This window comes from Thunnus maccoyii, chromosome 23, assembly GCF_910596095.1.
Source record: "Thunnus maccoyii chromosome 23, fThuMac1.1, whole genome shotgun sequence".
NCBI lineage: Eukaryota > Metazoa > Chordata > Actinopteri > Scombriformes > Scombridae > Thunnus > Thunnus maccoyii.
In genome coordinates, this window is record NC_056555.1 from 21,725,052 (window position 1) to 21,786,312 (window position 61,261).

Genomic DNA, 61,261 nt, shown 5'->3' on the forward strand with positions numbered 1-61,261 from the left:
TTGTTTTTAAGAATAAGAATCACGGAAACGTTTCGGTACGTTTAGGTCTATTTAGCTCAGCACGGTTGCACGTTTAGAAAAAAAAAAACACTCTGAAGTTTGTGTAGTTGCTTAATGAAGGAAACAAAAACACAAACAACATGAAAATAAAAAGGCACCTCAGCACAAGTTGGACAAAATGACTTATTTTCTTGATTAATTGCTCGGTTAAAACTGTTTAAAAAGCTAAATTTTATATTAAAAAAAGACATTTAATTATTAACCATCACAAAAAAAGACAAAGAAAACCAGCAAATATTCACGTTTCGCATTCTCGCTTTAAAAAAATTGCTTAAATAATTAATTTTCTGTCACTTTACTAATCGTTTCAGCTCTTAAAGCCAAGAATCAATCACACTGTAGGGCTGCAACAGAGAGAAAGATCCCTCTCAAGTCATTCAAACCCTTTTTATAATCATGTACAGTATATATCTGCACAAATAGAAACTCTGTCAGGTTTTGGTCGCAGGAAACTTAACTTCCAAAGAAAACTAGACTCATCAGACTTAGATATTAAAGGAAGAGGCTGCTTTCTTCTCATGAAAAGACCAAAAACAACAATTATTTTAGTCTCTTTACTCGGGTCTGTGGCTCCAACAAATACAGTTTTATTAAAGAAAATGCTCATTAATTTGGTCTTTTCATCAGATTAGTTAACGTAGTCTCATCATCTCTTCAGTATCTTTATGATAGAAAACATCCGGCTCGTTGTGTGACGTCACCTGATGGGGTTTGTGGGTTTTTGAAGGTGGATCATTTCAAACTGAACTCGCTGCGGATTGTAGCTTTAAAGTCTAAACCGCGATTGTTTCCTCGTTTTTTTCTGCGACTGCGGCTTCGTTTACAGACGACCTGCAGTAAAAAAGTGACATTTACAGTAAAAAACTGACAGCGACTGACAAAGAGCTTAATGCTGAAGAAACTGCGGAGTCGACCTCGCCACGACTTTAGGATTGTCAAAGCCATGTGTTTCTTTTTTATTTAATATTTTATGGAATAAATAATTGTGTATCCTCACTGTCTCCTTGCTTTTTTTTTTTAACTGGGTGCAGATGTTAAATGGAACCAGAAGAAGAAACAACGGTGACACTTAAGGTCCCCAATTTAGCTTTTATAAACTTATAAACATTTAATAAATTGTTTTATATTTTATTAATGTACAGTATTTGAAATGATAAATTCTGCATATTTTATATTATAACTGTTTTACTATATAGTTTATATTGTTTATAAATGTTAAACAGGGGCGACTTTAAAAAAAAAAGTTTCATTCAGACTTTTTATGATACTGAAATTTTAATTGTGATGTAATTCAGATGAAAATGCATTTTTTTTTTTTCCATCCAGTCTTTTATAAAAACAATGACATCATTTAAATGCCCAGTTTGCATTTTAATTTAATATTGTTCATAAATATCTGCTCAGTATGGAAGCCAACTTCTGCCGTTTACATGAACATTTTCCTCATAATTATGACTTTTTTAACACACTATAATGCAGTTGTTAGCAGATATAAGGACTTATGTGTTTTATTATAAAGACTTAAGTGTTTATTAATTTACACTGTAAAATATAACTTCTCCTATGAAGACATATTTTACATTATTATAACTATATTGTGATTCTTGATCTGTTTAGACAGCAGCCTCCTCGTGTTAATGTCCACAGGAGAAGTTAGTTGTTGACAAATACATTAATAAACACACATATCTGCTAATAACTAATTACAGTGTGTTATAGTTATATACTGCTTATAAATACTGAATAGGGGGACTTGAAGTAAACTGCAACATAATGAGATAATAAGTCATAATTATGAGAAAAAAACTTCTAGTGTTGGATTTTTTTTTTCCATGACAGATTTGGTCTTCCATACAACCTCGTAATAATTTAAAGGTGCAGTGTGTAGAATTTAGTGGCATCTAGCAGAACAGACTTGGCAGAAATAGAATATAATATTCAAAAGTATGTTTTAATTATTGTGTAATCTTCTGAAAATAAGAATTGTTGTGTTTTCGTTACCTTAGAATGAGCCTTTATATCTACAGAGGGAGCGGATCCTCTTCCACGGAGCCCGCCATGTTTCTACAGTAGCCCGGAATGGACAAACCAAACACTGGATCTAGAGAGGGCCTTTCCTACATGCTTGGAGGACGCTAGATGCCACTAAATCCTAAACACTGATCCTTTAATAGAAAGCGAAAGACAACTTTTTAAATCACATGATCCATGAACAAATTGGACTGATCCAAGTTGCCATTTAGAATTTTACCTTCATGTTTTTGTGACACAGATGTTTACATAATTCTACGTACTTACGATCATGGTTGTTTTAAGGGTCAGTTCATGTTTGCGCCTGAAGAAAACTCAAGAGTGTCCATTATTACATCCATCCATCACAGCCTTTAGAGTCTCTGTGGCGCCGCAGGGAGCCGTAAAAATGTCCGCCGATGGCCGTGCATTCACATTTCATCCAGGGGCCGAGTTCTGTTTCACTTACAGTCGCACAAGTAGGTTTTAAAAATGTTTACTTCCTGGTTTAACACAGGAAGGGAGTCTGGGAGGTCAGTGACTTTAACTCACAGTTCAACACACCGTGCAGACGTGTGCTGTCGTCGTCGTCGGTATCGACCTGTTCAGCAGCGATTTCACCAAGCTGTAGTCAGTCCTTTCACAACATCAGCCGTGATGAGGGTCTCGGATTAGTCGGAGCCTTCCTGGTTCTCCAAGATGGGATCTGAGGACAGAGACGAGAGAGAGAGAGACGTCCAGATTCAAGTCAGGGTTTCTCTCTCAGGTGTTTTCTGCTGCTTTCTGATTCATGTACAAAAAAGGACTCAACACAGCTGATGAGCAGTTTGTGAACAAAAAAAAGGGTAAAAATATATTTATATTCCCCAAACTAAGAGATTAGAGAGAGTTTTGTTCTCTTGTATTGAAATGTTTTATCATCACCTGCACCTATCAGGTTTGTGTTACCTGTCAGTGTGCTGCTGATGTTGGGCGGCGAGACAATCAGGACGGCGCTGCCAGATGTGATCCCAGAATGCACCACTGGACCCTCCACCGAGGGGGAACTCAGCTCCTGACACACACACACACACACACAGACACAAACACAGTTTAACTTCCTGCATTTTAATATCTTCAGTATCCGACCTTGTTTGTGTGTAAATATTTGGATAAATGACTGAAATACCTTGTCAGTGAAGCCATCAGCCATTGACTCCTGAGTTTCCGTGACGACGCTCTCCGAACCTTCCAGGAGACTTGTGGCATCGAGGTGATCGTCCTGGCTCCGCCCCTCCGTCTCTGCAACAAGCTGTGATTGGCTGAGAGGATCTGAGGAGGCAGGGTCAGAGGTGACAGTTTGGATGATGACGCCATCGCTGGAGCAGAGGCCGTCCGTCTGAGGAGTAAAAAAACAAACAAACAAACAAACAAAACCAAACAAACAGGAATTTAGTGTTAGTGTGTAAAAATCAACACCAGAAAAAGGCTGAAATCTTCGTCACTGACCGACAGGCTGTGAAGGATGATGTGTTCATGTGATGACGGCGAAGAGCCTGTCGTCAGGGTAACTGTGCTGTTATTGGCTAAGCTGAGAGGAAGGCCCTGACTGGTGGAGAGGCTGAGCGGCAGGCTCTGATTGGACGTCGTCTGGAGGTAGTAGGTCCCCGGGGTGCCGGTGGGCTGCAGGTGGAACGACTGAAAATCAAAAAACAACAACAACATTTTAGTCGGTTTTAATAATAAAGTATGTTTTCTTATTAGAGTCAGACTGATAGATCATCAGCCAATATGTGATTATCAGATTTTCTTTTACTCTCAAATATTGATAACTGTATCAATTAATCTGGCTGTAATTGTCACTATTGTTACAGGATGTCCTGATATTAATTCTATATGTGATATCTTGGAGTTTTCATGCTTATTGTTAACGAGGCCACTGATAAACTTCAACACTACGCTACTCGTTAATTCACTGAGCCTTCACTGTTAAAGTAGCATGAAGTTTAGTTTAATTTACATTATAAGATATTTACATTTTGCTCAAGTTTATAAGAGCAGTTATACAGCAGACTGGAACTGTGTTCAAGGTGTCCTGATACTGTACATGAGCGGTAGGAAAATAGTGGTCCGTGGGCCAAATCTGGCCCTCCAGCAAAAAACATTTGGCCCCTGAAGAAAGTAGATCAGCAGCAAATCTGCTTTTACATCAGTAGTCTGACAGCACAGAGGAAACATATGAGGTATTTTGCCAAAAGTCCTCTATTCTTAAATGAATTAATAGAAATAAAAAACTAAATATTGGTTGAATCTAACTGTACATTATTTTAGAGGACACCTGCCAAACTGTGAATACTTAAAAGATGTTTTGTCAAATGTAGATGTTCTGACTTCTGCTGCAAACTTCCAGCTAACAGCAGGTTTAACATATAATACAACGTATTGGCTGGATCATTGTGTGATGTGCTCACAGGCAGGATCTCGAAGGTCTGCAGGGCTCCTGTGTTCAGAGTGATGGTTTCACTGTCGCTGGCTGCTGCTGAAGAATCTGAAGCTTACGAAGAGAAAACCAGAATCAGGATAAAGTTCAGTCCAGCACACATAGCTGGAGTCTATGTCGAGTTAAAGCAAACAGACGGCGCAGTGTGTCTCACCCAGGTGTGTGATCTGCAGCGGGATCTGTACGGGAATCTGCAGCGCCGCCACGGAGCTGGGGGCGGGGCTGCCGCCGCCGCCGCCGCTCTCCTCTAACCGGGTGAGTCGGATCTGCAGCGAGGACGAGGAGGGACTTCCTGGTCCGGCTGCCGTCTGCGAGGACGCCATCACCTCGTGGAGAGCCTTCAGGAGGACTGAACATGGACACACACACAGTTGACAACTTGTTTTTGTTTCCACAGCAGACTGGATCCTTGTGTGTGTGTGTGTGTGTGTGTGTGTGTGTGTGTGTTTACCGCCGAAGGGGATCTCCTTGTGATTGGCTACTTGTCTCTTGATGCTCCACCACTTGGATCGCAGCCACTGGGGCGATCGGACGCTGCTCCACCCGCCTGCAAGATCCTCCCACTTGATTTCATTCTCATCTTCCACCTGCAGGTCCAAAATCCTAAAAACACACAGTCGTTCATGTAGCTTATAGAGTGGAATCATAACACGCACGCACGCACGCACGCACACACACACACACACACACACACACACTCCGTACCTGCGTGTGAGGTTCAGGTCGTCCTCCTTCGTCCACTCCGTCCCTCCGCTGTGTTTCCAGTTCAGGTAGTTCAGCCATTTCGACCGACACTGTTTCTCTGAGCGCGTGCGAACCTGGTCGGCGACCGACGCCCAGGAGACGCCGCCCGTGACCGCAGAGCCCGGCGTCACGCCCGCCATCTCGTACACCACCTCAGCCAGCCGTCTCTCCTCTTCCTCACTCCACTTACCTGGTAGAAAGAAACACACACACACACACACAAAAACAAGTGAATTATATGTGAAAAACAAACAAACATACAAGGATTCAATTAAAAGTCAATGAGTTTACAACATTCAGTATCTATAAATATATATTAATATAATCATTTTGTGCCGAAACAAGAAAACAATAAAAAGAAAGAACAAGAAAATTACAAACATGCAGAGATTTTCCCTAAAATTTTACTACTGTTACAGTCTGTCAGTTTTTCTAACAGCTTTTAAGAACATGAGGAAGTGAAACTCGGAGGTTAAACTGTAAAATCCACCTATACATTTTCTATATGTGCTTATCATGACATTAAAATCCCAAAAAATCCAAATACTACTTAAAGTAATACTTGAATGGAATCTGCTCATATTGTCTCTTTTATAACTTCATATTACAGTTAAACAGTCTGAGTTTATGATAATTTATTAATTTGTTTTGTTTTACAATCCACAAATGGAATATTTTGATTTCAGTTAAAGGAACAGTCTGATATTTTAGGGAATATGCATGTGTGTCTTCATGAGTGCTGATATAGAGCACTGGGACTTTTAACTATACATGCATCACTCTGCTTTACAGGTGTTATAATAACTGTTAAGTACATTAACAGTCGTTACTGAGCTTAGATTGTAAAAAACTCCGACAGACAGCTTCTGTTTTAACCGCCGTTCCCCTGAGAGTAAAGCAGCTGTCACAGATGTTACCCAGGATGTGCATCACAATCACACGTCAACCAAAGCAACTGTCAACAGACTCTCAGTTCATCGGATGCACAATCAATGGAAACATACAGATTAATGTACATGATATAAAGTAACTGGCCTGCAGTAAAGTGTAGACAAAGTAGCGACTGTGCAGGAAAATGTTGTTGAAAATACTCCACAAAAAGTAAAAGTCCTGCATGAAAAATCCTCCTACAGTAAAAGTACATAAGTATTATGAGCTTGATGTAGTTAAAGTATTGCAGTAAAAGTACATAAGTATTATGAGCTTGATGTAGTTAAAGTATTGCAGTAAAAGTAGTGGTTTGGTCCCTCTGACTGATATATTATTATATATGACATCATTAGATTATTAATAGTGAAGCATCAGTGTTAGAGCAGCATGTTACTGTTGTAGCTGCTGGAGGTGGAGCTAGTTTACACTACTTTATATACAGTTAGCTAGTTTAGTCCACTGGTTCCCAACCTAGGGGTCGGGCCCCTCCAAAGGGTCAGCAGATAAATCTGAGGGGTCGTGAGATGATTAATGGGAGAGAAAAGAAGAAAAAACAAAGTTCTGATACACAAATCTGTTTTCAGTTTTTGGACTTTTTCTCTAATCTTTGATTTTTGCTGAAATATTGGATCATTTGAACATTTATTGAAATGAAAGCATGTGAGAAGTTTAGAGGGAAAAATCACTATTTGGTGGAGCTGTTAACAACTCATAGACATGTGAAATGTGACCCCGACTACACACTGCTTTTTGTAAGACGTCAAAAGACAAAAAGGTTGGAACACACTGGTTTCATCTTTAACAATGTGTTGTATTTTAAAAGCTTCTTATATTATCCATTGTGTCAAATAAATGTAGTGGAGTGGAAGTATAAAGTAGCATCACATTGAAATACTCAAGTAAAGTACAAGTACCTCAAAATTATACTTAAGTACAGTACTTGAGTACTTAGTTACTTCACTGCTCATCAGTTTCCTCTACAGATTGGAACAGGATGTGTGTTCCCAAACTTTCAGACTGTTCATTAAGGATTCGTACCTGTGTTGCACGTGTCCTTCATCAGTCGGCAGCGGTCTTTAACAGAGGAGGCACTGCGACCCAGAGCTGCTCCGATAGTTGCCCAGTCGTTGCCGTGCTTCTCTCTCAGCCTGAACACACATCAGAAATAAACGGTATACTGATAATTATTAAAAACATATATAGATATATGTTATATATATATAGACTATAGATGACTTTTTTTGCATTAAAGACACATTGAAGTTTTACTCACGTTTTTAGTTTCTCTATCTCGTCTGGAGTGTACCTGAAGAAAGAGAACAATGGATTCTGTTACCATTAGACAACACAGACGTCTTTCCCCTCTTCTTCATCTCCTCCTCATCATCATCATCATCTCCTCCTGCACTCACTTGCCGACGTGGTTTCGGTTGTCGTACATACGTAGAACTCGTCTGTAGACGGCGAACAGCGGCCTGTTTAACCCCCACGCCACTGAGCGGTAAAAATCCTTCCTCTCCTCTTTAGACATCTCAAAAATGATCTCTGCTGGGTCCTCGATGCCTCTGCCCTGACACACACACACACACACACACACACACACACGCACACACACACACACGTCAGGTTTACATCCACATGTAGCACAAATATTAACCAAAGTTTTTCACAAAATCTGCAAAAGAAAATGCAAATTAACATCAACATATTAACACATAACAACATATTAGGAGTCATTAAAAGAGCGTCAGACAAAGATCAAACGATGGAAAAACGTGACGGAAATATGACATTTCTGTTTGTTTCATGTATTAATTTGAGGAACTTTACAGTCTCCTCATCGCTCCACACAAATCTTTTACAACTTTTACGTCTTTTCTTTCTAATTTCCGATGTTTCCACTGTTTTTTTTCATGCAAAATGAAAATGTGCATAAAAACAGTTAATATGTGTAAGTGTGTGAGGGTAAAAGTGATGCTTCCTCTCAGCAACACTCTCCTGAAAAAACAAAGGTTAAAAAAAAGAAAGAGAGAGAAAAGTAAAAACCAAGATGGTGAAAAAAACTTACCTTCACATATCGATCGATGTTGCTCATGAGAATATCGATCTCCTCTTTAGACCACATTCCCTGCTTCCACTTATGACCTAAAGAGGAAGAAATGTTTTTTTTTAAAGAAATGATTAAACTCTGCAGAGTGTTTCTGTTTCTCTGATCTGCCTGTGAACATCTTCATCAGCTGTTCTTTTTGTCTTTTCTGTTGAAATCTGTCATTTATTTTCTTACTTTTTCCTCCTGTATCGCTCCGTCTCTCCGTGCTGCAGGAATATGTTTAAGCAGAACTACTTTTTTTTTTAAGTTAAAGTATTGAACATCACTAAATTTCAAATGCTTTCTGTTACAGGTTTTGTAGATAACTCACGTAATTAAGGTTACAGCTGAACCAAACCTGCACGAGCATGTGGAGAAAACTAACACAGAGCAACGAGAGACAAGAATCTATGACAAAATAATGTTTTTACAACACTAAACTGTCACTAGATACACGGGAAAGATGATCTGTAACATCTCTGTCAGAGTTTAATTAGACACTTTTTACCTTTGAGATGTTTTTTTTTCTACTTCAGTAAAACTTCAGCAAAGTTTTTGCTTAAACAGACTGTTTTTGCGTATCTGTTTTCCAAGTTACAGGAACGTTTATTTAAAGTATCGACTCATTTTTCAACATTATTTTCATTGAGAAGGATGTGTGAATGGAGTCAGTGTATGTAGTTGATGGTTTGGGGGACACACAGGCTACGTTAACTACGTATGTAGCGTTACTGATTGTTCATTAAAGTGGGACATGTGGTAAAGTTTTGAAAATGCGAGGATGAGCGTCACATACAAAGCGTCACCTCTAGTTGACAGTTGCTTTATTCTAAATACTGAAAATGTTCTTTATGCTTTCATGACATCGTGGCAAAGAGGAAACTCATGCTGATACTAATATATCTATCTATACTCTGCTGATAACATCGGCCATGTTGATGTAATGATCAGGACCTAGTGTGAGTATATAGTGTGTGAGTTTGTACCCTTGTTAGCCAGCGTATCTTTGTCTTCTTTAGTCGTAAACCAGGCCTGACTGACAGGTGAAACCTCTGTCTTCTCACCGGGGGAGAGCGACTCCTCCTCCTCCTGCAGGATCTACACACACACACATAAACACACACATAAACACACAAAGAGGTAGTTTTCAGAATAAAATGTTTTCTAGTAATGTGAAGTAGCCCTTAAGTCTTTATAGACCAAATCACTGTGACGTCTCGCTAACAACAACAACAGTCACTTTCAGGTAAACAGCTGGCAGTTGATTTGAATTGCGGAGAAATCAGCAAACTTGTTTATTTCTGTTGTCGTTTTCAGCCGTAACTGTAACATTTATTAGATATATAGTTAAACAAGGCGGTCCGACCTATCTGACGTTTCTGCTGTTTATAGTATGTACTGTGCTTTGCTTGCGTCTTTGACATCTCGCTACCAGTCGGACTAACTGGTGGCTGCCTTTGTGGTAGCAGGAAACTGCCTCATCACTGATTTACTCATTTATACTTACTTTTAATTACTTTTACTACTTCATGCTTATACTTACTTATACTTACTTTTAATTACTTTTACTACTTCATGCTTATACTTACTTATACTTACTTATGCTTACTTTTAATTACTTTTACTACTTCACGCTTATACTTACTTATACTTACTTTTAATTACTTCATGCTTATACTTACTTATACTTACTTTTAATTACTTTTACTACTTCATGCTTATACTTACTTATACTTACTTTTAATTACTTTTACTACTTCATGCTTATACTTACTTATACTTACTTTTAATTACTTTTACTACTTCATGCTTATACTTACTTATACTTACTTATGCTTACTTTTAATTACTTTTACTACTTCATGCTTATACTTACTTATACTTACTTTTAATTACTTTTACTACTTCATGCTTATACTTACTTATACTTACTTTTAATTACTTTTACTACTTCATGCTTATACTTACTTATACTTACTTTTAATTACTTTTACTACTTCATGCTTATACTTACTTATGCTTACTTAAAAAGCCTGAACTTCTTTGTTTACTTGCTTAAACTGACATTTATTTCTGCGCCGCACAATTAAAGAGTTATTATAAACAAACATTGTGACTGGTTCTGTATAAAGTTGCATTTGTTTGTGACAAGTTTATCTTGTTATGCTGTATTTCACTTCTTCATATGTTTTGTTGTTGTTTTTTTTATTACAAGAATTTTTCTTTTTGAGTTTTCAGTTACAGATAATGAATTTTATCTTATCTATTATGTATCGAGTCCTATCATTAATTGTATAGTGTATATAATGTCAGCTTGAAGTAACTATTTTGGTGTCTATATGTTCTTTGTTCTTTGTCATGTTGACCACCAGGAGGGTCGAAATGTTGCTTTATTCAGTGACATTAAGTTTTTTGGGAGGTAAAATCAAAATGAAAGTGTACAGACAAAGGCAGAGGTAGAAAAAGAAGGAGAAGAAGGAAAAAACTGTACCTGAATCTGAGCAACACCCTCCTCAGAAAGATCCCCGTCTGCTGTGGCCGTCATCGTCACCTCAAAGCTCTCATCGTTCTCCGACACTGAGAAGACAGAGAGAGAGAAGAAACAGTTACAGTGAGAGTTTGTGTTTATTTACCCATTAAACAATTATCAAGAAACTGATAAGTGGCTCCAGCCCTAAAAGTAAATATCTTCAGATCTATTAAACTGAATTTAGATTATAAAACATGATGTTTAGTTGTTTTATTTATGAATTAGAAATTAGACAACACAATTTGAGAAAACTAACACTCAAAACTAATTATAATCACCGATATGTGTGCGTGAATATTACTAAAATTAAGTCTGGTACACATCTACAAATACAATTTACATTTTACAGTTTCATTTAGCAGATGCTTTTATCCAAAGCAACGTACATCTGAGAGCTGAAACAACACAAGCAAGGATCTTGTCAGGAGAGAACAATGCGAGTAAATGCCATAAAGCTAAGTCCAAGTCCAGTAGGACGTAGGTGCCGACAGGCGGTGCACAGAGACAATACAAAGAATGCACAGAAGCTTCGATTTTTTTGTTTGTTTGTTTGTTTTCTTCAGTCCATCAAGTGCAGAGGTGTTTGCGAAAGAGCTGGGTCTTAAGTCTTTTCTCTTAGATTGAGAGGGACTCTGCAGATCCAACAGAGTTTGGTAACTCGTTCCACCACCAGGGATCTACAGAAGAGAAGAGTCTGACTAGCGACTTAGGGCCCTGTTGTGCTGGTAGTACCAGGTGCCTTTCATTGGTAGAGCGTAGTGAGCGGGAGGGAGTGTAGACCTGAATGAGGGAGTTCTGGATCACCTGCAGAGGTTTGAACGTACATGCGGGGAGGCCTGCCAGTAAAGAGTTGTAGTAGTCAATGTGTGATATTACGAGAGTCTGTACCAGGAGTTGTGCTGCATACTCAGACGGGTAGGTTCTGATCTTCCTGATGTTGTACAGGGCAAACTGACAAGACCGAGCAATTAAGGCCACGTGAAACTTAAAGGTTAGTTGGTCATCGATCATGACACCCAAGTTTCAGGAAGACTTTGTGGGCATGAGTTGGGCTGATTCGAGCTGGATGCTGATGTTTTGTTGTATAGAGGGACTAGCTGGGATAACAAGGAGCTCAGTCTTTAGGGGGTTAAGTTGAAGGTTGCGTTCTTTCATGCATGCCGATATATCGGCAAGGCATGACGAGATCCAAGCCGAGACTGTGTGGTCTTCTGGTGGGAACGATAGGAAGAGCTGGGTATCATCAGCATAGCAACGTAATGAGGAACCATGGGACCGGACTATTGCACCAAGTGAGGTGGTGAATATTGAGAAGAAGAACATCTGTAGTGTTAATTTTACTTATATTAATAATTTGTCTGGTCATCACTTCTTAAAAGAGCTGTCTGAGGGTTACTCAACTTACTAACTTGGTTAGAAAATAGGTTTACTTAAATCAATATATAATCAATATTTTTTCTAATAACACTGCATGATCTGTCAGTGTGTAATATGTTGGTCGTAGCTCGTAGTGATGAACCTACAGAGAATTATCAGTGACTCTGCAGCACCTCTCGGCTTTACGGAGCTTTATAGTGAATTTGAACTCATTGTTTATCTGTCCGGCTGCAACTTTACTGTTCTGGTTCACTCTCAGCGCTCTCATAGCGTAATTTTGGGTTGCAGCAGGCAGCTGTTTTCAGAGATAAAGCTCTAAAAATTCACTGTACACTACCTGCTCAGCGCCAAACAGCAAACAGACACAGTTAGCTGTAGATTAGCTGGTGAACATAGTGGAGCATTTAGCAGCTAAAGAGTCAGATATTTCCCTCAGGAGTTGGTAGAGAGCAAAAACAGAGCTGAAAGAGAGTGAATATTGGACTTACATTCACCAGGTGGACAGAAACACGACTCCACATGAATGATAATGTTGCTCCGGTACTGCTGGATGTGGAAATAAGCAACTGTTTGCTAACAAGTTCAACATATCAACTTAAAAGCTGATGATATGTCAGTTTTGTGTTTCTGCTGCCCCCAAGTGGCCAAAAAAAAAAAATCAGTCAGCAGGTTTAAGGTTGAGGTGGACATTATGTTAGTGAGGCTTCTTACAAGTATACAAGTACAAAATGTGTGTGTCTTACTTGGTAAGGTGACCACAGAGAACTGTGGTGTTTCTGAGTCTTCCTGTTCATCCGTGGAGAGACGCAATTTCTTCTGAAGGGGCTCAGAGTCCTCATCTACACATACACAGGTTGTTAATACATACTTATGTTTGTTAACATAAAATACTGGAGAAAAACTGGCTTAAAACAGTATAAAAATGTCTGTAACAGCAACAGGAGTGTAAAAAGGATAAATTAGGCAGGCAAGGAGACACAGAAAGGTGTGTGTGTGTGTGTGTGCGTGTGTGTGTGTGTGTTAACCCACCGTTGGGAGGACAGTGCAGTATGATGCTTCCATCGCTGTCCTGAGTGAGCGTGACGGAGTTGACGGTTTCCAACGCCGCAGCGTCCTCGTCCTCTGCTGCCGAGCTCATCGTTCACCTGGAAATAAATACAACGGATGAACTGCTGGGTCTCATTTCACAGCCGCGGGTCTGTGCACTAACAGGAAGGGAAGAACATTAATGTGTCTCCACTCGTTCAATGAACACACGGTCAATGAGAGGAAAAGCAGAACTGGCAGAAACACCTGAATTACAGAATGTCAGCAAAAGTCATGACACTGTTTATTCGGTTGGAAAATCTTAATTAAAATATACATAATTTTGTGGAAAAATAGTTTAAAAAAGATTATTTACAACTTAAAATATTTACTGTAAGTGTTGAATAAATATTTATTGAAACTATTTTATACATTCTGATGATTTTGACCATTATGATAATTTAACAGCATGAGCAGACATAAAATATTACACTAAACAGACTAAACAGACAGACGTTCTCTTTTCCATTTATTCCATATAATAACTTGTACAGTTCATTTGAAGGGTTACAAGATTATCTATAGAAAAAAACACACACTTATGCTACATGAATTTATGCTTAATTTTTTTCAGAGTTCCCCTTCAAATCTTTGTTTATTTTCTTGTAAATTATTATTGAATAATTGTACTTGTTTGGGACTCTCGTGACTCTACATATTATTCTGATAAATAGGGAGACATAATTTGTCTTTGATTGAATTGGTCACAAATGGTAAAAAAATGATGAGGAGTAGAGCTGCAATCGATTATTCATTTGGAGTCATTTTATTAGAAAAAAAATGTCCAAATTCTCTGATTCCAGCTTCTCAAAATATCAATATTTTCTGGTTTATTTAGTCGTCTGTGACAGTAAACTGAATTTATTTTAGTTGTGGACAAAACAAGACATTCAAGGACGTTAGCTTGGGCTTTGGGAAACATTAATCGACATTTTTCACCATCTTCTGACATTTTATGGACCAAACAACTAATCAATCAATCAATAATGAAAATAATCATTAGTTGCAGCCCTAATGAAGAGGCTGAAGTATTTTGCTTTAAGGTGTTGGGAACCACAGTTCTATATTATTTGATATTTCTCCGGCGGCCATATTGGAGGTCCTAAATTTTTGGGCGTCGACAGAACAGCTGGTTGCTTTTCTAAAGTTCTCCATTTCAAAAGAAAGAGAGTTAGATGGTTGGTTTCTGTGATTTGTTAAATTGGGGCTGATTATCATCTTTAACATCATCATTAACCTTGTTGGATAACCACCAACACCAACACTGTCTGATATACAGCGAAAGAATAAATGAATAGTTTGTCCTGAGTTTTGTTTGTGATGATGCTTATTTTCGTCTCATTCTTCAGTATATCAAAATGTTTCTGTGCTGACAAGAGTAAAAGATACACAAACACTAGTATATTCTAGTTTCAGGGCAGTAATACAAAACTATGAGAAATGTTTATTTGGAAATAACAAAACAAACAAAAAACAGACAAGTTGATAATATAATGTATCTAATGAGTTTTCATATATTGATAGATGGGACTGGTACATTAGGGTTAGAAGTGATCCACAAACAAGTCATTTCAATAGAATCTAATAAAACTACTGTGTTGTTCACTGGAAACAAAATATAGTCGCTACAGCCAGCAGTTTGGATAAAAAACCTTGAAATATGTTGTGCTTGTTGGTACAGTATGTATCCCGCAGTGGAAGAGGAAGTACTCAGATCCTTTACTTAAGTAAAAATACCAATATAGCAATGTAAAAATACTGCATTACAAGTAAAAGTCCTGCATGAAAAACTACTTAAGTAAAAGTACATAAGTATTATGAGCTTGATGTAGTTAAAGTATTGCAGTAAAAGTACATAAGTATTATGAGCTTGATGTAGTTAAAGTATTGCAGTAAAAGTACATAAGTATTATGAGCTTGATGTAGTTTAAGTATTGCAGTAATGTAGTGGAGTGGAAGTATAAAGTAGCATCACATGGAAATACTCAAGTAAAGTACAAATACCTCAAAATTGTACTTAAGAACAGTACTTGAGTAAATGTACTTAGTTAATTTCCACCACTGGCACCCCGAACGAGAAGATGGATGATCTATTACAGGTGTAAAGTCGAGTAACAATAGATGGTGAATGCATTTCTGCTAGTTATCAAGATATATGTTAATTTGTTATATTTTTAAATGGAGTTTGGCGTAAAGGTGCAATGCAGCTATTGAAAACATTTGGATTCAGCGCAGAGATGGATGCGTCACTTGACGTGATGTTAAAACTAAAAAAAACCCTTTAGTTTCATGATGTTTAAGTCTTGATGACTACTTGTTTTGAATGCACAACAATGCTAACTGTTAGCATCCAGCGAGCTCGCCAGCTCAACGAAAGACGAAAAATCTCCGGCGCCATGTTAAGTCGACAAGGTGAAGCTTATGGCGTCTGTGCGGGTTTGACGCTGATCTGACGCTTTATTCTCGGTTTTGTGGCGATTTTTTGCCACCCTGAGCCCCCCGCGCGCTTCGACTACCAAACAGAAAGTGAATTTTACCGATGATTTGGATACTTACTTCCTGTTTTTGGTCCGGGGACTTGTGAGTTACCAGGATGGAGGTAAAGTGCCAGGATGCAGCAACGGCCGTGCGCGAGAGGCCCGGCCGGTTGCCAGGTAACAGAATTATCCGTAAAACGGCAGTTAGTGGTGGAAAGTAACTAAGTACATTTGCTCAAGTGCTGTACTTAAGTACAATTTTGAGGTACTTGTACTTTACTTGAGTATTTCTGTTCTATATAATAATATATCAATCAGATTGACACAACCACTACTTTTACTGCAACACTGTAACTACATCAAGCTCATAATACTTATGTAGTTTTACTGTAGTAGGATTTTTTATGCAGGACTTCTACTTGTAATGGAGTATTTTTACGTTGCTGTATTGGTAATTTTACTTAAATAAAGGATCTGAGTACTTCTTCAACCACTGGTGTCATTATTATTTGAAAATAATATACATGTTTTATTTAATTTGATAACATTCAACTTATGCAATTGAGTTTTATTTTTACTTTAGGAGCTACAACAGAAAAAGTATGAGTACGTGCTTCCTAAAGTTTAATTTGAATAATAAAGAATCAAATACAATAAAATATAAAGTCTGAAAATAGAAACTGGTCTTGAGATAGGTCTATAGATATTCTGACTTTTCATTAGCTGCGGTCCAGATATTCTATTTTATTTTTAATTTTATAAAACATCATTCATGTATTTCAAAATGAATTTAGCTTGCATTCTTACTGACTTATTTTTTGAGCCTATTTGAAAACCTGCTCGCCTGCCAGAATTGAATAGAAAATAATAAAACATCCAACCACATGCAGACAGATTGATTCAAACTGAATAAAGGGAATAAGGTAAAAATACATTTTCAGAAGCACTATTTAAAGAAATAACAACAATAATAATATTTTTAAGAAATGTGTTTTATTTAGTATCAAAGTCGTTCTTGACCTCGGAAATAGCAGTTTGACAAAATAATCTAAGATTACTGATGAAGACTGAGATGAAAGCTCCTTAAAAAGCTGGTAAGGGTATCATGAGTTAATATTATGTTGTTTTAGTGTTTAATTATTTGTCTTTAATCCAAAACAATTAAATTTGCATATAAAGAATCAAACCTGGCAACCACGCTGTCCGCTCTAAAATCTCTCCTGGTAGCAACCTGACTTCACTATATTTTTATTAACTTAAATAATGTTAAATAGATGCTAAAAAAAATTAATTAATTACACATGTTTGTGGCGTTTATTCAGCAGCGACGTTTTGTGAGTAAACGAAGCCTGATTATGGGGAGACGGACACTTTGTCAAAGGTTCCACTGTCATTTCTGTCGGACCTTTATTAGCGACGTACTGAACCTTCAAGCTCGAAAAGTACAAATTACACATTTTAACATTTGTCTGCTGTAATTTAGCCAAAAGAAATGGGAGAACAGCCAGTGAGAGTGTAAGTTATACTTTACTAATACTTCACCTGTGGCTTTAATCGCTTTAATATCGTTGTGGTTTAATCTGTGGCGGTTTTTATTTCTATTTTATCTTAAAGCTTGATGCGACTGGCTGCCTTTTAGATTTGGTTGTCTAATAAAACACATTATTTCTTTAAAAAAATGTAAATAAACCTGAATAGGTAGAGTTTCTTAACCGTTTCAGCTCGTGTTTGAAATACAGAACCAGTTGTTTTAATTGCAGCAAAGATCCAACAACAACCGACACACGACGCACCAAACCTCATTCAAAAATATGCTAAATTTAGATTAAATTAACCTGCACATTTATAAACAAGGTACGACTCAACTGTGTTAAATTAAGATTTAATTAACAACCTGCACGTTTATAAACAAGGTAGGACTCGAAAATGTGTTAAATTGAGATTAAATTATGCATCGGCACATTAGTAAACAACGTGGGAGTGTTTGCTATTTTGCTGTTGTTTTCTTAATTACAATTAAATGAGTCGTCTGCACGTTTATAAACTATGTAGGGCTCAAAATGTGATCAATTAAGATTAAATTAATAATCTGCCCATTTTGTAAACATTGAAGGACGCACCGAACCTCATTCAAAAATGTGCTAAATTAAGATTAAATAAATTATCAGCACATTTATAAACAAGGTAGGACGTAATGTCAGTACGTAATCAATATTAGTAGATGGAACTGAAAAACTCGGCACACATTTAATCTACCAAATTTCATTAATCTTAAGAAACTTTTAGTCTGATTCACCAACAAGCTGTTGGAGTGACAACCGGGTCTGTTACAGTTGTTTTAAATGTTATTGATGAAAGGCACATTTTGGTTTAAAACACCCAAATGTACATCTTTAATAAGGAGTAAGGCACCATTAAAGTTTTATTTAGGCTGTGAGAAAAACATAAGGGAGAGAAAGAAACCAGCCACGAGTTATTTGGACTCTTGAATGCTTCTTCAAACGAATGTTATGCTGATTTTTGATGAGTAGAGCGCCTGTATATGTATTTAGTGTCATTGTTGTTAATATCCTATGAGGTATTGTTGATGTAAGTTGATATAAAAGCATTAAAGTGCGTGTTTGTTTCCAGCCTGGCATGTGGGGATGTTGAAGGCAGACTGAACGCTCTGTTCAACCGAGTCCAGACCATCCAGAAGAAGACCGGACAGTTTGACGTGAGTTGGTCATAAAGCTGCAGCATCACGCTCTGCATCTGAAATATCTCTGTGTCCTTTTTACAGACGAGACTCAGCCTGGAGTCGGTGAAATGTTCAGTAGTTATCACGTTATCTACCGTCCGGTTTGTTGTTGTTGTTTCCCTGCAGCTGCTGCTGTGTGTCGGAGAGTTTTTTGGAACGACGCCGGAGGCCGAAGCCGAGTGGCAGCAGTACAAGACTGGAGCCAAGAAAGGTACGAAGAACTGCTAGAAAAGTAGCCATAGATGTAGGGCTGCAACTAACCGTTATTTTCATTATTGATTAACCTGTCGATTATTCTCTTGATTAGTTGTTTGTTCCATAAAATGTCAGAAAATGGTGAAAGATGTTGATCACAGCGTCCAAGATGACGTCTTCAAATGTCTTGTTTTATCCACAACCCCAAAGATATTCAGTTTCCTGTCATAGAGGACTAAAGAAACCAGAAAATATTCACATTTCAGAAGCTGGAATCAGAGAATTTCAATTTTTCATTTTTAAAAAAATGAATCAAAACGATTAATCAATTATCAAAATAGTCGTCGGTTAATTTTCTGTCGATTGACTAATCATCGCAGCTCGTTGCAGAAGCAATTAAATGATTGTTGAATTATTAATGTAGTAACATAAGGACGATCTCCTTGTATTGTACTTCACACCTGATCTCATACATTACTTACTTCTTAATGATGCTACATCCAAACTACTTCAGTGTTTTTGAACCCCTAAAACGTAGACTTTTGAAAATGATGACGGACACCAACGTTTGCTTCCTGATTGGCTCTTATCACTCATGACTTGTACTGTTACTTCCAGTAGGAGTTCCACTTTGTCATTGGTCCAAGCAAAGAAATCTCTTACTTTTCGTCATTGCTGTTCTTCCTCTGTAGTATTTTCTGCAACTAAGCAACCAACCACATAGTCAACAATCTGCTTCCTGTTTACACAGCATGCACAGTGTACGAATGGTCATGTGATGATGTGTTTTCAGGCATGTTAGTATGGACGGATATTATTTTAGTTTTTTAAAATGCCGTTTTAAAATGAAAACACATTAGCCTTAGTCTGTGTTCCATCAGTAGCGTCCTTCTCTCCCATTTTACCTGAATGCTGCACATGGCGTAAAAAGTCGTAGTGTTTAGTGCTGGTGCGATCGAACAAAGTGATGAGTTTAGTGTGAAACTAAATATTTAAAACACGATTCAACTGTCACTCAGCAGCTGCATCTGATAAAAACCAATGGCATATTGTCGAGGGAGTGAACTATAAATACACTTATCACATTCATTGTAAAGCTCACAATAACTTTGACAAACATCATCCCGAGTTCAGCCACGGTTTCAGCTCGAGGCTACACGTGAAGGTCTCGACAGATGATGATGATGATGATGTGTGTCACCTTGACTGAACTATGACTCACTGACAAATCAGTCCTGTGTGTTTAGTCACAGATTATGTTTTGATGTTATGTGCAAAGGCGTGACGGTGAATAATCTGTCTTTTTGAAGCAGTTTATTAGATAATAGTGTGTTGAATGTGACTCAAAAGCGGCACTTTGGATCTAAAGCCAAGTGAAGAGTTGCCACTGGTGTTTTTCCCTCATTCTGCATCACCATTTAAATGTCTTCTATATCATCCAAAATGAACCTAGTACCTTTTAAATTTAATTATTATGAAGTTTTTATTAAGAATAGTTGCATGTAATTACATCAAACACTGATAAAACAATGACATCTAACATATATTTTCTCTCCAGATACAAATTCTCTGCAATCAGAGAATTTGGACTTGAATCAAAAGAATTGCAGTTACAGGTGGTAGATTTTTTTGTTAAGACAGATTAGTTTGTTCAGCAAAACTAAGAAGAATGATTTATTTTTATGAAAACAAAGATATCTCGGTCCAACAGTCATAAACACACTGATCAATTTTGGATTCTGGATGAAGAAATCACAAGTTTTCAGTTTTTGCTTCTTTTGTCCTCCCTCAGCTCCCATCCACACGTACATCCTCGGAGCAGCGAGCCAGGACACGGCGAAGAATTTCTCCAGCGCTGACGGCTGCGAGCTGGCTGAAAACATCACGTACCTGGGTAGGACACCGCTGCACAGGAGGGTTTGATTTGTTCATTTAAGTTCCCGTTATTGAACGTGTGTGTGTTTCAGGTCGGCGAGGCGTGTTCACGGGCGTGTCAGGCTTACAGATCGCCTACGTCAGCGGTCGGGAGGCCCTGCAGGAGCCGGCCCCGGCTCACTGCTTCACGTCCAAAGATCTGTCGGCCCTCGTCGCCCCGCTGACCAGCAGCTCCAAGTTCAGAGGAGTGGACATCCTGCTGACGTCACAGTGGCCTCGAGGAGTGTGGAACTACGGAAACAACCCGGTAACTTAGAGTCAGAATCCAGAATATCTAAAAGTTATTGTTAAAAGGATGGACGAAGTTTCACGCGTGGAGTTTTTAAGTCAGTTTATTGTAACTGATGCCATTTGCAATTCTTCTGATTCATTACAGACAAGATCAAAAACTGGATTTAATTACAGTTAATTAAAACCTTTTTTGTATGAAAAACCTACTTTACACACTAAGAAAGATTGTATTTATGTTTAACTCTAAAGGACGAGTTCACAATTTTTCAAGTGTGTCTTAAAACAACAATCAGGAGCCCAAATGAACATTGAAACCTGTTTTTCTTGCTGTAATCATTCCTCCTGTTCATACTGACTATTAGAAGATCCCTTCATAATGACCTTACAATGGAAGTGATGGAGGACAAAATCCACAGTCCTCCTTCTGTGCAAAAATGTATTTAAAAGTTTATCTGAACCTAATATGAAGCTTCAGCGTCCAAATGAGTCAAATCAAGTAGATATCTTTCAACGGTACAGTCTTTTTAGTGCCAAAGTTCCTCTTTTTGTTACTATACTTCCACCTGCAGCTCAACAGAGAAACACTGTCTGAGGAAACACAAAGAGGGAATTTGATGCTAAAAAGACTGTAATGTGTCAGATATCCACTTGATATGACTAACTCAGACTGCTGAAGACTCATATAAGCTTCACATCAACCTTTTAAATGATTGTGTGGACAAACTGTGGATTTTGGCCTCCATCACTTCCATTGAAAACACATTTGAAGGATCTTTTAATATCCAGTATGAACAGGAGGAATGATTACAGCGAGGAAAACCTCATATTTTTTAAGTCATCCTAATTTTGGTTTAAAACATTTCATTTTTGGATGAAAATGATTGAGAAACGGAACAAAATCACTATTGTCATTAATACTGATCCACAGTTTATTTGAAAATCTAGACGTGTTTTTAAGTTTCTAAAAGTTGCTTTTTATCACATGAATGAAACCGTTTGTGCAGCTCATGTCAGTATCTCTTCGATCCGGTCGTGTTTCCTCACTCTCGTTTCGTCTCGTCTCGTCTGTTGCAGGAAGTGAACACAAAGTTCTGCGGGAGCGGCGCCGTCGCCAACCTTGCAGACAAACTGAAGCCGCGCTACCACTTCGCAGCACTAGAGGGCGCTCACTACGAGAGACTTCCATACAGGTGCACCTGTGTTTACTTTTAGATGTTCATATACTAGAACTGATTCCCTGCTGCAGTCATAACATGTGTGTATGTGATATTTAGGAGTAAATGCACATTTATAAATTACAAAAATGTGGGTTTTTTGTTTTTTAAGAGCTTAAATAATCATCAGCTATTTTGATAATTGATTAACAGTCATTTGTATAGAAAAAAATGCCCAAATTCTCTTTAAATGTGATTTTTTTTTCTGTTTTTTTAGTCCTCTATGACAGTAAACTGAATATCTTTTGGTTGTGAACTGTTGGTCGGGACGAAATAAGATATTTTAAGACATTTTTAGACCAAACAGCTAATTGATTAATTGAGAAAATAGTCGACTGGTTAATCAATAATGAAAATAATTGTTAGTTGCAGTAAAACTTTGTGTCAGCTTTAACAGTACTACTACATGTGTTTTCGTTTCAGGAATCATGTTATTCTCCAGGAGAACGCTCAGCACGTCAGCCGCTTCATCGCCTTGGCAACCGTCAACAACCCCGCAAAGAAGAAGGTTCGTGTGTCGTCTGTATCGCAAAGAGTTTTCGTTTTGCGTTGTCAGACTTTGATGAACGGATCGTAGAACAGCCGTCCAGATCCTGAGCCGTCTGTCTGTCCGTCTCTGCAGTATCTGTACGCCTTCAACATCATCCCCATGAAGACCATGGATCCATCCGAGCTGGTGAAGCAGCCGCAGGACGTGACGGAAAACCCCTACAGACGCTCTGGAAAAGACAAGACAGGCTTCGGCACCGCAGCCGAGGAGGTGAAATACTTATTTTTCCTTTCACGTGAAAAGGGTTTTTGTATCCACCTCGTTTTTCATTTTGAAGAGTTTGAAACCTTCTCTCTGTCTTCAGGAGCCGGCCAATCAGTTCTTCTTTGACCTGAGCAAGAAGCAGGGAGGGGGTCCTCGGGGTCGCGGCAGGAAGAGACCTTCGGATGGAGACCAGCAGTGGAGACGCTGGGAGGGAGACGGACGAGGCCGGGACCAGCAGCAGCAGGACGGAGACGGGCATCAGCACAAACAACCTCGCAGGCACCGTGAGTCCAACCAGACCGGAAAACATGATGAACTTCTGTTTGTAAAGAAGAAGCAGAAGATTAAAGTCTAACTAAAAGAGCTAAAAGTAAACGAAGAATGAAAAGTATTTTAATATTTATTGTTTTTCTCGTGTTCAGCTCAGCCTCCTGGTCCCTGCTGGTTCTGTCTGGCCAGTCCTCAGGTGGAGAAACACCTCGTCATCAGCATCGGATCACACGTGAGTCCATCACTCAGATAATAACGAATACACAGTCAAATATATTAAACACACAGGAATTTAATGAGATAAACTGAAGGATCAAATGTTCCTTTATGGGTCGAGAACATGTCTCTGCTTCCGAAGCTAAATAAACTTAAAAACAAACAAAACAAAACAAAACAAAACAAAACAACAGATTAGCCTAAAAATGCTACAAATCTGTTTTTCTTAGCTGAAAAGTTTTGTTATGTTTTGGAGATTCCTGGTTCTCTCAGGACAGAACCATCTGTTCTCTTTACATATTTTTAACATATGCAGTGAAATGCAGGGTTGGCGTACTCTAGACCGAAGGTTCTCAAACTTTTCAAGGACCCCTAAACTGACACGAATTAGACCACGGACCCCCATCTGATAAGATTTCTTGCTTTCAGATGTCTTATTACAGAAACCCATGACTGAAATAGTCACACATTGTGTCGTTGTGTTACTTATGGATGGAATTATAGTGAAAATAAATGATTCCCCTTGTTGCTGTGGACCCCCTGGAAACCCCTCAAGGCCCTCTGAGGGTCCCTGGACCCCACTTTGAGAACCACTGCTCTAGAGGATCAGTTAAATATCTAATGTGCAATAATAATAATAATCAGAATAAGAGAGAAAATAAGGAAAACATTGTAAAGATGGAAAAAAAAAATAAGTATGTGTAATTAAAGTATTAAAATGTTAAAGTGGAAGTTTTTAGTTTAGGAAAAATGTAAAATGTACATTTAATTTAATTTAATATTTATACCATCACATTTAATAACTTGGAGCCAGAAAGTGTTTGAAAACGTCTTACTTTGGCGCCATCTGGTGGTCAGTAAACAGCTACTAATCCTGATGAAGAACTGCTAAAGGTGGAATAATCATTAAAAAATCAACACTGATTGGTTGAATAATAACAATCATATAGTAGTTGAGACTATAATCATAAACTCACTATAACCAGAGTATTATTTCTCTGCAGTGTTACTTGGCTCTGGCTAAAGGCGGCCTGACGTCTCGCCACGTGCTGATCCTCCCCATCGGTCACTACCAGTCTGTGGTGGAGCTGAGCTCGGAGGTGGTGGAGGAGATGGAGAAGTACAAGTCGGCCCTGAAGAGCTTCTACAAGAGCAAAGGAGAACGCTGCGTGCTGTTTGAGAGGAACTACAGGAGCCAACATCTGCAGCTGCAGGTACAGATTCATGTCGTATCTTATGGATCTGGATTAAAATGATATCTACCATTTCTTTTGTTTATTTTTCATCATAACATATTGTGTACTGTCTCTTTAACAGTCAGAATATCATTTTATATTAAGGTAAAAGTAATGGAAGTCATGATTAAGCACTTTTTCCTTCTCTCACTAATCTCCATTTTTATTTTTATGTAATTTATTTGATTTTACTCATGCAAATAAATAAAACTCAATAAAACTAAATGCCATCTAGAGCTGCAACTAGTGATTATTTTCATTATTTATTAATTTTTTCGATTAATCGTTAAGTAAAGAAGGTGAAAAGTTCCTCTCACAACGTTTTGCTTTTTCTGATCATCAGTTATAAAATATTCAGTTTATAATCAAATAAAACAGAGAAAAGCAGCAAATTGTCACATTTTAGGATTTAGATTAATGTTCGGGGTAACTGATGTCTTCGTCAGAGAGATTCTGGTCCTTCAGGATCTAACGAGCGTCCATGTTTTTTGTTTTTTTTTCCAGGTGGTTCCGGTGCCGTTGGACCGCTGCACCACGGAGGACATCAAGGAGGCGTTCATGGTTCAGGCTCAGGAGCAACAGATGGAGCTGATGGAGATTCCTGAACACACCGACCTCAAACAGGTAACACACACACACACACACACACACACACACACACACACAGACGTATACAGAAACACACACCTGGACACAACACAGGTCTAAAAACACACATCAGAGTTGATTTATCTTCACAAGGTTGTTTTTTTTTCCCTCATAATCCAAAAGTTTACAGCTTTTTTCCAGTTTTTACAATATAGTGAATACTAGGGATGTGCAGAGAGCCCAGTATCTGTATCTGTATTTGTTGAGGCAGCAAAATTATTTGTATTTGTATTTGAATAAAAGTCGAAAGAGGCTTAAAAATCCTGTTTTTGTTTTTATTAGGCTTTTAAGTTTAGAAAATTAAAGTGTTCATGAATAAACAACCTAGCTGGTGGATGTGTCTCCCCTCATTGAGACCTGCTGACCGACATGTGCGCTGGTATTTGACGTTTTTTTTTTTTCTTCCCGAAAACAAATAATTTTTAAAATATTTGCATTAAACAAATATTTGTTAAAAAAAACCAAAAAAAACCCACTATTTGTGCTTTGCCTAATAACGTATTTGTATTTGTGCACACCCCTCTAGTGAATACAAAAGCTCAAAACATCCGTCTGTTTGTGTTCAGATTGCTCCTCCTGGGACACCGTACTTCTACGTGGAGTTGGACTCGGGGGAGAAACTCTTCTACCGCATCCAGAAACATTTTCCTCTGCAGTTTGGACGGTGAGAACAGACTCTCACACTAAACGCTGAAGACACACACCCTCATGTCTTCAGCTGTAATAAATAAGTGTGTGTGTGTGTGTGTGTGTGCGTGTGTGTGTGTGTGTGTGTGTAGGGAGGTTCTGGCCAGCGAGGCGTTACTGAACATCCCGACTCGAGCGGACTGGAAGGAGTGTAAACAGACCCGAGAGGAAGAGGAGGAGTGCTGCACAAAGCTGAGAGACGATTTCCAGCCGTTTGACTTCGCCTGGGACGACTGACGAGCACACACACACACACACACACACACACACACATACACACACACATACACACACACATACACACATACACACACACATACAGGCAGGATCGTTGTTGTTGATGTAATGAATGCTGTTTTTTTGTTTTTTCATCCCTAAAACAGTTTGGGAAGTACACTAATTTGATTTCTTTTCCAAATGAAAGGATTTGAAGCGTTACATCAGTGTGTTTACATGCATTTGAGTAACCGTGTTAGTTGCTTTCTTAGTTGTCATGGAAACGAGTAACCTGGTTATTTAGCTGCATGTAGACACACTGCTTGATATTAAACTGTTTGGATTTTGGATTTTTCAGGATGTCACCTTGTGCTCTAAGAAAGTATAACAGGCGTTTTTCTCTATTTTCTGACATTTTATCGACAAAAAATGTCGCAACAATCCGTCACGTAAGCTCCCGTAAAATGTCGAGTTTTTACACTTTTAGCGATGAAGTGTATTTCCCAAAATGTGGAACTGTCTCCTTTTAAAATGAGGTGCTGGTGTTTTATACCAGTGTGTGTTTTTCTTGACTGAGATCTTTGCAGCAAGTGGTCATGAAAGTCTCCGTTTAAACGTTTCTGATTCTACAAAAAAATGACTTCAAAACATACGAATTTGGTTTCCTGTCGCTTTATGTAACAAACTTGTCACTTTTCAGTCTTTTTGTTCATCAAAGTGAAGTTGAAATTCACGAGAAGCCTAAAACCTCACTGTTGGTTTTAATTTTCAAAGTTTTTTTTATATTTTTCCTGCTCAAAAGTGATCATTACTTCCAGTATTTAACAACAAGACGTCTCTGCAGAAAGTCTAAAAAGTGACAAAATTGATGGATAAATAAAGTTTAAATCCACACATACGGAGGCTTTAGAAAGACTTTTGATAAGAACAGAAAAAAACACTGTAAACAGATTTACTGTACAGCAGCTCAGAAACCTTTTCTATACATTTCTATAGAGGTTTTTTTGTTTTCACCCCCTCCAGAGAAAGTTGTTTTCTAAATGTTTTTGTAAATGAACTACAATTAAATTCTTATTTTGGGTTTCTTGTGTCCAATTGTTCATTAAAACCACGAAGGAAACATCATCTTGTCCACAGTGGAGTTTGAAACATGAAACAAAATATCCAACATTTATTTGTATATTTTACTCATTTGAACCATTTAGTTCTCTGAATAATTGCTTCTAAAAATGTAAAATTGTTTTTGTTTTATAGGTCGGTGAGTTTCTTTGTCCTACCAGAGTCTAAATATTTCTGTTTTGGTACAAGATCAAAAACAAAAAGTTGACGTTCAGAAACTTCAGCCGTAGTTTTCGTTTCCCGCCGTTACGACGTCAACGTCAAAGGAAATGTACCCAACAACATGTCACATGTTGTTAGCGCTGCTATTAGGTTTTATAAAGATCAGATTATTTTTTATATAAAACGTAAAAACAAACATATTTTGGTACAAGTTGATGAGTCTGGTGAGTCATCCTTTATAAAATGATTATATGCGTTTATTAATGGTTAATTTATTCATGATTAATAGATCGTTTACAGGGTGTTAATACATTTTGGGTTGCCAGGTTGTCGAAAATCCTCCAGCATCAAACTTTCTTTTTTAGCTCTTTAGTTCATCAAGAAGAACCTCAAAAGTCATTAATCACGAGTTTCTCAATTTCTAACAAACAGTCAACAAAACTTTCAGTCACCTGTTACAATAAATGTTAATAAATTATCAATAAAGGGTTCTTGTAATCCATAAAATCTGTGGATTTTAGTCCAGTACAAATATGTACTTCTATATATAGATACAATTATTTTGAATCTAACTCTCAGATCCATTTTCAATCAGATACAAGCCTCCAAAAACTGATGCAAAAAGTTTGACCTAACGTTGTGACTAAATGAAAAGTTATTATTCTGATCCGTCCTGACGGGAACATGAACATCTGGACCTAATTTCTTGTCGATCCGTCCGCCAGCTGTGGAGACGTTTCACTCAAAACCAAACGTCGGTCTCCTGCTGGCTGTCGCTGGAGCAGAAGTCAGAAGACCAAACGTTTTTAGGATTCTTCCTCTGCTGGAGTCATGAATGTTTGTATAAAATTTAATGATAGTTGAGATGTTTAAAGTCGGGACCGACCATCATCCCTCCACAGAACCACGATGGTTTAAGATAAAACTATAGATTGTGAGTAAATTGTGGACTGTAGATAATCAAAGATCTTGTACAGATTGTTAAACCCTTTAAAGGAAAAACTTATGATTTTAAGCCATTAACACAAAACTTTACCTGCACAGTAAAACCAAAACACTTTTAGCAGCTACAAGTAACATCAACCGACTTTCAACTTTAAAAATTTGATTAAAAAAAATAACCATCAAAAATCAGTCACTGAGTGAAGACATCAGTGTAAAAGTCTTTTTGAAAACTAAGTTAAGGAGAAAAATCACCAAAACTTTTATAAAGTAACACTAACACAAATCAGTGTTTATTAGTTCATTTATTTGGCATTTTAAAGATATATTTGCGAACTGCATTCGTCAAAATATTTGCATAAAACTCCACAGTTCTGCTTTTATATATATATAAAAAAACAAAAAAAACAAAAAAAAAATCCAAAGCATCTAAAATGTAACTTCAGGGAAACAAAAATTTAAAAAAAAGAAAAAAAAAGTTGCACAGTAAAATTAAGTTAGCTGCAAAGAGCCTGTTAGTCACAACTCACCACGGGCAAAAAAAAACTTTTAACACATTTTACATAAAATGAACTTAAATTGATTTTATCCGACAGTGAAGAGCCGACAGAAGGGAGTTAATAGGAGCGACGTTCCTCCTCCGGAGGGCAGCAGAGTCATAAATGTCTTTTTTTTCCTGCAGATGATCGACCTGTTCTGTGCTGATGTGATGAAAAGTAGGATGTAAATTCATTATATTGACAGCCCTTTGTTCAATTTACTTTGGGTACAAATAAAACCTCCTTACAGAGTGGAAAACAGCCAAAACAATTTAACACGAGTCTCTGCACGGGTTCCATACTGTCACAGGTCGATGTGGCCATCCTGTATGGATCCAAGCAGCCGACTAAAGGGTGACTGTTGTGGATTATTATGTGATATAAACTCTAAAGCAGAGGTTGTAAAAGTGAGGACACATAAGTTAAAGATGGAGGGTTTTTTTTTTGTTTTTTTTTCTAGACATAGTCTCTGGACCTCTTAATGGCACAGCAGAGCATCATGCTGAAGATCATCCCAAAGATCTGTGAAGAGGAGAAAGACCACGTTAATAACTGAGTGATGCTGCAGACTTCATTTAGTCATTAATCTATAGAGCTGCAACTAAAGATCATTTTCATTATCAATTAATCTGTCAATTGGTCAGTTGTTTGGTCAATTAAATGTCAGAAAATGGTGAAAAAAAAATGTTTCCCAAAACCCCAAGATGACGTCTTCAACCCAAAGATATTCAGTTTATTGTCATAGAGGAAAATATTCATTTGTATTATATTATATTCATTTGAGAGGCTTTTTAAATTACAAATGACTAATAACGATTAAGCAGTTCTCTAAATAGTTGGCGATTAATTGTCTGACGACAATAAATCGATAAATCTTTGCAGCTCTAGTCAGGAACCCAAAGATATTCAATTCATCTCGCTGTAAGAAGGAGGTTTTAGGAGCTGCAACCATCAAATGTTTCACATTTTTGCTTCATGAATGATGTCGTGACTTTAATCAATTATCAAAATCTTTCTGGCAGGGTTGCAGGCGCTGAGAGAGTCTGAAAATTCCAGCTTATAAATAAATAAAATAATAGTCTCACTGACATAAAAACATAAAAATAAATATCAAATGGGTTTTACTTTCCATCTTATGTCACATTAATTAAAGCGTTCTATCTCTGTTTTTATGTTCGTTTTATGTCTATTTTTGTAATTTCTTTAAATGTTGAGCTGCATTTCTTGTATGAAAGGTGATAAAGTTTATTATAATAATCAAAATAGTTGTAGATTAATTTTCTTTGGATCGACTAATTGATTGCAGCTCTTGTTTGATAAACGTGGTGATGTCATGTGCAGTAATTTAAATAAAAATGTGAAACTTTTGATGGTTGCAGCTCCTAAAATTGGAGAATTTGTTGCTTTTCCTTCTCTGACACTATAATAATATTTTTGCCTTAAAAAAATGAGTAAAATTGTGTCCAGAGCTGCAATGATTAGTTGATAGAAGATCAATCTGCAACTATTTTGATTACTGAATAGTCATTTTAGTAAGTTTTTAAAACAAATGTTTGCTAGTTTACATGATTAAGACGTCACCTTTGACTCTATAACAGGCAGTTTTTGTTATTTTCTGACACTTTATAGACATGAGAATCAAAATAATCTGCAGATTAATTGATGATGATCATCCTAAATGTGTCTGTTTAAAGCTGAAATGAAACAGGAGCTGAATGTGACTTTTATCATTCAGTATTCAGGAAGTTATTAAGATAAAGTCGTTTTAAGGTTCTGAAAGTGTCCATTTGTGTCTGGCATCGTCTGCAGACTCACCATGACGACACCGATACCGATGCCGACCCCGCCAATGATGTGCAGTCTGTTGTTGAACATCTCGTCGATGGCGGCCGGACAGCTCTGATAAAAAAAAATAAAAAAAAAAAACAGCCGGAAAAGGAAAGAGGTGTTTTTATACTGAAACTTAACTGTGCAGAATATCGACATCTGACGTCTCAATGTGACCTTTAACCCCGTCTAAGCCTGTCTGTATGTATGTTGTGTTACCTTGGTGATGAGGACCTCCAGTCCCTCCTTCTTGGGGCAGATATCTTTGGCGGCGTCGATCACCGTCCCCGTGGGGCCGCAGCAGTCCAGCTGTGAGGAGGAAACGAGACCGACACGACTTTACTTCCTCCGAGAAAAAATACTGACGTCACACAAATCGTAGGGTTGATTATCAGATGTGTTCTTATAGCTTCTGCTCATTATTTTAATGTTTATTTGTATAAAGACAAGTATATAATTAAACAACAAGCACCAGATCAGTCGTTACTACATGACTGATCCCTCTTAATGTTCCCAGTTTTGAGTTGGGGAGGTAAGGCGCTCAGGTGTGTGTGTGTGTGTGCGTTTGTGCGTGTGCGTGTGTGTGTGTGTGTGTGTGCGTGTGTGTGTTCTCACCCCAAAGTGGATGAGGCGGAGGGTCTCCTTCAGTGCTTCCTGTTTGGTGTCTTTGTAGTTGTTGTAGGTCTGCTTATAAAACTCTGTAATGTCCTCCACCACCTAAAGACACACGGAAAAACAAACAAACAAACAAAAACACAATCAAACTCCATTAAAATTACTAATTGATTGATTGATTGATTCTGCCAAAACCAAAATGTATGTGTGTATGATCAATTTAATTTAATTCGAGTCATTAGCGCTCACATACAGTAACTGTTCAGATTGAAATGAGGCTGATGCTGTGTATGTGTGTGTGTGTGTGTGTGTGTGTGTGTGTGTGTGTGTGTTTGTACCCTGTCCTTGTTGGAGAGACCCCAGATCCCAGCAGCCACTTCCACTGCGAAGATGATGAGCAGGAAGAAGAAGAACTAAAAAGAAAACAAACAAAAAAAAAAAGAGGCAGTTTTATCAGCATGTTTGTGGAGCTTCAGGTGATCAACTCAGTGTGTAAAAACATTAAAACAAGCTTAAGATTAAATATATTTGATAAGATGTTATTAAAAAAAAAAGGATATTTAGGCCTAGAAAGCTGCAGCACCTGCACAGTCACACAATGTTGAATGAAAGATCTTCTGTTTTGTTATAACTGACTTCTTTATTTTTGTTTTGGGTGAATATTTTATATCGTTCATTTTCTTTCTGTGTTCTTCTGTTGCTTTTTGACGTCATCACATATTTAAAAATCAACACATTTCTGTCATTACGCTGCTCAATCTGCATGTCATCTTCATCACACACGTGGGTTTCATTGAAGGGGTTAAAATCTTCCTACAGGTTGAGTTCAACCTACATCTACGTTACACTGAAGCGGAAGGAACGACTCACCAATCCCAGCATGCACGGCGATTCTTTGATGGCTCCGCAGCATCCCAGGAAGCCCACGACCATCATCAGAGCGCCCGCCGCGATCAGGATGTACACACCTACAACACACACACACACACACACACACACACACACACACACATTAGGGACAGGTGATAAAATGTGATGATACTGCAGGTGTTCAGGATGCTGCTGTTCTCTTTAAAAATGAACCAATCAGAGTCATCTATGTGATCAATACGACCCCACTGATGCTAAAATGCGCGCAGCTGCTCACTATGTAACTTAAGATTCCCTCCAAACGTTTAAAGACATAAAAAGACGACAGCGGACGTCGTTCTTTGTTGTGTGATGCAGCTTCTTTTAGAGTTATATTCACTTTCAGCCAAGCTCGTCGCTGCTCATTAATGTCTTCATATTTTAATTAATTATTCCATATTATCATGAACATCCCAAACACACACACAGCTCTTATAATTTGCCTACAGTTCAACCTTGTTTGCTTCCCGTATGTGTTCATTTGCATCAGATATTTGCATGCAGGTACTGATGTTACTCTACTCCTGTAAACAATGTCAATTCACACAGATAACGGCTGCAACTAACTATTATTTTTTATCAAATACATCAATCATTTTGCCTATAAAATGCCCGTTATAATCTCCAACAGCTCAATATAACGTCTTTAAATGTCTTGTTTTGTCTGACCGACAGTCCAAAGACATTCAGTTACTGTCACAGAAGGCAAAGAAAACATAGAAAACCTCCCATGTGAGAAGCTGGAAGCAGCAACTGTTGATTGATTAATCGTTGCAGCTCTAACACAGATAATCCGTCTGGATGTGGTTACGAAACATCTGTAAAAGCAATCAAAATCTATCATACATCATTACAGGCCTGACATTTTTATTGTCCTGATGTGTTTTTTTAAAGTATGAATGTTGGATAACAAGAACCGCACACAAGCTGTTATCAAGATGTTTGTCCTCCGACTGCCCCGCTTCACTTATCAGCGTGATGGAAGCGAAACAAACAGAGAAGGTAGGAAGCGAGTCTCTCTTTCTTTCTGTGACAGTTTTCCCCCTCGGAGAACACAAGAGTCGAGTCGAGAGACAAAGACGTCCCCTGTCTACCAGTGAAGAATGAACGCTATGTGTGGAGGGGCTCGTCCCCGGCCCGGAGGAGCCGCCGCCGCCTCGCTGGGGACTAACTGTGGCCTCAGCTGCCCTGTGAACGCCCCGCAGACCCGTCTCTCAAAAAAATCAAGATTGTTCCTGCTGATACTGATACCGGAGCAACATCCAGACGTCTGACGAAAACATGAGACGACAAATCAAACGTCCAAGTCCGTCTGTGCTGTTAAATACTGAGTGTTATCAATAAAGTTATTAAAAAAAACTAAATAATAAGGGTTATTTTGGATCCTATTAGGGCTGCGATTGCTTGTTTGGTCCATAAAATGCAGCTAACTATTAGCTAACTTTATTTTTTTCGATTAACTGTTTATAAAATATCAGAAAATATTGAAAAATTGTAATATATATACACTCACAGGCCACTTTATTAGGAACACCTGTGCAATCTAATGTAATCCAACACAACAGCTCTGCTATGAATTCAACTTTTATTTTATTAGTTTATATATTTTCAGTTTTTGTTGACATTGTCAGAAAGGTGATAATTCTACTTTATGTTTATTATTGAGGTCGTAGTGGGAGGTGATGGTGCACTGGACTGCATTATATTGAAAAGTGTTCCTAATATTTTGCTTCCCTCATGTATGTTAATGGAGTGGACAAAATATTAGGAACACCATTCAATATTCAATATAATGCACCCCATGTCTTTGGGTTTTAGACTGTTGGGTGAATAAAACAAAGACATTTGGACATTTTTTCAAAACTTCTTTTAACATTTCTTAAAATAAAAATTAGCAGATTAAAAATCAATCAATAAATGAATTGTTAATTGTAGCCCTAACTTGAATATGATCCTTAATTAAAAACACTAAAATCTGGAAAACCTGGATTCTGGATGGTAAAAAACACATACATAATTTAGAGATGCAACTAATGATTGTTTCCATCATCGATTACTGTTATGTTGTCAATAGAAAGTCAGTAAATAGCAAAAAATGCCCACAAGAGACAAAACATGACTTCATCTTTAAATGTCTTGTTTTGTTCGTCCAGTGGTCAAAAACCTAAATATATTCTGGGTTTTTTTTATTACAGAAGACTCAGAAAATATTCACATTTGAGTAGACGAAAGAAAGATGTAAACTAATGAAATCAGATTAGAATTTAAATAAACAAGACAACAACAATGAATGAAGCTCATCTTTGCCATACAGCTGTAAGTTATTCCACCGCTGACCTAACGGGACTCTACAGTGTCTCAGTGTGATGCAAGTCATAGGATGATGCTAACGGTGTAACTGTAAAGACATAATATCCAAAAAAGGTCTTTACCGGTGAAGAAGACTGAAGGTGAGTCCTCTCCTTCAAACAGTCCTGCTGTCCTGGAGTCAAAACGCAGCCAAAGACCCACAGCCAGCACTCCTGTACCCGCCAGCTGAAACAGAAAGAGAGAAAACATGTATGAAAGACTCCGTTTTTCACAGTTTTTGTCAACTACTTTTCAGCAGAAAGTTACGGAGTAAGATTATCATTCATTTGGAGTCGTGTTTCTGTCCACCTGGTGAATATAAGTCCAATATTCACTCTCTTTTAGCTCTGTTTTTACTCTCCACCAACTCCTGAGGGAAATATCTGGCTCTTTAGCTGCTAAATGCTCCACAATGTTCACCAGCTAGTCTACAGCTAACTGTGTCTGTTTGCTGTTTAGTGCTGAGCAGGTGTGGTGTATGGTGGCTTTTTAGAGCTTTTTCTCTGAAAACAGCTGCCTGCTGCAGCCCAAAACGACACTATGAGAGCACTGAGAGTGAACCAGAACAGTAAAGTTGCAGCCGGACAGATAAACAATGAGCTGAAACTCACTATAAAGCTCCTTAAAGCCGAGAGGAGCTGCAGAGTCTCTGTAGATTCATCACTACGAGCCACAACCAACACATTACACACTGACAGATCATGGATTGCTAATAGCGATTACAGAGAGTCTCAGTACACTTTACACGAGGGTAGTACACGTTACATATAGACAACATTGAAAACAAAGTACAGAGCATGTTAATCAGGTCTGGAGATCAAAGCCATTACACTTCACATTTTATTCAAATCCACAAACCTGCTGGTGGCGCTAGAAGATAAATCAGTAGGATTCATCCTCTGTACAACATTTATTATATATATATATATATATATATATTTTTAAATATTTCAGTCTGTAACAAGGTGGTGGACCAACTGACTGACATGCCGATCCGTAGGTGCGGCTAAAAACTGTTAATATGTAACATCCTGGGATGGATTAGTGTTGAGGAATGAAGCCAAACACGCTGCCTTACACTCCCCCAACACCAGACCGACCCACCCAGGAACCTGACCGACCAGCAGCTCCTCCAGTTTTAACAAGACAACATTAAAAGATGATGGATGTTGTATGTTTAGGTGTTCCTTACATTCTCCAGGCTTACAAACCACAGAACGTATAAACACTTAAAGTTAAACAAGGTTTAGTGATAGTGTGTTTATGTGCGTCTCCCTTGGCGTTCGCCACGGTGACAATCCACTACAGTGACTCAGTATCTCCTAAGCAACCACTAAACAGTTTACATCAACTCTTTGTTGCTACCCAAACATCTTCCATAATGTCCCGCAGTGTGATAAGGATATTTGTGTTGTTGTGCAACAGGGGGGTTTAGCGTTGGCGCTAACTGGCAGCGTTATGCCTCAACATGTCCTCAGGATCCTTCCCGTTACACTCCGCTGACCGTGACTCAGAGGACACACGCACACACACACACAGAGAAAAACACACATATCTGTCCCATCACAACAATGTGCTCCCACCTCCTCCAGACAAACCAGCAACTGTTCCTGCATACCTTCCTCGAACTGGTGTCTGCATCAGGGGAGAGTTGTGAGTTCAGTCAGACATGAAGCGTAAAAATGACTAATGACTTTTTTGTAAAAAACACTCAGTGTTGACGTAATCCTTCCAGACATCACCTACACAGACATGAAGTGGAAGTAATGCGCAATCATCTAGAGCTGCAACAATTAGTCCATCGATAGAAAAGTAACGGATAGGTAAGCGTTTCAGTCATTTTCTAAGCAAATATGTAAAACTATTTGCTGCTTTTAGCTTCTCAAATATGTTTTAATGCTTTTCTTTGTCATGACAGTAGAGAGGTTTTCTTTAAAAAAAATAAAATCATATATATCCTGATCTTATCCACCTCCCTGATCCTCAGAAACTGTCTATGTGGGGAGAGAAGTCAATGTGCAGTAAAAGCTGCAAAATATGTTAAATCTTGTCATAATCTGAGAGAAACAAGCTCTGTAGTAAATGTTTGTGTGATTACATCTGTAAAAAAAAAAGCCTTTTATTATATTGTATTTAATATTGTATAAATATTAATCATCAATGTTTATAATTTTCTGTACTGCTTTAGCAATATAGGTTTCTGATCTGTCATGTCAATAAAGTTTATTTGAATTTTAATTTGAAAAACAAAACAAAAAGACTGGGTTGTGGACTCGTGTTTGGGCAAAACAAGCAATTTGAGGACGTCACCTCTAAGTAATTATTACGATTATTTTCGATAATGAATATAACCATTAGCTGCGGCCCTTCAATCGTCAATATTCTGCTTTGTATTCAAACCATGACGACGCTGTAATAATTTCACAGTATGAAGCTTACGGAAACCTTTCTTTGACACGGATGAAACCACAAAGCGACAACTCCATTGTTAAACATTCATGCTCACAGCATGACGAGCACTTAACAGTGTTCACAATGCTCCTGAACTTTCATCAAACTTTAATGATCCCTGCGGGGCAAAGATCACTTCTTGTCTGCGTTATATAGACTTTAAAAGACTAAACATGTTCATCTGAAAGCTGCACGACACACAAAACAACATGCAACACTGAAATACAGCAAAAATCAAGTTAGGAGACACGGGATTTATTGATATATGGGATTTTCAGATAAAATGTTGAGGTAACACTTTATTTGACTTTAACTAAAGCTGAGTCAGTTATTGATTAACAGAAAAATGAGATGCAACCATTTTGAAACTTTGTTCCCTTGTTCCAGCTTCTGAAAATGTGGAAATGTATTGCTTTTCTTTCTTATACATCATTTTAAACTAGTTTAAAAGTTATTTGAAAACGATTAATAGTTAATGTCATTTTATTAAAAGCAAAAATAGCTAAAATTCTCTGATTCAAGCCTCTGAAATTTGAATATTTTCTGGTTTTCTTAGTCCTCTATAATATATAAACTGAATGTCTTTGGGTTTTAGACTGTTGGTTGAATAAAACAAGACTTTTTCTGCATAATATCCTAAAAGTGATGTTTGCACTACATCAGAGAAGAGGAGGATGCAACTTCAACAAAAGAGGAACAAATCAGGTCTTAAAGAATCTATTTTATACTATGACCACAAGTACACTAAACTCCCAAATATAGCCTTTACAGCTGTATTCCACGTATCAAACAGGTACTACATAATCAAAATTTGTATCTGGAGAGAAAATATATGTTAGATGTCATTGTTTTATCAGTGTTTGATGTAATTACATGCAACTATTCTTAATAAAAACTTCATAATAATTAAATTTAAAAGGTTCTGGGTTCATTTTGGATGATAAAGAAGACATTTAAATGGTGATGCAGAATGAGGGAAAAACACCAGTAGCAACTCTTCACTTGGCTTTAGATCCAAAGTGCCGCTTTTGGCAGTTAAAGGCAAATGTTTCCAACTAAGTGTGAGTCACATTCAACACACTATTATCTAATAAACTGCTTCAGAAAGACAGATTATTCACCGTCACACCTTTGCACATAACATGAAAACATAGACTGTGACTAAACACACAGGACTGATTTGTCAGTGAGTCATAGTTCAGTCAAGGTGACACACATCATCATTATCATCATCTGTCGAGACCTTCACGTGTAGCCTCGAGCTGAAACCGTGGCTGAACTCGGGATGATGTTTGTCAAAGTTATTGTGAGCTTTACAATGAATGTGATAAGTGTATTTATAGTTCACTCCCTCGACAATATGCCATTGGTTTTTATCAGATGCAGCTGCTGAGTGACAGTTGAATCGTGTTTTAAATATTTAGTTTCACACTAAACTCGTCACTTTGTTCGATCGCACCAGCACAACTAAACACTACGACTTTTTACGCCACGTGCAGCATTCAGGTAAAATGGGAGAGAAGGACGCTACTGATGGAACACAGACTAAGGCTAATGTGTTTTCATTTTAAAACGGCATTTTAAAAAACTAAAATAATATCCGTCCATACTAACATGCCTGAAAACACATCATCACATGACCGTTCGTACACTGTGCATACTGTGTAAAAAGGAAGCAGATTGTTGACTATGTGGTTGGTTGCTTAGTTGCAGAAAATACCACAGAGGAAGAACAGCAATGGCGAAAAGTACAAGATTTCTTTGCTTGGACCAATGACAAAGTGGAACTCCTACTGGAAGTAACAGTACAAGTCATGAGTGATAAGAGCCAATCAGGAAGCAAACGTTGGTGTCCGTCATCATTTTCAAAAGTCTACGTTTTAGGGTTCGAAAACACTGAAGTAGTTTGGATGTAGCATCATTAAGAAGTGAGTAATGTAAGAGATCAGGTGTGCAGTACAATACAAGGAGATCGTCCTTCTGTTACTACATTAATAATTCAACAATCATTTAATTGCTTCTGCAACGAGCTGCGATGATTGGTCAATCGACAGAAAATTAACCGACGACGAAAAATGAAAAATTTAAATTCTCTGATTCCAGCTTCTGAAATGTGAATATTTTCTGGTTTCTTTAGTCTCTATGACAGTAAACTGAGTATCTTTGGGTTGTGGACTGTTGCTCAGGACTAAATAAGACATTTGAGGACGTCATCTTGGGCTTCGGTCAACAGTGATTGACATTTTTCACCATTTTCGGACATTTATAGATCAAACAGCTAATCTATTAATTGATCATTTTTTTTAAAAAGTCATTTTCCCCCTGTAGTTTGGTAAGGCTACAGGGCACATAAGTAATTGTCATACAAAGAATACAGACTCCACATGAATCAGAGACAAGATGTATCAACATCTCTGTTCGGGGTTTTTACGTTACTAAAATAACTCAAACTAAAGCAGCCTGTACCAACCCAACCCTTATACCCCATCATATACCCACCACCAAACTACATTTGGAAGCCACATTTTGGGACTTATTTCCCATCAAACCCAGTCAAACGTGAACATCAAAATCAATTTAAATCACTACAGAAATAGGTAAATGACGTTTTAGCTCAACTTAGCACAAAGATCCTTCTATCTGGTATTGCACAGAGCAGTATTTTGACTTTGAAGCCATGAAAAACAATCTATTTAAAGCAGCTACTTTTTGCTTTACCTACTCTCCAAAGACAGGATGTAGATGTTAACGTGCAGTAAACACACTCAGGAGAGTCACGGTGTTTGTGTCGAGGCAGCAGTGAACCGTCTTAAGAAATCCTGGAAGAAAAACAACTCTTCTCCCTTGAGGTTCACATTAGCTCTCATTAAAACACACTAAAAAGGCACCTCTGCAGTACCATTAGCAGTACAGAGGCAACTACAGTAAAGACATGAATTATTGCTGAGAGGTTTAGCAGCTTTTGCAGGCTTCAGTAGATTGGCAAGTTGTCAAAAAACGCCTTAAGAGCACAAGACATTACAACACAAACAGAGCTAAAACTTATAATAGTTCCAGGTAAAGGAAATATCCTCTTGGGAAATATATCTTCATTTGGAGATGGTTGGTTCACAAAACGAGTTCTTCTACCAACAGCTAAGTCATTAAGTTTTGGAATAAATAAACTCATCTAATCTCATGTTTATGTTTCTGGAGGAAAGACTTCTCCCTAAAAATCAGACTAATCCTTCAGTTGTACTGTTGTCATCTCATTTGTCCACACACGCTGACTCAAAATGTCAAAACAGTCATTAAGCAATACCCTGAAACAGGTAATCACAGTAATTATACAGCAGGCAGTGCGGATTATTTGGGAGTAAATCTGTGAGTGAAACAGCTAAATTACTTCACACACACAATAAGAAAACACAACTTTAACATTTTCCAACAACAATTTCCACTTTCTCTACAGCGAACGTCACACCCCAGTTTATCTTTTAGGCTCAGACTTTGACGAGATGTTCAAATACAGGCAACACATTGTAAAAAAAGGCTCCAGTTATTCCAGTGTGATCAGATTTTTAGGTAGATAGGTGTGTCTTTGAAACAGGTGGGGCATTGAGGACTTTGACATTTTTGCAATCAGTTATATACAGTTAGATTTGGCAGAACTAATCCCCCGTAATATAAACACACATTAACATTAGATCTCTATTTATTGGAAATATGATTCAATCAAGCTGCACCAACAAAAAGCTGACTCTTCAAACTGATATGCATGTACCCAAAGTTACAAACTGTGGAGGAAATGTATTAAATATGGTGATCAGGACTGTGTTTCACCAGTAAATCCATCACTAATTATGTGTGTTAAAGTTCTTAGTAACTAATAACTCAAACAAGTGATTCACACAATCAAGTAACACCATTAAAAACCTAAATGTCTTATCTAGTAATCACTTTTGAAATCATCCAACTACACATATGTGAAAAACAGGAAGCAACTGTAACATAACTTCCAAAAATAACAGTTTCAGTTTGATTTGTTTGACTGCCAATCCTCTGTGAATGCAGGTGTGACTTTGCCTTCTTTGTATCTGCAACACCTGGAGACGTATGCGGGTTACAGTGAGAGGGAAACATCCTATTATGCTAAGCTAATTATGCTAGCTTGGCAAATTTTTTTTTGTCAAGGTTTAGTGTGGTGGATGGCAAGTAGGCCCTTCTTGTTTTACATTTCAATGCCTGTGTACTGAATGTTTGGCGGCTCTCCCGGTCCTGTCCAGCAGCTCTGGAGGATCCCAACCACCGCCACTGACTGTATATATAAATATGGACGTGAGTGATGCCAGACTCCGGCTCCAAATTATGTCGCACAAGTGAAATAGCCGCTCCCGAAAAAGGAGATATTTTGGCTACACTTATGCATAGAGGAGGGAAGTGGAGACACGTCGTCCATCTTTATACAGTCAGTGTTCAGTGGTGATGCTTGGTAGTTAAAAAACACATGAATATGTTTTGTCTATTTTGCCATTTAAGCTGTTCTTCAGGTACTGCTGCTACATTTGGCTGACACGTAATCTTCTTGATTTTCATAAAAAAACTTATTTAAAAGAAAAAAAGAAAAAGGCGCCAATACTGCATAGACCGCCTACCACGCTGTTGAGCCACCCTGAATCACCAGAGGGGAAATTCCTTTAAGATAAAGCCAATATTTAACAAGTATCACGCTGTGTGGTAGATTACATGGAGCATGTAACATGTAGCAGTGAAGCCTGATGGTCAAGAAACATCCTTAAGTCAGATTTTATGAATTATTACAGTTAACAAAAAAGCAAAGAGACAAACTAGACAAATTATCGCTGCAACAAACGACTATTTTTTTTTTTATTTTTAAAGTTTATAAAATGTCAGAAAATGCCTTTCACAATTTCCCAAAAGGCCAAATCGATATCTTCAAAGTGCTTTGTGTTGTCCGACCAATGACATCATCAAGAGAAAAGCAGGCAAATCACCACATCTGAGAAGCTGGAACCAGACGTCATTTTCTATTGATTGATTAATTGTTTCAGCTCTAAGGTCGCCTTTCATAAAGATTTATCAGGAGACAAACTGATAATTCAGTGTTTGATGCAACTTTTTCACCTGATTAAATAATAAATGAAGAGACAAATAAGATAAAGCAGCTCTTAGAGGTTATTCATCTTGAAAACTGACTCATCCACCATGTCCAATTATAATTTTCCTTCACTGTTAAATCTAATAATCAGAGCTACTTTAATTCCCCTTTTTAATATTAATATTTCGTAGGAAAATGTTTTGTAACTGCAGCCTCACAATAGGAACACTACATGTGTTTTAATTAATACATGTATATCTTTTTCCAGTGACACCATTTCCTCAGACGACACCAGGTGATTTAACTTCACTAATTATTCACTAGTTTTCACCTGGAGGAAACAATTCAGGCATTTAAGAGCAGAATGTGCCAGAAAAAAGTTGTTTATATGTTATAAAAGTGATTAAACGAAGAGTCCCACCTAAAACTAAAGCTTAAAACTTTCTCAAAGTAGTTTGCTTTAACTTCTGCTTTTTTACCTGAATTTATCCTCCAGTCACATTCAATACAAACAGTTAACAATCCAGCCTCTGAGCTATCAAACAACACGAGAAACAAACAAGCATTTCAATCTTATCTTCATTCCTCACTGAGCTCCTCTCTTGCGCAATCACCGAAACCAAACCAAATCCCTCAAACACCAGCTCACAATGTGAACCAGGGTCTCACATATCAACCACAACTAACACTGTTTGAGTGACTCTTACGTACCCAGAAGAGAAAGTTGAAGACAAACACCAGGTATTTGATGCATTGCAGTGCCCCCATGGCTCCAAGTTCAAGATTTAGGTGGGTTTTTTTTTTAAAGAGAGAGAGAAATCCAAATGTAAGTGTTGTCTGTTGAAGAGTTAAACCGTCCTCTGTGACAACCGTGGGGAAGTAAAGAGGTAGAGGTAACTGGAGGATTTTTTTGTGTGTGTGTGTGTGAGCCACACCCTTTGCTGGGCTCACCTGGGTATACTTAGGAAGTGAGAGGGGAGGGACTTGTGTGTGTGGAGAGAGAGAGAGGAAGGAGGTGCTGGGTACTGTCTGTTCCAGTGAAGTTCAAACACCAAGAGGCTGAGGCTGTAAATCAGAGCTCTGCTGATTTTACACCTTGGACACCAGGTGAAAACAATTAACGAGCAGGTAAATTAGAAAACCAACAACTGCTCTGAAGAATTAAACCTGAGAGCCACTGGTTTATAATGGGAAATAATAAATAAATACAGTGACCATCACATTTCTTTGGATATAAACTGCTTTCCCAATACAACAAACTTTACAAGATCCTACTACTGACTTTATTTTGGGTCTCTTCTACATCTTAATTACGGTAAACTACAGAGCTGTGACCAATTCTTTCATTAAAATAAAATGTGAACACTTTGTTCATTGATCTAAATGTGTTTAAATACTAATCTGTGATGAAGAACATTTGGAGCAGCGCAGATTCGCTAATCTACTGACATCTGGGAGCAGCTTCCTGCCCCGTTGTCTGTGTGTGTGTCACACCCTAAAGTCTCTCCCCACCCCCACCCCTACCTTTTGTTCCCAGCTGTATTTGCATCCCGTCTGATCACTGCCCACTGATCACTACTCTGTCTGATCACTGCCTTACCCATCGATCACTACTATTTACTACATACTGTCTGATCATCATTAAACTCAAACCACTACAGCAAACTTCTGAACTGGACTTGAATGCAACATCTGGTAAACATTTTTAATTTCTAATAAAAATAATAACATCAATACGTCAATATGCACTGATAACTTTGTCCTGATACGTCTTTTTGTAAGAACAGAATGAAATCTGAGCCCTAAAAACATGCAGCATCAATGTGGTGAAAAATGACAACACTGGAATTAAAATGATATTCTTGCACAACACACATCGCATTATTATTTCATTATTGATTATTCTGCCTTAATCGATTAACTGTTTAATCTATGAAATGATAATAAATGGTGAAAAAATGGCGTTCACAGTTTCTCAGAGGCCATTATATTTAATTTACTGTCATATACAAGAAGGAAAAACAGCAAATCTTCACATCTGAGAAGCTGAAACCATCAATGTTTGTTATATTTTCTTGAAAAATATCTAAAACGATTGTTTGATTATTAGAATAGTTGCCAATCAATTCTCTTTTGATTGATAAATCAACAAACTGTTGCAGTTCCACTTTATTTAACCTAATATGTACTAATAAATACTAGCTTTTGCCAAAAGGTAAAACATCTTGTGTTATCATATTTACTAGTTCATCAAAGTTTTGTTCTTCATTTTGTTACTTAGAGCAAGGCTGTGATTCATGATTATTTTCATTGTTGGATATCTTTATTGTTATGGAATTTTCCATCTTTAGGGGTTACATAGGGTCAAGTCTGGGCCTTGAGGTCACACTGTAATTCTTAAGTCTCTCCTTGAGACTTCAGAACCCTCTCTGTCTGTTTTTGGGGAAAGCAGAAACCTCTCTGATAAAGGGTGAATCAGCATTGCCATGGTTACCAAGGTCGGAGAGGGCTTTCCTAGACAACACAGATGGGTGGATGCATAGATTCTATTGACGCAATCAGACATTCAAACCAGAATGTGCTGACGGTGACCTGAAGTTCCACACAACGCGACCTGAACTAACACGGGTAACATGCAGTTCCTTGTTTAGAAACTAGTGAACCAATTAGACTCATTTCTCATGTTGTAGGCTGATCTGCTGAGGGTCAGATGATTGGTGGTCAGATGTTGAGAAACAGCTGGTTAGCACTATGCTAACATGCTAATAGGATCATCAGGGATCTAACAACAGTACAGCTGGTTAGCACTATGCTAACATGCTAACAGGATCATCAGGGTTCTAACAACAGTACAGCTGGTTAGCACTATGCTAACATGCTAACAGGATCATCAGGGTTCTAACAACAGTACAGCTGATTAGCACTATGCTAACATGCTAACATGCTAACAGGATCATCAGGGATCTAACAACTGATCTAATCACCAAGGGTCAGACTTTCAGAGAGCAGAATGGAAAGAGAGCACCTAGAACACCTTGATGTTCGCTGTTTTCACTTCTTCGCTTGATCAAGTGCTTCAATAAACATTTTCAGCTTTAAGACATCAAAGGCTCATGTCCGCTCTTCTCCACTGAGGTGCTCAAAATATCCACAACATTTATAATTAATCGATTAACTGTGTTTAGTCTAAAAAAAATTGCTGAAAATAATAAGAAATGCTCTTTGAACAACTTTTTCTGTCTGACCAGCAATTAAAAACTCAAAAGATATTAATTTACAATGATATAAAACAGAGAAAGGCAGCAAATCCTCATATTTCGAGAGGCAGGAAACAGTGAATAATTAGAATTTTTCCATGACTCAGTTATCCAAATGAATTTTCCGGCAATCGAGTATGTTTCTGGGAAGTCTGACGGGCATACTGAAAGACAGTAACAAGAGACAATAACAGAGGAAGAGACAGGAAGTATGAATGACAGATCTAGAAAAACTCCGGATCAGCAAAAACATTCTGCCTCGTTTTGAATCATTTAAGACCAAACAAGAAGCAGAAGAGAGAACTGAAAGCTTCACAAGTGTGTTCACACACGTACACACACACTCCTCCTGGGACAGGACTTCAGTGTTGTTTGCTGAGGTAACTGGAGCTGCCCTCGTCTCCCAGTAGACCCAGTGAAACCAACAACACTAGCTTTGTTTCCAAGCCGCTGAAGCCTCCCACATCTCTCGCTCACTTTCACTGCTTCCTCCCTTCTTTCTCTCTGTTTGTTTTAGAAAATGCCACAAATGACGGTATGATGGGATGCTGTCTACCTGTATCTTTGTGTTAAAAATCATTTAAAAACGAGAAAAGTGAGAGGAGATTGTTGGAGAGGGAAGACGACACAAAAGGAGTAAAAGAGGAAGGTGAGCTCAAGACAAAGGAGAAAACAGAGGCACAAGAGAGTACTGAAGAAAATCTAGAAAAGGGAGAAGAGGCGAGAAGCACTGATTGCACAACTTCTCTGTCCGTTCATCACAGATTGGCCTCAATCTCGCCCCCTGTTGGACTTAATCTGAACCACCACAAGCCCAAAAAAGTCCAATCATGTACTCAAGATACTTTGTAGATGGAAATCTTTCATTTTGCCATAAATAGCACAAACAACAAATCATAGGTTATAATTTTGCTAAAGTTTACCATTCACAGCAAAAACTACAATAATAAAACAGTTAAATATCTTCTTCTTCGCCTTCTTTTAGTTGGCAAACAACAAAACTTTGCATTATCATCTGGATGGCGAATAGATCGGCTGCCAAACATATAATGCAGGTGTTGATACAGCTGCAACAATTAGATTAATCTGCAACTATTTTGATAATTGAATCATCGTTTTAGTCATTTTTAAAGGAAGAATGCCCCCAAAATTTGGAGGATTTAAAGCTATTATGTGTCATACATATGACATACGTGTCATACATGATAGAGACGGGTTCTGGACTGTTGATCCAACGAAACAAGACATTTGAAGACATCAGCTCGGGCTCTAAGAAATTATAACGGATGTTTTTCATCATTTTCAGACCGTTTATAGAAAAAAAAAAACAATTAATAATAATGAATTGAGAAAAGAATCAGCAGATTAATTGTTAATCAAATAATCATTAGTTGCAGCCTTAATTGACACGTCTTTCCGTTTCTGCTGTCAGCTGACTGTAAATGCAGAAAATAGCGACTTAACTACAGTTCATGAACACTAACCAAGGCTAACAAAGCAAACATGTCGTCTGACAGCATAAACATTTAGATATGACAATAACCACATAATGGAGAAATGACAGTTGACACCATGACTTTTGAAATTTTATCCACAGTAGAGAGTGTATGAAAAAGTGTATGCTACTCAAGTTAAGCACTTAAGCAAACATCTCACACCAAGCAAACGCTGGTGTGAAGTTGTACTCTACAGAGACTGAACTTTGTCCTGACTGCAGGCAGCTCACACCACTTCAGTGCACCAATCACATTTTATTCCTCATGATCCAGATTAATGTTTTATTTTTAGCCCAGTGCACATGTGAATTATATTGTATCTAAAAAGGTAAATAAATTGCACGCTACAATCGTACAATGGCCGAGAGAGCTCAACACATTACAATTTAAGAAAATACAAGCAAATGAAGAAAACATACGCACCACTTCTGAGCTATACAGAAACACTATAAACACACAAGCAAAGAACCACTTCACAACAATAGAACAACATGATTAAATTTTTGGGGGACACTAAAAACTGAAGGACAAGCCAGTAGGAGGGCGGACACTAGGAGGTATAGAGCAATTATCTCTAGAATATTAAAATAAAATAAACATTGTTTTCCAACATCAGTGGTGGAAGATGGACTGAGATCTTTTCCTTAAGGAAAAGTAGCAAAACTACAGTATAAAACTACTCATTTTACACAGAAAAGTCCTGCATTTAAGATCCTACTCAAGAAAAAGTTAAAACAAAATTTACTCAAAGTATCAAAAGTAAAAGTACTCATTATGCAAAGTGTCCAAACTTAGTGTTATTAGTATTATATATACACTGATATACAGTAACTGTGAAAAGTTATAACATTGAATCAAAGGGGATTTTTTGTGACTTTTTGACACTGATTAACAGAAAAAGAATGAACAATGTTAATCACAAATATAAAATATAAATATTTAAATATGTGTATATATAACATCCATTCTCTTGCTTACATGTCAGATCTAAAGTAACTGTAGCTGTGAAATCAATGTAGTGCAGATAAAAGTACAATATTACCCTCTGAAACACAGTGGAGTTAAAGTATAAAGCATGGAATGGAAATACTCAAGTAAAGTACAAGTACAAAACTGTAAAAGAAAAAATTCTACTTAAGTACAGCACTTGAGTAAATGCACTTCCATCACTGTCCAGCATCACTCACACATGTTTTTTCTGTGTATCTGAGGTCTTGACTGTGATTTTAACCTTCTCTTTCTTTTGTTTTCCTTCAAAAAAAACATCAACAAACTAAAAATAAGCACCAGAACAGGAGCCTGCGGTCCTGTGACAACTTTTAACTATTAGACTGCATGTTGTCAGTGAGCCTAGCTTGGTCACGGTATTTCCTAGTGGAAAAGTCCTCTATCTGAAAATGTCAACAATAGATGGCTGCACTGAATACCAGACAGACCGACCCTGTCAAGCCAATAATCCACCAAAGGACATAACTATCCTTATTAAGAGTGATTTATATGCAAAAAAACAACAACGAAAACCCCACTTAAGATTAAAGTCCAATTGTGAGGCTGTGCTTTATACAGTGATAACATTCTCACAACATAATTGTGCCAAATGCAATTACAACCTAATTTATTACTAAATAATTCTGGACTATAAGTCAGAAACAGTTAGGGCTGGGTAGCCAAAACCAATAACAATACCAGTATCCTTAAAGTGATACCAATAGAGTACTTGATTCGATAGTGTGGATGGAAGCAGTCAGTTGTGTAAAACGCCACCACTCCTCCCCATCCAAATGATTTTTACACTAATACATTTTGAAAGTGTTCAAGTTATTGAAATATTAATTAAATAACTTTGCAAAGCTGTGCAGTGAATTATTATCACAACAGACTGTACGGGTTGTGGCTGCTGCGGTAGTGAGCCAATCACACGTCGCATTGAATCAAAGAACGCCTGCGGTGATTGGCTGCAAGCAAAAGCATACAAATAGTCATTTTTTTTCTAGATCTGGGTGCAAAAAGGATCAAATGCAGGTATCACTTGACTGGAGAAGTGGGTTATATACCCAGTACTGATACCCAGCCATAGAAACAATACACATACATTCACTTTGACATAATATGAATAAAGACACATGTTGTGTTAGTATGTGTCAGAGAACTGCACGTACTTTTAAGAGGCTTAAATCCTGATGTAGGAACAGTTATTGCCTTTAAAAGTTCAGATTTGTGTCAGAAAACTGCACATACATTGTAGTGTATCTGCAGAAAATCTTAAAATAAATACTTCTGTTCTGTTGCACCAAACCTACTAACTGAAAGGTCTCAAAAACCAAACTCAATCCAGAAATCTGTCAATTTAATTTGTAATTTATTTAATGTATCTTACTAATCAATGTTTAGACTGATAGAATAAATGTCTTGGGACCATTTAGTAGTATTTTCTAGGATCTTAGGTTAGTCTTATGTGTTTTGTAGGTTGTAAATGTTACTGTAAAATACCTGCACGTTTTTAAATTTAGACAACGTGTTAGCAAACACATATTTTAAATACTATCTGCTTAGTGTCTGGGCCTCTGTTCTTAAGCTTCAGATAGCTTATCAGAGTGTCCCATTTCACATGTGAGAATAAACTGAACTGACAGGTCTCAAACGCCAAACTCCGTCCAGAAATATGTCAATTTAATGTTTCTTTGCTTATTAGCATAAATACATTCAGCATTAACTACAAGCTAAAGAGCACATTGAACTAACAGCAAGTTGTTGTGCAATTCGGCATCAATCACATAGATGAAATTGTGCTATTTTTAATGAAACTGTCAGTTTTAGAGCCAAGAAGAAATACAGTTGTGCCCTATAGGAACAATTATTAGCTTTAGAAGTTTAGATTTGATTAAAAAAAAGAAAGAAAGGTCTGTCGAGTTTTTACCGTGCGTTAAATTAATGTTAGCTAAAATCAGATTAAACTAAGCTAACGGTTACTTAAGCTATTGTAACAAAAAAGAGAGACTTTGGCATTAAAAAGACTGTAACGTTTAAAGATATCTAGTTATTTTGACTCAAACTAAAGCTATTAAAATAAATAATTTGAGGTGGATTTTCTTTAACTCATTTTTAAAAAAGACAGTAGCTAGCAAACCTTGTAACTTGACTGGATTCGCGTAAAAATATTGTGACAAAAACGTTCTCATACACATATTTTTTAATTTTGTAACTTACCCAGAAGAAGAAATTAAAGATAAAGAGGGAGTACTTGACGCACAACTCCCAGCTGCTGAGCGCCGTCATTCCTGCTGTGTTTTAACGTGTTTTGTATTAATTTAAACGGGTTAAATATCTGGATATCGCTCCCTGTTTGCCCGGTTTTTAGATGTTTGTTCGGCTCGGCTCGCCTCGGGTTTGTTCGGCTCCGCTCGTCTCGGCTACGCTCGGTCGGTTCCGTCAGTGTTCGGGTCAGTCGGAGCAGGAGTGCCTGATCCGCTGGGGAGCAAAACAGAGACGATCGACTGCTCAACTCCCACTCAAATAGAGACAGAAATAGAGAGATTTCTGTCCTCCACTTTGTCCTTTTGCTTTCTTTCTTGCGTTTCTTTGCTTCTTTTGTCCTTCTTACAGCCAAGCACATGTTCTTTGATTGAGAAAAATGTCCAAAAATGTGGGCTATTGTGAAAGAAAGAAAGTGAAAAGGAAAGACACTATGAGCTACATCATGTGATTATAACGGTGTAAAAATATAGTAGGCTGACTAAAATACATCTAATATTATTTATCCATAATATATATAATAATATCCATATATAATATTCTATTTATTTTTTTATATTTCAGTTAGCCAAGGCTATAAACATGTCCGGATCAACCCTCAATGAGGCCCTGGGGTAAAAGTTTGTTTTTGGGCCCCTGTTGGCCCCAGCTAGCATATACTGTACATCATACATACTCAACAGGCAGACTCCAGTCTGGATCTGGACTGGATTACAATTTAAGTTGGACCAGGAACAGAATTTAACCACAATCTGACCTGGACTGCTTTTGAGTGACACGTTGCTTTCATGTCACCTCAGCTGTCATCATTCAGCCACCCGCTAGTCGCCACAGTTAGTAAGGTTGTTGTTGAGTGTAGGAGCTCCAGGTGATGAGGTAAATTGGCTTGTTCAAAACTAGCAGATACAAAAAAAAGGAAGGTTGACAGTGAAAAACTGAAAAAATGCATTTAAGGTTGACTGGACTGAGAAATACATGTTCATTTTGCTCAAGGAAAGACCTTTGTGCTTCATTTGTAATGAAACAGTGTCCATAATGAAGAGTAGGAACACAAAACGCCACTACGACACCAAACATGCCTGTTTTAAACAAAACTATCCCAGAAACACGAAGAAGAACCACAAAACTGAATCAGTTGAAGTCTTGATATCAAGACTCCAGCAGGATAAATGTAAAATCAAACAGTTTCAACAATGAATACAGCGAAGAGCTCACTAATAAACATTTACACCAGTGAGACATCACACCTCAATACATAATAATACATAATACAGAGATGCTCTTCATGAGTTCTGGAGTTTTTGAACTGAAATTTCATCATTCAATGAACCTAACTGGACCTCTGATGTAGTGGAAATGTATTAAATGGACTTAGACTTATATTTGAGTATTCCTGCTGTACAGGTTAGTACTCTAGACATGAAATGATTAGATGGTTAGTGGATTGCAGATAGTTAACCTGCAGCAACTTCGATATCTGATGAATTATTTAAGTCCATTTTGAAGCAAAAATGCTAAATATTTACTGGTATCAGCCTCTCAAATATGAATATTTGCAAATTAGTAAACTCTGAATATATTCACTTATGTTTCAGGACTAATTTTTTTTCTATTTACTGGCATTTTATTGGCTAGACTTAACAATCAGAATATCAGAGAAAATAATTACCAATTACCAATTGATAATGGGTACTCCTACTACCTTAAGATTATGTGTGCAGTTTGATAAAACACAACTTTACAACAATATAAAATAAAACTATTAATGTCTAAAAAGTAGATTTTGACACTCTTCTGTTGCAGAACATAGATATAGACATCTGTTTTGTATGTGGTTGTTGTGGGTTCTCTTATTTATTTTATAATTGATCTTATTTTATTCATTATTTTACACATTTATAAACTTACTTACCCACTTTCGGTTGGTTTTAAATGTGTTTAAGTACACTTTGATGTAAATATATATATAATTCCACCAAGGATAATGCCTCTCAGTGCAAACAATGAAGGCAAAAGACAGGAAAATAGAGAAATAATACGTAGAAAGGAAGAATATGGTTTAGTTTAGGCTGAATAGTGGATCAGTAGAGAGTTGTACACAAAGTTCAGAGGCTTTTCCAGCCTGAGAAGAACACCAAAGTTACGGTATGGTCACATCTTTGTATCTTAACAGCCTTCAAAATACCACAAGAGTCAACAGCAACCATAACCAGTGTGTGTGTGTCTGTGTGTGTGTGTGTGTGTGTGTGTGTGTGTGTGTGATGAGGCTATATTCTCTCTCTCTCTCTCTCTCTCTCTCTCTCTCTCTCTTTCTCTTTCTCTCTCTGCCTCTTTGGTTGGAAATGTGACTGTTTTTCTTCTGCAGAACAAAGACGACAGTGTGACCGGTCAGCCCACGACTGTTGTTCGCAGCTGCACACAAACACACACTGGTGATGATGAGGATGATGAAGGAGTACAGTGTGACCAGGCTGACCAGAACCACCACAGCCATGGGAATAATATATCGCTGACAGTTTTAACCAAACAGAGTAAAAACATCCAAAAGCATCCAGAGACAGATATACAGGACTGTTATTGGCCTGAGCAGTGTTGGGATGTAGATATTTGATCTAATTATTGATCCAGTGTGCTTTGTTATACCAGCCTTAAATTATATGAATATTATACTCTTATTGTACTATAATCATACACTTAAACCCCCAGATTATACAGTGGAGCTGCACTTTTTTAGTGTTGCACCACATGGTACACATCTATATGTACTCTTTAAAGTGTTTTCATTACTTTGGCACATATTTCATGTCCAGTAAGTTCAAATTTCAAAGCTCAAAATTGTACCTATTTGAAAAAAATAATATTAAAAACCAGAAATGTAAACACTAAAAACCCACTGGGTTTGAAAATTGAGCCAAGTTAGAACTAAAACATGGTTCTTTTGACCCAATGTTAAACACAACAAGCTCAACAGTGCTGCAGATTTTCTTAGTTAAACTAAATGATGTGTAAGTGACATTAAAAACTGCAAAAGATAAAATTATTATTAACAATCAGTAAAAAATTGTGACATGTGAGTTTAAAACAGTTTGCAACCATACTATAGTTTAACCTGAGTAAATAATCCAGCAGCAATATAAAAGTAACACTATCACTGGGTCAAAACAACCCCTGATCTTATGGGTATATGAGTAAAGTTAGATAATTATTGCCTCCATGTGCTGTGCATGTAGTAAATATATATTTACAACAATGACCGTTTGTCAAGTAAAGTACACAAAATTACACACCCCACAGTAAGGCCTTAACAGCAAAAGCAATAATCTGTATTTTGCTTATTTATTCAAAACTGAGCAGCTCCAGATGTGGTTGAAAGCTTCCGGAAAAAGCAAGTAAGTTGTGTTGAGTATTGTCTTTGTCAAGCTGCTGTTTACAAGACCAAGAACGAACTGTGACAAATATTATGATTCAAAGTTCATGTTCGAGTTATTATCTTATCCCTTTTCTTTTTCATCCTGTGTGTCAAATCTCAAAAGCTATTTCAGAGGCATTTAAAAAAAACTCTGATCATGAGTTTTTTTATGAGTGTGTAGAAGAAGAGGAAGTTTTGTTGAGGCCAATTTTTAATATATCAGCAATAACAGCAGCTTCAACCCAGAAACCCAGATTAGTCGGAGCCTAGTTTGTGTGTCTATAGTGTCTCAGTCTTCTTACTGAGCGGATAAAAGACTGAGTGTGTAAAACAACACTGCCTTCATCGCCTGCAATGGTGTATGTGTGTGTGTGTGTGTGTGTGTGTGTTTGTGTGTTTTGGTCTCCAAAACAACTCGGCGTTCATCTCTGCACCCCTTTACAAAGCTCCCCTTCAAAGCTCCAGCCACCGCCTCTGTGTATGTGTGTGTGTGTGTGTGTGTGTGTGTGTGTGTGTGTGTGTGTGTGTGTGTTTGTGTGTGTGTTTGTGTGTGTCTCAGAAAGGGTCATCGAGAGGAAGATGAGGCAGTGAAGGAGGATGAAGGACGAAGGAGATGGCATCACATGTTCCAACATTTTTCCAGTTTTCACATCAACCCAAAATGTCTCAGAGTGACACAATGATTTATTCATTTCAGTAACAAACAGAAAGGTGCCTGAATAATGTTGATAACATGCAACTAAACGTCCGATTTATGCTTTTATATCCAGCAGGGTGGACGATTGTAATGCTTTCCTATTTATTCTACCCAAAAAAAGATATAAACCAGTTGGATTTGATCCAGAACTCTGCTGCCTAAATGCTGATGAGCGCTGCAGGAGAGGACAAACACCTGTTTTAATGTTCTTACATTGGTTGCTGTCTGTTTTTGAAGCACTTCATGGTCTTGCAGCAGCCTATTTGTCCACCATAAGAACCCTACGGCCCCCTGTGGAGTCTTTCAGTTGTTCCAAAGTGCAGTTCTTCAAATGCTGCGTAACTAATTCAAGCTAACATGCTGTTATCAGGCTAAAATAATCCTGTTAATTCTCATCCAGCTAATTTGGGTCTTTGAAGGCGGTTTGAGGATCGATTTGTTAGTTATTTTAAATGAAAAGGGGAAAATGAAATTGGCTGATCATGTGATTGCTCTAACCTGGTGCCGTGCAACTATAGTTTGATTGATTGATTGATTTGAGACATCTGAGGGTAAAGAGGCCCTCTAGTGATAAACACTGGGAACTGCAACAACATTGACTTTATTCAAAAGACATACTCTTCTTAAAGGTTCTCCTCTAGCGACCCAAATTTGAAGAGAAAAGGGAAAACTGATATTATTCAACTGCAACTTTTAACTTTTATGATCAAAACAAGTGCATATACAGGGTTCTCACACACGTGCATACATTTTTAATTTAAATTCTACAACATTTCCTTGACTTCACACTGAATTTTAGGGCTGAAAATAACACGTATAACACGTACATTTGTTAATACAACTGGGAATTGTGGGGATGCTGTTTTACTAAAAGATAATCTGTGACTGAGAACATTTTTGACACATTAATGAAAATAAAGATCCCCTCCAGACATGTTTTAAGATAAATAAAAACACCTTTTTGCCAAGTTCACCTTGTTAGAATCCCTGAAATAGCATCTTCTCCTTCTCCCTCAGACTTGAAAAGCGGTGAACCCGTTCTTAAAAGTGAATTATCCAGAAAGTTAGGATAAAGATTTACTTGTGTTTTATTTCTGCAGTTCTTTAAAGCACCACTGGATGGCGATGTCTACACTATTATCTGCCTCACACGTCAACATACACTCAACACCGTTCAGGAAAATATACTGAGACACACAAAACAAGGACAAATGAAGCTTAAACATAAAAATATCACTATTATAGATACATTCATGTAGAGACAACAACAAACAACGTCTATAACCAGGTAAAACTGTCTTTTGTAAATTGTAAACAGGATACAAGTAGTGAAATGTGTGTGAGAGTGCTGAATAAATATTGAATAGGAAATGTAATAAGTTACTTTATATACATACAGCAGGTGGTTATATGAAGCCTGCTTCAGTATATATTTGACAGTGATGGGTAATATAATATGTAAACATGTTATTGCACATTTTGTATTTTAAACTAATATAAATATTTATCGATATTTGTCTTCTACTTTTAACAGTGTGTCTTGTCTTTCCTGCTGCTCTGCTGCTGTTGTTTGTCACTTCTTTTTGCCAATTTGTTTACCTATGTAGAGCATCTTTGAATGCCTTTAAAAGCGCTGTATTAAAAAAAAAGTATCATTATATTATTTTTATTATGTTTAATTTGTAGGTAAAGTGTAGGGCTGCATCTAATGACTACTTACATTATCAATTAATCTGTCTATTATTTTCTTGATTCATTGATCAGTCATTTGGTCTATAAAATCAGGAAATTGTAAAAAATGTTGATCTGTGTTTCCCAAACACCAAGGCAACGTCCTCAAATGTCTTTTTTTATCTCGACCAACAGTCCACAACCCAAAGATATTCGGTTTTCTGTCACAGAAGACTGAAGAAACCAGAAAATATTCACATTTGAGAAGCTGGAATCAGAGAATTTGGACATTTTTTTCTTAAAAATGACTCCAAATGATTAATCTCTTATCAAAATAGTTGGTGATTAATTTTTGTTGTTGACAACTAATCAATTAAGCAACTAATTGTTGCAGCTCTAGTACAGTGGATGTTTTTAGTGTTACAAACTCTAGGTAATGATTTTCTAACTGAATCAGACTGAGCATGTGTGCAGAAAAGCTCATATTAGGCACCGAAACGTTCAAAATCAAGTATATAACCATGTTCATCATAGAAGACTTAAGAAACCTGAAAATATTCACATTTAGGGAGCTGGAACCAGAGAATTTAGACTTTTTTTTCTTTAAAAAAAATACTCTGAATGATTAATCAATTATCAGAATAGTTGTCAATTAATTTAACAGTTGACAACTGTGCGCAAAAGCCAAAATTAGACACAGAAATGTTCGAAATCAAGTATATAACTATGTCAATCCATTAAATAAACCACTAAGACACCTGCTCAACCACAGAGCTGCCTATAAATGATGAAATAAGCCTTTATCTTCTGGCCAATCAGCAGCGTCCCTCTGCGCGGACCAATCAGGGAGCTGTTTGCGCTGACGGGACTCCACGAGCACCGTCACCTGCCCGGTGGCTTTTCCCCATCTGAAGTTTAAACTCAGCTGATGGAAAGCGACAGGGGATCACCCGCCTCCTCGTGCAGAAGTGGAAGTTAACGTCAGTGCCCCGGCCGGTACCGTCATGGCTCGGACCGGCTCCGGTGCGCTCCTCTTCCGCAGGAACATCAGGCTGGACTCCTTCCTGAAGCGGAACACGGAGCGGACGGTGTACGAGCGGATCCGAGCCTACGAACCGTGCGTGGTGATCTCGGAGACCGTCAACAAGGTGTACATGCACGTGGTGCTGAGCGACGAGCGCGTGTACCTGGCCGAGTACCCGCCGCGCACGCTCACCACGGCCGTTACCTTCAGGCGCGTGCGTGACATCGAGCTGGTGAGTTTCTACTTTGTCAGTTTACAGTTAAAACTGCTTAATTGAGCACTGTAGAGATAAAACAATCTAATCGATTAATCAATAAGTCGATTGATAGGAAAATAATCTTTAGGGCTGCAACTAATCGATGAATCATAAAATCCATAAAATGTAAAAAAAAATAAATTAAAAAAAAAAGTGAAAAATGTCCGCTCAAGTTGACGTTTTCAAATTTTTTCTTGACAAAATATTCTCAGCACAAGCTCCACTTGTTTCCAGAGCTTTCAGCTGCTTCTCATGGTCTTCCTCAGCAGGGAGAGTAGCTCAGTTGTCATGGAGATAGTAAGTGGATCTTTATGCTGAGGATTTTTTTTTTGTCAAACTGCATTTTCCAACGTCAAAAACTGACCTTTTGGCTTTATATTTGAAAAACAAACAAACATATAAGATCAATCGGCTCTCAAAATAACTGATGAATTAATTTTCTGTCAACCAATTGAATAATTGACTAATTATCGGCAACTGGTTTGACAATTGATTAATCGTTTAACTAATTTTTCAAGCAAAAATGGCTGCTTAAAAAATGTTCTTTGTCTAATTCAGTGGTGAACTGGATATTTTTAAGTTTTGTGGAAACTTTTGGGGTAAACAGACAATTTATTGATGTCAACTTATAAGTTGATTGCCAGAAAAATAATCAATAAGGTTGCAACTAATGATTAGTTTCTTGAATAATTGATTAATCATTAGAAGTGTCAAAAAATAGTGAAAAACGTCTGTCACAGTTTCCCAGATCCCAAGGTGATGTTTTCAAATAGCTTTTATGCCAAAACATTCTCAGCACAAGGTCTGCTTATTTGATGTTTCCAGAGCTTTCAACCACATCTCATGGGCTTCCTCAGCAGAGAGTTTTTTTCTCAGTTGTCATGGAGATAGTAAGTGGATCTTTATTCCGAGAATTTTTTTGTAAAAGCTGAATTTTCCAATGTCAGTAATTGACCTTCAGGCATTTTGTTGTAGATTTATAAGATGAATCAGTTATCAAAATAGTAGCTGATTAATATTCTGTTGATCAACTACTAATTGATTATCTAACTAATTATCGTTCAAGACATTTTTCAAGCACAAATGGCAAACCTTCTCTACTTCCAGCCTCTTAATTTAGCAGATATATATATTTTTTCTGACATTTTGTAGACTAAAACAAGTAATCGAGAACATAATTCTTAGATTAATGTTTTTGAAGCTCTAAGTGTGACTGAAGCAAATTAAATTAGCTGTACGTAACGCCGTCTGCTTACGTACTAACAGTCTCCTGCTGTTTGATCGTGTTAAACTCTTTAGATTACAGATCAATCACTTACAGGTTCAAAATTACACGTGTAAAAATGATCTCTTAGTAGCATCAGATAATTAAATGTTCTTATCGTTTCAGTTGATATTGTTCTTTACTGAACTCACTTAAATAAAGAAACTGACCCACAGTGAGCCGGAGTTCAGTTGCCTACTTTGATATTGATAAAGGCGACATTCCTCTGCTTTATTCTCACTTTTTAAAGGGACATGTCTGGTGATTTTCTACATTTTTCTTATTGTCAACAAATCTCATGTTTGGAGCTCAACAAGTATTGTGTGTATCCAAAGCCTGATATATCTTATTCCTCTGTGCCGTAGACCTCGGTTGTTGTCTAAAAACTATTAAAAATACGTCCGTGAGCCACGCCGCTGCGCTGGGTGACATGTTCCTTCATTATGAAGAGTTCGGTCACGTTTGTTCATTTAGAAACGGCTCCAAAGATTAATAACAGCGATCATGTTTTCAGTCTCCGGAGGGTATTTCTGTGCGAGGCAGACGCTACTGAGCATGTGCAGGAACATGTTCGGTTTTACAGCTTAACTAGCTTGATGTGTTACATATTACGACTTCTTTGTGCTACATTGTGAATTTCTCAAAGAACTTAAGTTCATCGATTGTGTTTTTTAGCACTACCTGCAGGACATTTTAATGATCCTTAAAGTCGGCATATCATTGTTCTTCACATTGGTGTGATTATTATCTTTTATATTAGTTTGATGAGCTGACCTTCCTTTCAGTAATTCTTATTTTTATTGTTTTTATTTTGCCTGTTTAAAAACCTAAAAGTCTAAATATCTTCCAGCTGTTCAGGTGATGTGACTTTAAAATACCTATTCCTGATGTCAATGTCGAATGTCAGAAAAGCTAAACAAGTAGTTGATTTTAAGCAATTAATCTGCAGCAATTTTGATAATTGATTAATCGTTTTAGTCATTTTTTTAAAAAGCAAAAATAAGCTAGTTTGAGTTTCTCAAATGTGATGATTTGATGCTTTTCTTTGTCGAACATGATGTTAAACTGAATATATTTGGGTTTTGGACTTTTAGTCAGACAAAACAAGACATTTGAAAACATTTACATGGGTTGTGGAGAAACTTTAACAGATAATTGTCACCATTTTCTGACATTTTATGAACTAAAAAAGAGAAAAATAATAGGTAGTAATTGTTAGTTGCAGCCCTACTCAACAGAAACGACTCCTGCAGACCTATAAGGTTAAAAGTGGACGAGGAACAAGGAATCCGTTGGCATATCTCTGCAAATTAAGACAAATAAAAACCTTTAACCTTTAATTAACTCCTCAGTAAACCACTATTTTTAGGTTATACTTCAAATGAATCACCCAGTCTAGACTACCAGTGGCTTAAAATGGCTTAATACTACGTAATATTTAACCCTGCATAACATGCAGTATCTGAAAGTGAAGCTGAGTGTGTGAGTGGCAGCATAAGCCTCTAATTACCATCTAGCCTCATGTTATGTCACTTAAGTCAGGGGTCAAAAGTTTAACTTCCTCCTAACAGAGTTAATCCTGCCTGCATTTAAACTGTCAGATTACTGCCTGTGTTGAACTGTGGCTTCAGCAGGTGTTACGTTTTTATATAGAGACGAGGATCAGGACTTCCCCTCGGATTTTCTTCTTGTCAGGGTGGAAAAACTCTTAATTAAAATTGCACTAAAACCTCATCAGGGCTGCAACTATTGATTATTTTCATTATTGATTAATCTGTCAATTACTTTCTCAATTAATTGATTAGTTGTTATGGTAAAAAGTGATGATCACTCTTTCCCAAAACCCAAGATGATGTCCTCAAATGTCAACACTCCACAACCCAAAGATATTTAATTTACTGTCATAGAGAGGAAGAAACCAGAGAATATTCACATTTGAGAAGCTGGAACCAGGGAATTTGGACATTTGTTTCTTAAAGAATGACTCCAAATGATGAATCGATCATTAAAATAATCGGTGATTAATTTAATAGCTGACAACTAATCGATTAATCAACTAATCGTTGCAGCTCTGCTCCTCCTCTAACACCTCTAGAGTTATCCACTTCTGGCAGATACTCAAAATGAAGGAAAGAGTTAAAATTTTTGCCTGTAATGTTTTTTTTTTTAAATCATTATACTATGTTACAGCTAATTACTATTTTAAAAATCTGTTTATTATCTCATTATCAATTATCACGTAGGAGAAAGAAAACAAATGTTGAAATAAATAGAAAAATACATAAGAGAGGAAACTGATAAATATATGATACATTTTTAAAACATACATCAATTTATTTATTTAAACCTGCATTAACTGATGTTTTGTCCACAAGCTTTCAGCAGAAAACAAGTAGAGAACACAACTCTGACATATCGTCAGCTTCTAAGTTGATATGTCGAACTTGTTAGCAAACAGCAGCAGTTACGGAGCAACATTATCATTCATTTGGAGTCGTGTTTCTGTCCACCTGGTGAATGTAAGTCCAATATTCATTCTCTTTAAGCTCTGTTCTTGCTCTCTACCGACTCCTGAGGGAAATATCTGGCTCTTTAGCTGCTAAATGCTCCACTATGTTCACCAGCTAGTCTACAGCTAACTGTGTCTGTTTGCCGTTTGGTGCTGAGCAGGTAGTGTACAGTGGCTTTTTAGAGCTTTTTTCTCTGAAAACGACCCTATGAGAGCGCTGAGAGTGAACCAAAACAGTAAAAGTTGCAGCCGGACAGAAACAATGAGCTGAAACTCAATATAAAGCTCCGTA

The 61,261-nt window shown here is 37.4% G+C and overlaps 4 protein-coding genes across 6 annotated transcripts in view; 2 read left to right on the plus strand and 2 right to left on the minus strand.

Annotated features, from left to right (window-relative positions):
* Positions 1–2,139: 2,139 nt before the first annotated feature.
* Positions 2,140–15,959, minus strand: dmtf1 (cyclin D binding myb-like transcription factor 1). Of its 2 annotated transcripts, none has more exons than XM_042403969.1 (17): positions 15,862–15,959; positions 13,249–13,364; positions 12,963–13,058; positions 10,804–10,889; positions 9,299–9,410; positions 8,292–8,368; positions 7,636–7,793; positions 7,497–7,529; positions 7,262–7,371; positions 5,255–5,483; positions 5,001–5,152; positions 4,704–4,898; positions 4,521–4,597; positions 3,559–3,747; positions 3,239–3,448; positions 3,019–3,124; positions 2,140–2,776 (listed from the first exon to the last, which is right to left on the minus strand). In XM_042403969.1, exons 2-17 carry the CDS (start codon positions 13,355–13,357, stop codon positions 2,742–2,744), a joined length of 1,974 nt encoding a protein of 657 aa, XP_042259903.1. In that variant the 5' UTR covers positions 13,358–13,364; positions 15,862–15,959; the 3' UTR covers positions 2,140–2,741. The 2 variants fall into 2 exon arrangements, with proteins under 2 accessions (XP_042259903.1, XP_042259902.1); XM_042403968.1 differs by having other exon boundaries at positions 4,521–4,603.
* A 1,229-nt stretch (positions 15,960–17,188) lies between these two features.
* On the plus strand, positions 17,189–27,204 carry cwf19l1 (CWF19 like cell cycle control factor 1). The gene is made up of 14 exons (XM_042403639.1): positions 17,189–17,297; positions 18,414–18,498; positions 18,649–18,733; positions 20,510–20,611; positions 20,685–20,899; positions 21,958–22,073; positions 22,521–22,605; positions 22,720–22,857; positions 22,952–23,135; positions 23,274–23,353; positions 24,342–24,551; positions 25,077–25,196; positions 25,787–25,884; positions 26,000–27,204. Exons 1-14 carry the CDS (start codon positions 17,275–17,277, stop codon positions 26,142–26,144), a joined length of 1,686 nt encoding a protein of 561 aa, XP_042259573.1. The 5' UTR covers positions 17,189–17,274; the 3' UTR covers positions 26,145–27,204.
* A 1,428-nt stretch (positions 27,205–28,632) lies between these two features.
* Positions 28,633–50,247, minus strand: LOC121890962 (CD9 antigen-like). Of its 2 annotated transcripts, none has more exons than XM_042403640.1 (8): positions 50,095–50,247; positions 34,669–34,771; positions 32,198–32,295; positions 31,666–31,740; positions 31,328–31,429; positions 30,932–31,021; positions 30,701–30,784; positions 28,633–29,407 (listed from the first exon to the last, which is right to left on the minus strand). In XM_042403640.1, the coding sequence occupies exons 1-8, from the start codon at positions 50,161–50,163 to the stop codon at positions 29,342–29,344; spliced, it is 687 nt and encodes a 228-aa protein (XP_042259574.1). In that variant the 5' UTR covers positions 50,164–50,247; the 3' UTR covers positions 28,633–29,341. The 2 variants fall into 2 exon arrangements, with proteins under 2 accessions (XP_042259574.1, XP_042259575.1); XM_042403641.1 differs by lacking the exon at positions 50,095–50,247 and adding an exon at positions 43,086–43,173.
* Positions 50,248–56,723: 6,476 nt separating this feature from the next.
* c23h12orf56 (chromosome 23 C12orf56 homolog) overlaps positions 56,724–61,261 on the plus strand; it is a 22,219-nt gene continuing 17,681 nt past the window's right edge. The window contains exon 1 of the mRNA XM_042403344.1: positions 56,724–57,172. Coding sequence (XP_042259278.1) covers positions 56,921–57,172 — 252 coding nt within the window. The 5' untranslated portion in view covers positions 56,724–56,920. The remainder of the gene's footprint in view (positions 57,173–61,261) is intronic.

Coding starts and splice junctions, on each gene's coding strand:
- dmtf1 (XM_042403968.1), bottom strand. CDS start 13,357: ATGAGCTCGGCAGCAGAGGACGAGGACGCTGCGGCGTTGGAAACCGTC. Junction 10,890..12,962: donor CTCTGTGGTCACCTTACCAA/GTAAGACACACA, acceptor CTGTCTTCTCAG/TGTCGGAGAACGATGAGAGC. Junction 5,484..7,261: donor GAAGGACACGTGCAACACAG/GTACGAATCCTT, acceptor TCTTTCTACCAG/GTAAGTGGAGTGAGGAAGAG.
- cwf19l1 (XM_042403639.1), top strand. CDS start 17,275: ATGGGAGAACAGCCAGTGAGAGT. Junction 18,734..20,509: donor CAAGACTGGAGCCAAGAAAG/GTACGAAGAACT, acceptor GTCCTCCCTCAG/CTCCCATCCACACGTACATC. Junction 20,900..21,957: donor GGAACTACGGAAACAACCCG/GTAACTTAGAGT, acceptor CGTCTGTTGCAG/GAAGTGAACACAAAGTTCTG.
- LOC121890962 (XM_042403640.1), bottom strand. CDS start 50,163: ATGACGGCGCTCAGCAGCTGGGAGTTGTGCGTCAAGTACTCCCTCTTT. Junction 31,022..31,327: donor TCCGCCTCATCCACTTTGGG/GTGAGAACACAC, acceptor TCCTCCTCACAG/CTGGACTGCTGCGGCCCCAC. Junction 30,785..30,931: donor TGGAGGTCCTCATCACCAAG/GTAACACAACAT, acceptor TTTTTTTATCAG/AGCTGTCCGGCCGCCATCGA.